The sequence below is a fragment of the Stenella coeruleoalba genome (genome assembly GCF_951394435.1).
Source record: "Stenella coeruleoalba genome assembly, chromosome: X".
NCBI lineage: Eukaryota > Metazoa > Chordata > Mammalia > Artiodactyla > Delphinidae > Stenella > Stenella coeruleoalba.
This window is the reverse complement of record NC_137152.1, coordinates 60,948,320-61,020,408: the sequence shown is the minus strand read 5'-3', so window position 1 is coordinate 61,020,408 and position 72,089 is coordinate 60,948,320. Positions and strand designations below refer to the sequence as shown.

General features: G+C 37.0%; 1 protein-coding gene across 1 annotated transcript; it reads right to left on the bottom strand.

Moving 5' to 3' along the window:
- Positions 1–25,722: 25,722 nt before the first annotated feature.
- LOC307180801 (putative P2Y purinoceptor 10) lies at positions 25,723–53,655 on the bottom strand. The gene is made up of 2 exons (XM_079911302.1): positions 53,581–53,655; positions 25,723–27,152 (listed from the first exon to the last, which is right to left on the bottom strand). The coding sequence occupies exon 2, from the start codon at positions 27,101–27,103 to the stop codon at positions 26,117–26,119; it is 987 nt and encodes a 328-aa protein (XP_079767428.1). The 5' UTR covers positions 27,104–27,152; positions 53,581–53,655; the 3' UTR covers positions 25,723–26,116.
- Between the last annotated feature and the right edge of the window lie 18,434 nt (positions 53,656–72,089).

Below are 72,089 nucleotides of genomic sequence, written 5' to 3'. Positions count from 1 at the left end.
TACTTTACCAAATTCATTTATTAGCTTTAGTAGTTTTCTGGTGGTGTCTTTAGGATTCTCTATGTATAGTATCATGTCATCTGCAAACAGTGAGAGCTTTACTTCTTCTTTTCCAATTTGTATTCTTTTATTTATTTTTCTTGTCTGATTTCCATGGCTAGGGCTTCCAAAACTATGTTGAATAATAGTGGTGAGAGTGGACAATTTTGTCTTGTTCCTGACCTTAGAGGAAATGCTTTCATTTTTCACCGTTGAGAATGATGTTTGCTGTGGGTTTGTCATATATGGCCTGTATTATGTTGAGATTGGTTCCCTCTATTCCCACTTTCTGGAGATTTTTTATTATAAATTGGTGTTGAATTTTGTCAAAAGCTTTTTCTGCATCTATTGAGATGATCATATTGTTTTTATTGTTCAATTTGTTAATATGGTGTATCACATTGATTGATATGTGAATATTGAAAAATCCTTGCATCCCTGGGATACATCCCACTTGATCATGGTTCATGATCCTTTTAAAGTGTTGTTCGATTATGTTTGCTAGTATTTTGTTGAGGATTTTTGCATCTATATTCATCAGTGATATTGGTCTGTAATTTTCTTTTTTTGCAGTATCTTTGTCTGGTTTTGGTATCAGGGTGATTGTGGTCTCATAGAATGAGTTTGGGAGTCTTCCTTTCTCTGCAATTTTTTGGAAGATTTTACGAAGGATGGGTGTTAGCTCTTCTCTAAATGTTTGATAGAATTCACCTGTGAAGCCATCTGGTCCTGGACTTTTTTTGCTGGAAGATTTTTAATCACAGTTTCAATTTCATTACGTGTGATTGGTCTGTTCATATTTTCTATTTCTTCCTGGTTCAGTCTTGGAAGGTTATATCTTTCTAAGAATTTGTCCATTTCTTCCAGGTTGTCCATTTTATTAGCACAGAGTTGCTTGTAGTAGTCTCTTAGGATGCTTTGTGTTTCTGTGGTGTCTGTTGTAACTTCTCCTTTTTCATTCCTAATTTTATTGATTTGAGTTATCCCCCTCATTTTCTTGATGAGTCTGGCTAGTGGTTTATCAATTTTGTGTAACTTTTCAAAGAACCCGCTTTTAGTTTTATTCATCTTTGCTATTGTTTTCTTTGTTTTTATTTAATTTATTTCTGCTCTGATGTTTATGATTTCTTTACTTTTGCTAACTTTGGGTTTTGTTTGTTCTTCTTTCTCTAGTTCCTTCACGTGTAAGGTTAGATTGTTTTTTTGAGATTTTTCTTGTTTCTAGGGTTCTAGGGCTTTCTTGAGGAAGGCTTGTATAGCTATAAACTTCCGTCTTAGAACTGCCTTTTCTGCATCCCATAGGTGTTGGATCGTTGTGTTTTACTTGTCATTTGTCTCTAGGTATTTTTTGATTTCCTCTTTGACTTTTTCAGTGATCTCTTTGTAATTTAGTAACGTATTGTTTAGCCTCCTTGTGTTGGTGTTTTTCACATTTTTTTCTCTGTAATTCATTTCTAATCTCATAGCATTCTGGTCAGAAAAGATGCTTGATATGATTTCAGTTTTCTAAAATTTACTGATGCTTGGTTTGTGACCCAAGATGTGATCTATCCTGGAGAATGTTCCGTGCATAGTTGAGAAGAAAATGTAATCTGCTGTTCTTGGATGGAATACCCTATAAATATGAACTAAATCTGTCTTGTCTATTGTGTCACTTAAAGCTTCTGTTTCCTTATTTATTTTCATTTTCATTGGTCTGTCCATTGATGTGATGTGGAATACCCTATAAATATGAACTAAATCTGTCTTGTCTATTGTGTCACTTAAAGCTTCTGTTTCCTTATTTATTTTCATTTTCATTGGTCTGTCCATTGATGTGACCATTTTCATTGGTCTGTCCACTATTATTGTGTCACTGTGTCCTCTATTATGGCTGTTAGCAATTGCCTTATGTATTGAGGTGCTCCTATGTTGGGTGCATATATATTTATAGTCGTTATATCTGCTTCTTGGATTGATCCGTTGATCATTATGTAGTGTCCTTCCTTGTCTCTTGTAACATTCTTTATTTTAAAGTCTATTTTACCTGTTATGAGTATTGCTACCCCAGCTTTCTTTTGGTTTACATTTGCATGGAATATTTTTTTTCCATCCTCTCACTTTCAGTCTGCATGTGTCCCTAGGTCTGAAGTTGGTCTCTTGTAGACAGCATATATATGGGGCTGTTTCTGTATCCATTCAGCAAGTCTGTGTCTTTTGGTTGGAGCATTTAATCCATTCACGTTTAAGGTAATTATTGATATGTATGTTCCTATGACCATTTTCTTAAGTGTTTTGGGTTTGTTTTTACAGGTCCTTTTCTTTTCTTGTGTTTCCAACTTAGAGAAGTTTCTTTACATTTGTTGTAGAGCTGGTTTGGTGGTGTTGAATTCTCTTAGCTTTTGCTTGCCTGTAAAGCTTTTGATTTCTCCATTGAATCTGAATGAGATCCTTGCTGGGTAGAGTAATCTTTGTTTTAGGTTCTTCCCTTTCATCACTTTAAGTATATCATGCCACTCCCTTCTGGCTTGTAGAGTTTCTGCTGAGAAATAAGCTGTTAACCTTATGGGAGTTCCCTTGTATGTTATTTGTCATTATTCTCTTACTGCTTTCATTAATTTGTCTTTGTCTTTAATTTTTCCAATTTGATTATTATGTGTCATGGTGTGTTTCTCCTTGGATTTATCCTGTATGGGACTCTCTGTGCTTCCTGTACATGGGTGGCTCTTTCCTTTCCCATGTTAGGGAAGTTTTTGCATATGATCTCTTCAATTATTTTCCCTGTCCTTTCTCTCTCTCTTCTCCTTCAGGGACCCCTATAATGTGAATGTTGTTGTGTATAATATTGTCCCAGGGGTCTCTTAGGCTGGCTCTATTTCTTTTCATTCTTTTGTCTTCATTCTGTTCCTCAGTAGTGAATTCCACCATCTGTCTTCCAGATCACTTATCCATTTGTCTGCCTCAGTTATTCTGCTATTGATTCCTTGTAGTGTAGTTTTCATTTCAGTTATTGTATTGTTCATCTCTTTTTGTTTGTTTTTTAATTCTTCTAGGTCTTTGTTAATCATTTCTTGCATCATCTTGATCTTTGCCTCCATTGTTTTCTCGAGGTCCTAGATCATCTTCACTGTCATTATTCTAAATTCTTTTTCTAGAAGGTTCCCTATCTCCCCTTCATTTAGTTGTTTTTCAGGAGTTTTATCTTGTTCCTTCATCTGGTACATAGCCCTCTGCCTTTTCATCTTGTCTACCTTTCTGTGAATGTGGTTTTTGTTCCACAGGCTGCAGGATTGTAGTTCTTCTTGCTTCTGCTGTCTGCCCTCTGGTCTAGTTTTGGAAGTTTTAGTCACAGCAATCAGAGAAGAAAAGGAAATAGAGCAATCCAAATTGGAGAAGAAATAAAGCTGTCACTGTTTGCAGATGATATGATCCTATACATAGAAAACCCTAAAGATGGTCTCAGAAAATGACTAGAGCTCATCAATGAATTTAGTAACGTCACAAGGTACAAAATTAATACACAGAAATCTTTTGAATACCTACACACTAACAATGAAAAATCAGAAATAGAAAGTAAGGAAACAATCAAATTTACTATTGAAAAAAATAAGAGTAAAATATCTAAGAATTAACCTATTTAAGGCAGAAAAAATCCTGTATGCAGAAAACTATAGGACACTGATTAATAAAATCAAATAGGACACAAACTGTTGGAGAGATATACCATGTTCTTGGATTGGAAGAATCAACACTGTGAAAATGACAATACTACCCAAAGCAATCTACAGATTCAATGAAATCCCTATCAAATTACCAATGGCAGTTTTCAAAGAACTGGAACAAAAAATTTTTCAGTTTGTATGGAAACACAAAAGACCTGGAATATCCAAAGGAATCTTGAGAAAGAAAAATGGAGCTGGAGCCTGACACCTCCCTGACTTCAGTCTATACTACAAAGCTCCATTAATCAAGACAGTATTGTACTAGCACAAAAACAGTAATATAGATCAATGGAGCAGGATAGAAAACCCAGAGATAAACTCATGCACCTATGGTCACCCTATCTTTGACAAAAGAGGTACGTATATGCAATGGAGAAAAGACAGTCTCTTTAATAAGTGGTGCTGGGAAAACTGCACAGCTACATATACAAGAATGAAATTAGAACACTTCCTAACACCATACACAAAAATAGACTCAAAATGGATTAAAGACCTAAATATAAGGCCAGACACTATAAAATTGTTAGAGGAAAACTTATGCAGAGCACTCTTTGATATAAATCACAGCAAGATCCTTTTTGACCCACCTCTTGGTATAATGAAAATAAAAACCAAAATAAATAAATGGGACCCAATTAAACTTAAAAGCTTTTGCACAGCAAAGGAAACCCTAAACAAGATGAAAAGACAATCCTCTGAATGGGAGAAAATATTTGCACATGAAATATTTGCAACTGACAAAGGGTAAATCTCCAAAATATACAGGCAGCTTATGCAACTCAATATCAAAAAACAAACAATCAAAAATTGGGCAGAAGATCTAAATTGACACTTCTCCAAAGTAGACATACAGATCACCAACATACACATGAAAATATGCTCAACGTCAATAATTAGAGAAATGCACATCAAAACAACAATGAGACATCACCTCACACCGGTCAGAATGGCCATCATCAAAAAATCTACAAACAATAAATGCTGGAGAGGGTGTGGCCAAAAGGGAACCCTCTTGCCCTGTTGGTGGGAATGTAAATTCATACAGCTACTATGGAGAACAGTATGGAGGTTCCTTAAAAAAACAAAAATAAATGTATCATATGACCCAGCAATCGCACTACTGGGCATATACCCTGAGAAAAACGTAATTCAAAAAAATACATGTATTCCAAAGTTCATTGCAGCACTACTTACAATAGGCAGGTCATGGAAACAACCTAAATTTCCATCGACAAATGAATGGGTAAAGAAGATGTGGTACATATATACAATGGAATATTACTCGCCAATAAAAAGTTTGAATTAGGTTATTTGTAGTGATGTGGATTGACCTAGAGTCTGTCATACAGAGTAGTAATTCAGAAAGAGAAAAAAAATACTGTATATTAGTGCATTTATATGGAATATAAAAAAATGGTACTAATGAACCTATCTGCAGGGCAGGAATAGAGACACAGATGTAGAGAATGGACTTGTGGAAACACAGGGGGAAAGGGAGGGTGGGATGAATTGAGAGAGTAGCATTGACTTATACACACTACCATGTATAAAATAGAGGATATGGGGAGGGGGAAGGGTGAGATGTGACAGGGCGAGAGAGAGACATGGACATATACACACTAACAAACGTAAGGTGGATAGCTAGTGGGAAGCAGCCGCATGGCACAGGGATATCGGCTCAGTGCTTTGTGACAGCCTGGAGGGGTGGAATAGGGAGGGTGGGAGGGAGGGAGATGCAAGAGGGAAGACATATGGGAACATATGTATATGTATAACTGATTCACTTTGTTATGAAGCAGAAACTAACACACCATTGTAAAGCAATTATACCCCAATAAAGATGTTAAAAAAAAAAATAAAAATAAAAATGGGCAAAAATAAATAAATAAATAAATAAAATAGATAGCTAGTGGGAAGCTGCTGTATAGCACAGGGAGATCAGCTCTGTGCTCTGTGATGACCTAGAGGGGTGGGATGGGGAGTGGGAGGGAGGCTCAAGCGGGAGGGGATATATGTATACATATAGCCGATTAACTTTGTTATACAGCAGAAACTAACACAACACTGCAAAGCAATTATACTCCAATAAAAAATAAATAAAATAATAAATTTATTATAAAATATTGTTTACCTTACCTGTGCTGTGCATTACACTGTTGTATTTTCTTTCTTTCTTCCTTCCTTCCTTCCTTCCTTTCTTTCTTTCTTTCTTTCTTTCTTTCTTTCTTTCTTTCATTCTTTCTTTCTTTCATTCTTTCTTTTTCTTTCTTTCTTTCTTTCTCTCTTTCTTCCCTTAATTCCTTCCTTTATTTATTTAAAGTATAGTTAATTCACAATATTACATTACTTTCAGGTATATAGCATAGTGATTGAGTATATTTTTAGATTATACTCCGTTAGAGAATATTAAAGATAATGACTATAATTCCCTGTGCTATACTGTGTATCCTTGTATCTTATCTATTTTATATATAGTAGTTTGTATCTGTTAATCCCATACCCTTAATTTGTCCCTACCCCCTTCCCTATACCCTTTGGTAATGACAAGTTTGTTTTCTAAATCTGTGAATCTGTTTCTATTTTAGATATGCATTCCTCTGTATTATATTTTAGATTCCACACACAAGTGATATCATACAGTATTTGTCTTTCTCTATATAACTTATTTCACTAAGCATAATATTCACTGATATTCACTTTGCTGCAAAAGGCAGTATTTCATTCTTTTTTATGGCTGAGTAATATTCCATTGTGTGTATATATATATATATATATATATATATATATATATATATATATACCATATTTTCTTAATACAATCATCTTTTGGGGACTTGGAATGCTTCCATGTCTTGGCTATTGTAAATAGGGCTTCTATGAACACTGGGGGGTGGGGGGCGTGTATCTTTTGAATTAGTCTTTTTTTCTAGATATATGCCCAGGAGTGGAATTGCTGAGTTATATAGTACCTCTATTTTTGGTATTTAAGGAACCTCTAAAATTATTTTCCATAGTGGCTGCCCCAATTTACGTTCCAACCAGCAGTGTAAAATGGTTCCCTTTTCTTCACATCTTGTCCAATATTTGTTACTTGTAAACGTTTTGATGATAGCCATTCTGACGGGTGTGAGGTGATATACCATTGTTTACATTGGCATTTCTCTGATAATTAAAGATGTTGGACATCTTTTCATTTGTCTGTTAGCCATCTGTATGTCTTCTTTGGAGTAATGTCTGTTCAGGTCTTCTGCCCATTTTTTGATTGGATTTTTTTTTTGATATGGATTTGCATGAGCTGCTCATGTATTTTAGATATTAACCCTTTATTGGTCACATAATTTGCAAATATTTTCTTCATTCCATAAGTTGTCTTTTCGTTTTGTCATTGGCTTCCTTTGCTGTACAAAAGTTCTTAAGTTTAATTAGGTCCCATTTGTTTACTTTTCATTTTATTTCTTTTGCCTTAAGAGACTGATCCAAAAAAATATATTGCTGCAGGTTATGTCAAGGAGTGTACTGCCTATATTCTCTTCTAGGAGTTTTATATTTCTGTTCTTACATTTAGGTCTTTAAATTTTTAGTTTATTTTTCTAGAAGGTGCAAGGGAATATTTTAATCTAATTGTTTTACATGTGACTATCCCATTTTCCCAGCACCACTTGTTGACAAGACTCTCTATTCTCCATTGTATATATGTGCCTCCTTGTCGTAGATTAATTGACAATAGGGGTGAGGGATGTCTTATTTATTTTATACCTAGTAGTTTGTACTTATTCATCCCATTCTGCTACCTTGCCCCCTCCCCACACTTCTTCCAACAGCTGTTTTGTTCTCTGTAGCTATGAGTGTATTTATATTTTGTTATTTTTTTCATTTGTTTTATTTTTTAGATTCCACATGTAAGTGAAAACATGCAGTATTTGACTTTCTCTGACTTAATTCACTAAGCATAATACCCATCCATGTTGCTGTAAATGACAAAATTTAGTTTTTTTATGGCTGAGGAATATTCCATTTTATATATGTATATCACATCTTCTTTATCCATTCATCTGTTAATGGACACTTTGGTTGTTTCCATGTCTTGGCTATTGTAAATAGTGTTGCTATGAACATTGGGGTGTATATACCCTTTCAGATTAATGTTTTCATTTATTTTGGATAATATTCAGGGGTGGAATTGCTGGATCATATGGTAAATCTATTTTTAATCTTCTGAGGAACCTCCATACTGTTTTCCATACAGGTTGTACCAATTTACATTCACACCAACAGTGAACTAGGGTTCTATTTTCTCCACATCCTTGCCAACATTTATTATTTGCTGTCTTTTGAAGATAGCCATTCCAACAGATTTAAGGTGATATCTCATTGTGGTTTTGATTTGCATTTCCCTAATGCTTTGTGATATTGAGCATCTTTTCATGTGATTATTGAACATCTGTATGTTCAATTTGGAAAAGTGGCTAATTGCATCTTCTGCACATTTTTTAATTGGTTTGCTTTTTGGGTATTGATATCTATATATTTTGGATATTAACCCTTTATCAGAAGTAACATTTGCAAATATCATCTCTCATTCTGTAGGTTTTCTTTTTGTTTTTTTGATGGTTTCCTTCACTGTGTAAAAGCTTTCGCATTTAGTTACATCCAATTTGTTTATTTTTTAATTTTGTTTCACCTGCTCAAGATGACAGATCCAAAAAATATTGCTAAGAATCATGTCAAAGACTGTACTGTCTATGTTTTCTTCTAGGAGTTTTATGATTTCTGGTCTTACACTTAGGTCTTTAATTCATTTTGAATTTATTTTTGTATATGGCGTTAGAAAATGTTCTATGGTTTCATTTTTATATTCTTATTTCATTTGGATAATTCTTTTTTTTTTCTTGTGGTACGTGGGCCTCTCACTGTTGTGGCCTCTCCTGTTGTGAAGCACAGGCTCCAGATACGCAGGCTCAGCAGCCATAGCTCACGGACCTAGCTGCTCCGTGGCATGTGGGATCTTCCCGGACCGGGGCACGAACCTGTGTCCCCTGCATTGGCAGGCAGACTCTCAACCACTGCACCACCAGGGAAGCCTGGATAATTCTTTTAATAGAAAATCATCCATTTCAATGAATTTTAAAATTGATTTGCATTAGATATCATACCATTGCCTTACATTATCTTATGTTGGTTATTCAGTGTCCTTTTTATTTTCTACTATCTACATTTTTGGTAATTCTAACCTTGGTCTCATAAGGTCACATTCATAATTACTGATTTATTCATCTCAGGTTTCCTATAAGATCTAGTATATAATCTAGTATATAATACATTCCACGGATGTTTCATAACCTATACTCCCTTTCTATGTGATGTAATGTCTACCAACTATCCATTATGCCTTACTGTCTTTTTTAGTGCATCTCAAAATGTTATTTGTTCTGAAGCAATTGTATTTTTCATTTACCTAATTGCTGAGTCATGCTTTATAGTACTATTTTCTGATTAAAACCAATATGTATACTAAAGAAATTCTAGCAAATCAGACAAATTAAAGTAGAAAATTGTAACTATTCATAAGCAAGTTTACCAAAGATAACCAAATTTAATATTTCAGTGTTGTTTTTCAAGTTTTTCTTTTATGCATTTGTATACAATTATGGCTGAGACCATTCATAATATCATATATTTATTTACACTCATCTCCAAGGTTTGCTCCCACACAAGAGATTGAAATAAGCATTTAGAAAGAAGGTAGAGACAAAAATGAGTTTTTAGGATGTTGGAAAATGTGAACAAAATCCAAATGCATGTATCACAACATTCTGAGTGTATGATACATATTTTTTATTAAAAGGGAAAAACACCTTAAAATGTAAATGCTTCCCATGAAATATATTTTACTGAATTAGGTTATAGACTAATGCTACAGTAATTAAACTCATGATCTCTGGACTCAGACTTCCAGGATTATAAAATTCACAGCCCTATCACTAATTATAAGCTGTATATCCTTGACCAAATTACATAACCTCTCTATCTTGTGTTTTTTGTTTTGTTTTTTGTAATTTAGCAAATGAGGATAATTATCATACCTATCATGGAATTGTGAGGATTGTGACAAACCATATAAAGCCCCTCACATTCTTATATTTTATCATTATTTCTCAAGACCTGTTAGATATAAGGTATTTTATTTTCATAATTCTTATGATCCACCTCCTCACCCACCACACAAAAGTGCATTCAAGTTCCTCCATATTATAGGCCTCTATTTTTTAAATTGACATATAACTGAAAAACAACATTATATTAGTTTCAGGTGTACAACATAGTAATTCAATATTTGTATATATTGCAAAATTTTCACTATAATAAGTCTAGTTAACATTCATAATCATATATACTTACAAAATTTTTTTCTTGTGATGAGAACTTTTAATATCTACTTTCTTAGCAACTTTAAAATATTCAATATGGTATTGTGCACCATAATTACTGTGCTGTACATTACATCTCCATGACTTATATATTTTATAACTGGAATTTTGTACCTTTTGCCTCCTGTCACCCATTTCATCAACCCTTCATTCTTACCCCACCCTCACCTCTGACAAACACCATTCTGTTCTCTATAATTATAGCTTTCTTTTTTTGGAGGGGTGTCCTAATATGAAATCATATAGTATTTGTCTTTCTCTATCTCACTTATACTAAGCATAATGTCCTCGAGTTTCATCCATGTTGGTGCAAATGGCAAGATTTCATTGTTTTTATTATGTCTTAATAATATAAATTTCTCACATTTTATTCATTAATCTGTCAATGAACATTTAGGTTGTTTCCATACCTTCACTATTGTAAATCATGATGCAGTGACCATGAAGGTGCATATATACTTTCCAGTTATTGTTTTTATGTTCTTCAGATAAGTATGCAGAAGTAGAATTGCAGAAGCCACAGTACTTCTATTTTTAAATTTTTGAGGAACTTCCATACTGTTTACCGTAGTAGCTCAACCAATTTACATTCTCACCAATAGTGTACTATGATTCCCTTTTCCACATATCCTTGCCAATACTTGTTATTTCTTGTATTTTTGATAATAACCATTATAATAAGTGTGAGGTGATATCTCACTGTGGTTTTGATTTGCATTTCACTGATGATGAGTGATGTTCAGCATCTGTTCATGTAACTGTTGACCATTTGTATGTTTTCTTCAAAAAAATGTTGACCCAGATCCTCTGCCCATTTTAAGATTGGATAATTTGGGGTTTATTTGCTACTGAGTTGTATGAGTTTTTAAATATATATTTGGATATTAACTGCTTATCAAATACATGATTTTCAAATGTTTTTTTTCCCATTCTGTAGGTCATCTTTTCATTTTGTCACTGGTTTCCTTTGCTGTGCAAATCTTTTAAGTTTGATTAGGTCCCATTTGTTTATTTGTGATTTTATTTATTTTCCCTTGGGAGACTGATCTATGAAAATATTGCTATGATTTATGTCAAAGAGTGTTCTGTCTATATTGTCTTCTAGGAGTGTTATGGTGTCATGTATTACATTTAGGTCTTTAAAGCATTGAGCTTATTTTTGTATACAGTGCGAGAGAATGTTCTAATTTCATTGCTTTACTTTTGTCTCTTCAGCTTTCCCTGCACAAATATTAAAGAAAGTGTGTTTTCTCCATTGTGTATTCTTGCCCCTTTGTTGTAGATTAATTGACCATAGATGCATGGGTTTATTTCTGGGCTCTCTACTATGTTCCACTGATCTATGTGGCTGTTTTTGTGCCAGTACCATGCTGTTTTACTATAGCATTGTAGTATAGACTGAAGTCTCAAAGGCCATACCTCCAGCTTTGTTCTTTTTTCTCAGGAGTGATTTGGCAATTATGGGTCTTTTGTGGTTCTATATAAATTTTAGGATTGTTTGTTCTGTTTCTGTGAAAAATATCATGGGTATTTGGAAGGGTTTGCATTAAATCTCTTATTGCTCTGGGTAGTATGGTCATTTTAACACTATTAATTCTTCCAATTCATGAGCATGGGATATCTTTCCATTTGTATGAATGAACTTCAATTTCCTTATCAATATTTTTTAGTTTTCAGAGCATAGGTCTTTCACCTCCTTCGCATGATGTATGTTTCTAGAAATTTTTGCATTTCTTCTAGGTGGTCCAATTTGTTGGCATAAAATTGTTCATAGTATTCTCTTAGGATTTTTTGTATTCTGTGTTATTGGTGGTAATTTCTCCTCTTTCACTTCTTGTTTATTTGAGTCCTCCTTTATTCTTCTTAGTGCACCTATCTAAAGGTTTGCCAATTTTATCTTTTCAAAAAACCAACTCTTGGTTTTATTGATTCTTTTCCATTGTGTTTTTTATTTCTATTTCATTGATTTCCTCTCTGATCTTTATCATTCCCTTTATTATGTAGACTTTGGGCTTTGTTTTTTCTTCCTTTTCAATTCTTTTAGGTGGTAAATTGGGTTGTTTATTTGAGATTTTTCTTATTTCTTGAGGAAGGTTTGTATTCCTATGAACTTTCCCTTTCAGAACTGCTTTTGCTGCATCCCACAGATTTTGTAAAGTGTTTCCTTTTTGTTTTCCTCAAGGTATTGTCTTATTTCTTCTTTGATTTTGCCATTGACTTGTAGGTTTTTTAGTAGCATTTTGCTTAATCTCCATGTTTGTTCTTTTCCTGTTTTTTCTTTCTGTAGTTGATTTCTAGTTTCATACAACTGTGGTAAGAAAAGTTGCTTAATATAATTTCTATCCTCTTATCTTAAATTTGTTGAGGTTTGCTTTCTGATCTGCTATGTGGTCTATCTTACAGAACATTCCTTACACACTTAAAAAAGGTGTATTCTGTTTTTTTTGGATGTAGTGTCCTTTAGATATCAATTAAGTCCAATTTGTCTATTGTGTCATTAGGACCTCTGTTGCCAATTGATTTTCTGTCTGCATGATCTGTCCATTGATGTCAGCAAGAATTAAAGTCTCTTACTATTATTGTATTCCTGTCAATTTCTCCCTTTATGTCTGTTAGTATTTGCTTTCTATACTTAGGTGCTCCTATATTGGGTGTGTTTATGGTAATGAGTGTTATTATCCTCTCCTTGTATTGATGTCTTTATCATTATATAATGCCTCTCTTTGTTTTTCTTTATAGCATTTGTTTTAAAGTTTATTTCATCTGATATGAGTATTGCTACCCCCATTTTCTTATCATTTCCATTTGCATGAAGTACCTTTTCCTATCCCCTCCCCTTCAGTCTGTGTATGTCTTTCAGGCTGAAGTGAATCTCTTATAGGCAGCATATTATATCTCTTTTTTTAATCCAATGCTCAATCTTTTAATCTGAGCATTTAAAGTAATTATTGAGTGGTATGTATGAATTGCCATTTTAACCCTTTTTTTCCAGTTGTTTCTGTAATTCTTCTTTGTTCATTTTTACTCTTTTTTGTTTTAACTTTTGTATTTTGATGATTTTCTTTTGTATTATGCTTTAATTTCTTTTTTGTTTTTGTGTATCTACTGTATGTTTTTTATTTGTGGTTACCATGGAGTTCAAGTATGTTTACCCATAACTATATCTACTTGCTTTAAACTGTCATTCAAGTTTAAATACTTTCTAAAATATCTATGGTTTTATATACCACTCCCCTACATTTTGTGATTTTGATGTCCTATTTTATATCTTCATGCTTATCCTTTTTCTGTTTGTTGTAGTTATAATTGCTTTTACAATTTTTTGATTGTTTTTTTTAATCTATGTAGTAGCTTAGTTAAGTGATCTTCAATTCTTACTATATATTCGCCTTTTCTATTGTGATTTTCTCTTTTCTATAAATTCTTGTTTCTTTCCTACTTAGAGAAGATCCTTCAATATTTCTTTTAGGTTAGGCTTAGTATTGCTGAATTTTTGCTTGTTTGAGAAATTGTTTACCTCTCCTTCTATCCTAAATGGTAATTTTGCTAGGTAGAGTATCTTACGTTGTAGATTTTCCCCTTTCAGCACTTTGAATATATCATGCCACTCCCTTCTGGCATGAAAAGTTTCTGCAGAGAAATCAGCTGATAACCTTATGGGGTTCCCTTGTAACTGATTATTTTCTTTTCTCTTGCTGTCCTTAGAAACCTCTCTTTATTTTTAATTTTACCATTTTAATTATGATATGTCTTGGTGTGGGTCTGTTTGGGTTCATCCTGTTTGGGACTCTCCATGTTTCCTGTACCTGGATATCTGTTTCGATTTTTAGACTTGGGGTGTTTTCATCCATAATTTCTTGAAATACGTTTTCAATTCCCTTCTCTCTCTCTCTCTCTGTGCTTTATGGAACATTTATTATGTGTAGGTTAGCACATTTCATATTATCCCATCAATTTTGTATGTTGCTTTCTTTTTCTTTTTTCATTTTTCTTTGTGTCTGCTAATCTGATTGTGTGGTTTCCATTATTCTAACTTCCAGATCACTTATTCATTCTCCCATGTCATTTAGTCTTCTATTCATTACTTCCAAATTGTTTTTTATCTCAGTGATTGAATTGTCTTTTTTTGATTGATTCATCTTTATAGTTTCTAGTTCTTTGTTACAGTAATCTTTCTTAATTCAGTTAGAATTTTAATACCACCTGTTTGAACTCAGTGTATGGTCAATCAGTGATGTCTGTTTAATTATTCTTTCAGGGGATTTTTCTTACTATTTTAATTGGGAGTGGTTCTTCTACCTTTTCGTTTTAGTTAACTTTCTCTGTCTCTATGAATTTAAGAGAAACAGTTATCAATTGTGGTCTCAAAGGGGTGTTTTTATGTGAGAACATTCCTATGTAGGCTCTGTGTGTCCAGTGTCTTTGGTGTGAGAGCTGATTTTGATATGGATGTCAGCCACATCTTTCCTCAGAGTGTTCTGGCCACTATCATTTTGATAGTGGCTGTGGTTGGTGTTGGAAGATCTAAAGCCTATGCAGTGAATGAGGTCGGACTTCTCTGCTCCATGGCTGTTGCCACCCTTTCAGGGGTGGGGTCTGCTCTTCTGCCCTTGGATCAGAAGCTCTGATTTTCAGGCTCAATCAGACATCATTCCCCTTTATTGAGTGTCCTGCCCCAAAGGAGGAGAGTGCTGAAGCAAGTGAGGCCAGTGCACTCAGAGAAGACTGATTTACCACCTTTATATGTATTCATGGCTCTGCTCAGATGCAGCCAAAGTTTACATATCTTCCCCTGTTGTAGTTGTTCCAAATCTAGTGCAAGGCTGTGGTGTGGAGTGGGCAGGACTGGGGTATTTGCTAAGTGGGAAGTTGGGATTGTAGCTGCAGATATTGAAGTGACCTCATAGATCTGGGTTGCCTCTGTGGCAGTCTTTTCCTAGGACCCATCTGCCCAGATGTAGTGCCAAGATGTGGTGTGGAGTGGGTGAGGCCAGAACACTTGCTTAGCTAGGAAACAGACTGCAGTGTGATGGTCATGGTGGCTCCCACGTTGCTACCCATGTAACTGCCAACAATGACCACTGCTCCTCTACCTAGACCACATCCAAGTCTCCCAGGACTTTTGTGTCCCTAGATCAAGTCTTCTCCTAACTGTTTGCTTCAGATCCAGCACCAAGCTGTAGTGTGGAGTGGGTGGGGCCAGAGCACTCAATAGGCTGGGAGATAAACAATGCTGGTCGCAGGGATTCTAGAGGCACCACCCAAGTAAGTACTGACAATGGCCGCTGCAGCCCCACCTTGACCACACACCAGACCCCCAGACCATTTCTGCATTGCTAGTCTTTTCCCAGGGTCCAGCTGCCCTAGATCCAGGACCAAGCTGTGGTGTGGAATGAGTGAGGCCAGGGTGTTAACCTGGCTTGTATTGAGTGTGGCAAGGTGGCATCTGGCAGTGCAGAGCTCTCTCCACACTGTTTGTTGGCAAGTCAGCACCCGTGCACTCTTCATGAATAGAATCTAGTTTTCTCCAGCCCCCCCCCCTTTTTTTTTTTTGCGGTATGCGGGCCTCTCACTGCTGTGGCCTCTCCTGTTGCAGAGCACAGGCTCCAGATGCACAGGCTCACCGGCCATGGCTCATAGGCCCAGCCGCTCCATGGCATGTGGGATCCTGCGGCACTGGGGCACGAACCCGTGTCCCCTGCATCGGCAGGTAGACTCTCAACCACTGCACCACCAGGGAAGCCCCTCCAGCCCTTTCATCTGTCCCAGCATTCAAGGAGGTTTACCTCCTCTGTGTAGGACCCTGGGACTGAGACACCCAGTGTGTGGCTCAACCTATTCACTCCCCAGGACGAGTGTCTGCCTGTGCAGACTTTCTCTTCCTTTCATATCCCTTCCAGGGGCAGAGGTCCTGATGCTATGCCTTTTTTCCTTTCTGCCTGGTTATGTGGAAATCCTTCTTGCAGATTTGATTGTATAGTTTTTCTGCCAGTTTCCAGTTAGTTTTCTATGAGAATTTTTCCACATGTCAATGTGTTTTTGATGTGTTTGTGGGAAGAGGTGAGTTTCATGTCTTTCTACTCTGCCATCCAGATCCAATCTCACATTCAAGTCTATAATTCATTTTGAGTTAGGTTTCACAAATGCCATTGGAATTTTGATAGGGCTTGTACTGAATCTGTAGATTGCTTTGGGTAGTACAGACATTTACACAATATTGATTCTTCTAATCCATTAGCATGGAATATCTTTCCAATTATATGTGTCTTCTTCAAGTTTTTGTTAATGTTGTTTCATCAATATCTTATAGGTTTCAGAATAGAGGTCTTTCACTTCCTTGGTTAATTTTATTCCTAGACATCTTATTATTTTTGATGAGATTGTAAATGTTATTGTTCTCTTAATTTCTCTTCCTTATAATTCATTATTAGTTCATGGAAATGCAACCAATTTTTGTGTATTGATTTTATATGTTGCAACTGTACTGAATTTATTAATTCTAATGGTTTAGGGTGGAGACTTTAGGGTTTTTCTTGTCTAGTTCTTGATCTTAGAAGAAAAGATTTTAGCTCTTCATCATTGAGTATGATGTTAGCTGTAGGATTGTCATATATGGCCTTTAGTATGTTGAAGCACATTCCCTCTATACCCATTTTGTTGAGAGTTTTTATTATAAATTGAGTCTTATTTTGTCAAATACTTGTTTCTGCATCTATTGAGTTGATCATAAGATTTTTATCCTTCATTTGTTAATGTGGTGTATCTCATTGATTTGCAAAATTTGAACCAACCTTGCATCCCTGGCATAAATCCCACTTGATCATGTTGTGTGATCCTTTGAATGTGCTGTTAAACATGGTTTGTTAGTATTTTGTTAAGGATTTTTGCATTTATGCTTATTATATACATTGGCCTGTAATTTTCTTGTGGCTTCCTTATATGTTCTTGGTATCAAGATAAAGCTCACCATGTAAAATGGGTTTGAAAATGTTCCCTTCACTTCTATTTTTTGGAAGAGTTTGAGAAGTATAAACATTAACTCTTCTTTGAATGTTTGGTAGAATTCGTCAGTGAAGCAATATCTTCCTTGACTTTTATGTGTTGGGATGTTTTTGATTACTGCTTCAATCTCCTGACTAGTAATTATCTATCATATTTTCTATTTCTTCATGATTTAGTTGTGGGTGATTTTTTAATTCTAGGAATGTATTTCTTCTAGGTTGTCTGGTTTGTTGGTATAAGTATCCATAGTAGTATGTTCTGATGTTTTGTATTTCTGGGGTATCAGTTGTAGCATTTCCTGCTTCATTTCTGATTCTATTTATTTGAGTTCTCTTTCTTTTTTTCTTGGTGTGTCAGTTTTGCTTATCTTTCAAAGAACCAGCTTTTGGTTTAATTATCTTTTTATTTTCTTTTTTAGTTTCTACTTTATTTATGTTATGATCCTTTTTTATTATTTCCTTTCTTGTACAAACTTTGGACTTCATTTTTTTTTTTTCTAATTCTTTGAGGTGTAAATTTATATTGTTTATTTGAGATTTTTCTTGTTTCTTGAGGTAAAAATGTATTGCTATTAGCTTCCCTGTTTGAACTACTTATTCATACCTCATAAATTTTGATATATTTTATTTACAATTTTATTTGTCACAAGGTATTTTTTGACTCCTCTTTTGAAGTCTTCATTGACTCATAGGTTGTTCAGTATTACATAGTGTAATCTCCACGTATTTTTAAGTTTCTGGTTTTCTTCTTGTAGTTGATTTCTAGTCTCATACCTTTGAGGTGGAAAAAGATGTTTGATATGATTTCAGTATTCTTAAATATGTTAATACTTGTTTTGTGGCCTAACTTATGATCTAGCCTGGAGAATGTTCCGTGTGCACTAAGAATGTTTATTTTGTTGCTTTTGGATGAAATGTTCTGTATATAACTGTTATGTCTGACAGGTCTAAAGTGTCCTTTAAAGACAATGTTTCCTTACTGATTTTTTGGCTACATGATCCACCCATTGAAGTAAGTGGAGTATTAAAGTCTCCTATTATTATTGTTTTATTTTCCATTTCTCCCTTTAATTCTGTTAATATTTGCTTTATTTATTTAGGTGATCCTAAGTTAGGTGAATTAATATTTACAAATGTTATGTACTCTGGTTAGAGTTACCCCTTTATCATTATGTAATATCCTTCTTTCCCTCTTACAGAAATCTTTGTTTTAATGTTTATTTTTGACCAATATAAGTAGAGCTACCCCAGCATCCTTTGGTTTCCATTTGCATGGAGTATTTTTCCACGCCTTCACTTTCAGTCTGCATATGTTCTTACATATGAAGTGAATCTCTTATAGTCAGCATAGATTTATTTTTCTTAACATCTTTATTAAAGTATAATTTCTTTACAATGGTGTGTTAGTTTCTGCTTTAGAACAAAGTGAATCAGTTATACATATACATATATACCTATATCTCTTCCCTCTTGGGTCTCCCTGCCTCCCACCCTCCCTATCCCACCACTCTAGGTGGTCACAAAGCACCGAGCTGATCTCCCTGTGTTATGTGGCTGCTTCGCACCAGCTATGTATTTTACATTTGGTAGTGTATATATGTCCATGCCACTCTCTCACTTTTTCCCAGTTTACCCTTCCCCCTCCCTGTATCCTCAAGTCCATTCTCTAGTAGGTCTGCATCTTTATTCCCGTCTTGCCCCTAGGTAATTCAAGACCATTTTTTGTTGTTGTTTTTTAGATTCCATATATATGTGCTAGCACACAGTATTTGTTTTTCTCTTTCTGACTTACTTCACTCTGTATGACAGACGCTAGGGCCATCCACCTCACTACAAATAACTCAATTTCATTTCTTTTTATGGCTGAGTAATATTCCATTGTCTATATGTGTCACATCTTCATTCTCCATTCATCTGCTGATAAGACACTTAGGTTGCTTCCATGTCCTGGCTATTGTAAATAGAGTTGTAATGAACAGTGAGGTACATAACTCTTTTTGAATTATAGTTTTCTCAGGGTATATGCCCAGTAGTGGGATTGCTGTGTCATAAGGCAGTTCTATTTTTGTTCTTTAAGGACTCTCCATACTGTTCAATATAGTGGCTGTATCAACTTACATTCCCACCAACAGTGCAAGAGGGTTCCCTTTTCTCCACACCCTCTCCAGCATTTATTGTTTCTAGATTTTTTGATGATGGCCATTATGACTGGTGTGAGATGATATATCATTGTAGTTTTGATTTGCATTTCTCTAATGATTAATGATGTTGAGCATTCCTTCATGTGTTTGTTGGCAATCTGTATATCTTCTTTGGAGAAATGTCTATTTAAGCCTCCTGCCCATTTTTGCATCAGGTTGTTTTTTTTTGTTTGTTTCATATTGAGCTGCATGAGCTGCTTGTAAATTTTGGAGATTAACCATGTGTCAGTTGCTTCATTTGCAAATATTTTCTCCCATTCTGAGGGCTTTTTTTCTGTAATGTTTATGGTTTCATTTGCTGTGCAAAAGTTTTAAGTTTCATTAGGTCCCATCTGTTTATTTTTGTTTTTATTTCCATTCCTCTAGGAGGTGAGTCAAAAAGGATCTTTCTGTGATTTATGTCATAGAGTGTTCTGCCTATGTTTTCCTCTAAGAATTTGACAGTGTCTGGCCTTACATTTAGGTCTTTAATCCATTTTAAGTTTATTTTTGTGTATGGTGCTAGTGAGTATTCTAATTTCATTATTTTACATGTAGCTGTCCAGGTTTCCCAGCACCACTTATTGAAGAGGCTGTCCTTTCTACACTGTATATTCTTGTTTCCTTTGTCAAAGATAAGGTAACCATATATGCGTGGGTTTATCTCTGGGCTTTCTATCCTGTTCCATTGATCTATATTTCTGTTATAGTGCCAGTACCATACTGTCTTGATTACTGTAGCTTTGTAGTATAGTCTGAAGTCAGGGAGCCTGATTCCTCCATCTCCATTTTTCCTTCTCAAGATTGCTTTGGCTCTTTGGGATCTTTTGTGTTTCCATATGAATTGTGGAATTTTTTGTTCTAGTTCTGTGAAAAATGCCATTGGATTGCATTGAATCTGTAGATTTCTTCGGGTAATATAATCATTTTCACAATGTTGATGCTTCCAATCCAAGAACATGATATATCTCTCTATCTATTTGTATCATTTTTAATTTTCTTTATCAGTGTCTTATAATTTTCTGCATACAGGTCTTCTGTCTCCTTAGGTAGGTTTATTCCTAGGTATTTTATTCTTTTTGTTGCAGTGGTAAATGAGAGCGTTTTTGTAATTTATCTTTCAGATTTTTCATCATTAGTGTATAGTAATGCAAGAGATTTCTGTGCCTTAATTTTGTATCCTGCTACTTTACCAAATTAATTGATTAGCTCTAGCAGTTTTTTGGTAGCATCTTTAGGATTCTCTATGTATAGTGTCATGTCATCTGCAAACAGTGACAACCTTACTTCTTCTTTTCCAATTTGGATTCCTTTCGTTTCTTTTTCTTCTCTTATTGCTGTGTCTAAAACTTCCAAAAGTATGTTGAATAATAGTGGTGAGAGTGGGCAACCTAGTCTTATTCCTGATCTTAGTGGAAATGATTTCAATTTTTCACCATTGAGGATGATGTTGGTTGTGAGATTGTCATATATGTCCTTTGTTATGTTGAGGTAAGTTCCCTCTATGCCTATGTTCTGGAGGGATTTTATCATAAATGGGTGTTATACCCTGAGAAAACCATAATTCAAAACGAGTCATGTATCAAAATGTTCATTGCAGCTCTATTTACAATAGCCAGGGCATGGAAGTAAGCTAAGTGTCCATCAACAGATGAATGTACCCATGTGGCACATGGGTGGAATGTGGAAGGTGTGACACATATATAGTGGAATATTACTCAGCCATAAAAAGAAAAGAAATTGAGTTATTTGTAATGAGGTGGATGGACCTAGAGTCTGTCGTACAGAGTGAAGTAAGTCAGAAAGAGAAAAACAAATACCACATGCTAACACACATATATGGAATCTAAACAAAAAGAAAAAATAAAGGTCATGAAGAACCTAGGGGCAAGACGGGAATATAGACGCAGACCTACTGGAGAATGGACTTGAGGATATGTGAAGGGGGAAGGGTAAGTTGGGACAAAGTGAGAGAGTGGCATGGATATATATACCCTACCAAATGTAAAATAAATAGCTAGTGGGAAGCAGCCACATAGCACAGGGAGATCAGCTCGGTGCTTTGTGACCAGCTAGAAGGGTGGGATAAGGAGGGTGGCAGGGAGAGAGATGCAAGAGGGAAGAGATATGGGGATATATTTATATGTATAACTGATTCACTTCATTATAAAGCAGAAACTAACACACCACTGTAAAGCAATTATACTCCAATAAAAACGTTAAAAAATAAAAATATATGTTAAAAAATGAAAAGATGCCATCTGCCAAAAAAGATAAAGAAAAGAAAAAAAGAGAAGAAAAGAAAATAGAAGAAAGTAAAATGAAAGCCAAAAAGAAAAAATATATAAAGAAAAGCAAAGTGAAAGAAAAAGATTTTTTTTTTAAAGGAAGAAGAAAAAGAAAAAAATCACATGGCTCCTGCTTTAGCAAGGCAGAGGAAGAGCATGGAAGATGATATCTACCAGTCTCCATCTCCAGAGAATATCCCAGCAGGACCCTCAGACTGATGCTTTAAAATCTGCAACTGGGTTCCTTTCACAGAAAGTCTAAGCACTTTTCAAAGGGCTGTTTCTGTGCTGGGCCCTGGAGCAGGTGAGATATATGTGAGGCCTTTAAGAGTCATTTTTAAGTTCACCATATTCCCACTGATGTTGTGGGCTTGAGTGCTGTTGGTCTTGAAAGCCTGATGTTTGGCAGGGGCTCATCTCTCAGATGTGAGTATTAAACGTTGGGGTGCCCAAAGTCAGATACAGACCCTTTGCTCCTCAAGATGAATATTTGTGTTTTGAATTCCCTCCTGATTGTGAGTCACCATAGTTGGGGTGGGGTTTATGAGGAGGTTGTGTCTTAGCTTTTCCTACCTTCTTCAATGTGGTTTTTGTCTCACTTTTCAATGTGAAGTGGTTCCTCCACTGGGTTTTTTGGCTTTTTTCAAAGGAAACTCTTCAGCATAGATTTGGTGTGTCTCTAGGATGAGGTGAGTTCAGGGACTTGAACCAGAACTAGGCCTCTACATAGCCTCATTACAGCCTCACTACTTATTGCTCCCTCATATAGTTCTAGCCAAACTATAGTATTCAGTATTAGTCACCTTCCAGTTTTTTTCTCTTTCCTTCCTTGGCTCAGGAGGATTTCCAATAAGAATGCTTACTCTTCTTTGGTATTTAAAAACAATTTTCAAACTTTTCTATCATGTAAGACCAAGTTCAAATGCAATTTCTCAGGTCAAGGAAATCTGCCCCCCCTCAACTCCAGAAGATCAGGAAATCTGCTAGTCTATGATAACAGCTCCTGAAAGTTTGCTACTCTCCATTTTTCTCCTTAGTAACCAGTTTGAAATTCAGCTTCTGTAAACAAATTTTTCCCTCCCTACTTTACAAATTCTGCACAGTTTACTTGGACAAAGTAATATCTATATTAAAAAAGGAAACTTGGGCTTCCCTGATGGTGCAGTGGTTGACAGTCCGCCTGCCGATGCAGGGGACACAGGTTTGTGCCCCGGTCCAGGAGGATCCCACATGCCACAGAGCGGCTGGGCCCGTGAGCCATGGCTGCTGAGCCTGTACGTCCGGAGCCTGTGCTCCGCAACGGGAGAGGCCACAACAACGAGAGGCACGGGTACCGCAAAAAAAAAAAAAAGAAAGAAAGAAGGAAACCTATTTCCTGTTCCAAAAACAAAATTGTGGTTAATTATTGAAATGTCAGGAATTGAAAATAACTTAATTATTCATTGGTGGTAAATTTGGAACTTTGTGAGATTAATTAACTCTTTCAAAGCCTTAGAGAATAGTAGCATACTTTTACTTGTAATTACATATTGTGTTCCTAATGTACTTAAAGGCACAGTATTACGTCTAAAGAGTTAATATGACACCCAAACTACTTACTAGTTAAAAGAGGAATGTGGTTTAAAATTTCTATTTAAGCAGTACCTTACTTTTATGGTGCGTTACATTCCTGGAAAATACACAAAAGCATGTGAGGAGAAACTGATTTTCTTATAGAAGCAATTTTATAATAAGTGAGTTCAATTTTCAAATAAGAGAATGATGCTTAATATTTTTTTATAAAAATGACCTCATGTTCCATAAAGATTATCTACCAATTTAATCTATGATAAATGCTATATCTATAGTCTGTACTAGTAATTAAAGTTTTCTAAAAGTAAACAGCATAACCAATCATGCATAAACTGTATTTAAGATCATATAGATTATTGTACAACTTTACTATATTCCTCAAAATCCCTTTCTTTTTTTAAACCAAAACTATCACAAAACTAAAGAGTATTTCATTAAGGTTATGAGATTCTGAATGGTTAATAATTGGATTGTGACACACGTCTTACAGAGATTTTGGGGAAATGTACAGCTTTTTTAGTTGACTTCTTGAAAAGCTGATTCAAGGATATATGTCTGCTATCCTCTTTGTCACACAGAATGTCCTTGCTCAAATTGGTCATTGTAATACCTTAAAGTAGCCTCACCTATTTCTTGAACTGTTATTTCATTAGATCAAGCACTGTTACCTTTCCCCCTAACATTATATAAGGCAATCCAAGAACGAATCATTGCTTGTTTTGAAGTTATCTTTTTCTCTCTCATTACAATAGAGAGTCACATGTCAGAAAAGGCCCAAAGATTCCTCTTTAATGGTGGACAGATGAAATTTAATTTGTTCGCAAACCCAAACATCTGGTGCTTGAAGCACAGCCTCTTGTCAACAACGTGAAAGGAGGGAATATGAAGTGTGACTATTTGGAACTGAGGTTCCTTTTGTTCACAAAGATAACAGGATGTGTAGTTCCAAGTGGGTTTCTTTCACAATAATCTCCTTAGAGTAGGATTGCCTATGAATATCTGGAAACCCTCTTTAGGCTATGCCTTTAGATTCTGGTTAATAAAGCACACACAAAAAAAGTTTAATTACTTTATAATTACAGAACTCTCTTCTTCCCTAGAAAACTTTTGTTTTTTTTTTCCTTTTAATTCCTCCTTTTTCAGTTGTCCCTACTTCCTCTTCCATAGACATTGTATTCAAATGGATATCTGAGGACTACCACTTCCCTTCTCCTCCCTGCACACCAAATGTCTATGCTACTTAAACTGCAGGAATAAAAAAACTGAGAGTGATGATGGGCTTCCCTGGTGGCGCAGTGGTTGAGAGTCCGCCTGCCGATGCAGGGGACATGGGTTCATGCCCCAGTCCGGGAAGATCCCACATGCCGCAGAGCGACTAGGCCCGTGAGCCATGGCCGCTGAGCCTGTACGTCCAGAGCCTGTGCTCCGCAACAGGAGAGGCCACAACAGTGAGAGGCCCATGTACCACAAAAAAATAATAATAATAATAATAATAAATAAAAAATGAGAGTGATGGATTGAGCTTCATAAATGCCAACCCAAGAATCTGAGGATTGCTTGCATTTAAAACCTCCATAGTAATTCTGAAACAGTAGCCATAACCTTTAAAAAAAAATGAAGATGAGATTTCCAGAAAGAGGACATAAACTTTTCTGTCATTCATTTATGATGTGATAATATTATGCTTCCAATACAATTCTGTAAGCTCTGCTCATAGAGAAGTTTCTTAATAAACACAAATCTGTTCAGAGCGATGCATAGTAATGTTTAAGAAGAAAGGTTGGGTGAACTCAAAAAAATCTAAATTTTACAGAATGCTTATTTTCCAGCCTTATAGATTTTTTTTCTTTCTTCCATTTATGGGTTTATATTACCAACATTAAGACTTAAGTATATTTTGTGTTAATAATGAACTACTTGTGTGTCCTATACCCCTGATCATCAGGACTCTGTAGTTTGGGACAGTATTAGAAAAACCTATTTATTATTTGATACCTTGCAACCTGAAGCCTGACACACCATCCCCACAAGCCACAGGCTTTTCAAATAATCTTCAAAAAATTGTATAGAAATGATCTTGGTCTTGGATGGCTTAAATTTAGTCTGTGTTTTCACCATTCAAACCAAGTTTAGCATTAACCTAGTGAATAATAACACAAATAGAGGTAATAATTTAAGCATATGTCGTGTATTCAGGACAAATTTTGCTCACCACTGATTATCTCCAGGGAAGTTGTTTCATCTGTCTGAGGTTCCATTTATTCATTTGTATAACCTTCCACAACTTTATTAGAAGAGCTAGATGAGATGCTATATGTGAAAGTACCCAGGAAAGTGGTAACCCAGAATACAATAGACATCCAACATATTTTCAATGAATGAACAAATTCCCATGCCCTTTATTCAATAAGAGGTCTGTGCCCTAAAATTGATGCACATGTTGCTTCAACATTCACACCCCCTTGCCTGTGCATTTATACCTTAGAAAGACTGGAGATTTTTTTGCTCTCATTCACAAATAATGGTCTTCGTATGAAAGAGATTTGTTTTTACATTCTGGAAAAGATTCATGCATTTATTGTATCATTAACAACATCACATTTAATAAAGAAAGGTTTAAGATAAAATATCCAATTTCCATTTGTTTAAAACATCTGTAAAGCCTTGATCTAGATCTCTTAAGTAAGAAAGTGCCTTGAATTTCAAAGAGGAAACATACAACTCCCATCTTCTCTTCCTCTCCCACATTTTTCACACTCTCCCTGCACCATCACAACCCTGTGAGCACAACTATTTCTGTTGTTCCCAAAGTTCAATTAACAAAATTGTCTGGCTGGTCATTTCCACCTTTGGAAAAAGCCAGGAAACATAGTTAAACAAAGCCATAATCAAAGAGCTATTTTATTTTTAACCAATCATTGATGAACCACTCTCCCTGCTCATTAGGTGGGAACGAGTCACGGAGCTGCCATGGCGGGATAGTTGGTCACGAAACTCTGAGGCCATGAAGTAGTAGAGAATTGGATCCAAAAGGCAGCAAAGACTTGCAAGGCATAGACAAAAAGGGTGGAAATACAGTGAGCTTTGGACAATGGGACAACTGCTAATGATGGTTTCCTTTACCATGGTGTAAAAAATAAAGTTAATATGATAGGGAGTGAAACAGATGAAGAAGACTGCAGCACACATGTAAACCATCCGCAGTGCTTTCTGCCTCTCACTGATTCCCTGGAAAGCCACTGGTGGTTGTCGCAAGGATATAGTGGTTTTCCAGGTACACCATGCAATGATGACTACTGGGATCACAAATCCTGCCAGCTCAGCAGCTGTAATCATCCCAACCAAAGCCATTGCATTCATTTTCCTGTAACCAAGATCAGCAAAGCAGGACTCAGTGTTGTTGGCTAAGTCTGTGCTTCTCATGATGGGAAATGGCAAACAGGCAGTCCCCACGATGACCCAGACGGCAGCACTGATGCCCACATCATACCTACGCTTCCAGTCTCTGGCCCTGAAAGGCTTGAGGAGAAAGAAGCACCTCTGAAGGCTGATGCATGTCAGGAAACAAATGCTGGCATACATGTTGAGATACTTTAGGTAGAAGCACAGCAGGCAAAGGGCCCTCTGGAAAGGCCAGTGGTGGCTGATGTAATAGTAAATCCGGAGGGGTAAGGACAGCACATGAGCAAGGTCAGCCACAGAGAGGTTGATCATGAAAATGATGGCTTTATTTTTCTTGCTGATGAAGCGGCACAGAACCCACAAGGCTGCACTGTTGGCCAGTAGACCAGGGATGAATATGAGGATGTAGGTGGTGGCATAGAGGGAGTATTGAAATGTCAAATTAGTGACATTGCAGTGATTCTCAGCATTGCTGGTACTGTTGCTGCCCATCTTGAATATTTCAGTATATTCATCAAGGTAAGCCGTGAAGTTATGATCCCTGCCCAAAACAAAACAAAAAAGAAAAAGAAAGAAAAAGGGTATAATGGTTAACCAGTACTATAGCTGACACCCAGAATTTTTTTTAATTGAAATATAGTTGATTTACAAAGTTTCAGGTGTACAGCAAAGTGATTAAGTTATATCAGATTCTTTTCCATTACAGGGTATTACAAGATATTGAATATAGTTCCCTGTGCTACACAGTAGGTCCTTTTTTTTAATCTATTTTATATACAGTAGTGTGTACCCCTTAATCTCAAATTCCTAATTTATCCCTCTCTCCCGTTCCCCTCTTGTAACTGTAAGTTTGTTTTCTATGTCTGTGAGTTTATTTCTGTTTTGTAAATAAGTTCATTTGTACCATTGTTTTAGATTCTACATGGAAGTGATATCATATCATATTTGGTTTTCTCTGTCTGACTTACGTCACTCAGTATGGTAATCTCTAGGTCCATGTATGTTGCTACAAATGGCATTATTTCATTCTTTTTATGGCTGAGTAAGATTTATATATATATATATATATATATATATATATATACATATATATATACACATACACACAACTATATATATATATTATATATATATAATATATATATATTATATATATATTATATATATATATATATTATATATATATATACAACCACATCTTCACCCATTCATCTGTAAATAGACACTTAGGTTGCTCCCATGTCTTGTCTTTTGTAAATAGTGCTGCTATGAACATTAGGGTGCATGTACCTTTTTGAATTAGAGTTTTTGGCTTTTCTGGATATATGCACAGAAGTGGGATTGCTGGATCATATGATAACCATTTTTGGTTTTCTTAAGGAGCCTCCATACTGTTCTCCATAGTGGGTGTACCAATTTACATGCCCACCTACAGTGTAGGAGGGTTCCCTTTTCTCTATGCCCTCTCCAATATTTATTATTTGTAGACTTTTTGATGATAACCATTGTGACCAGTGTGAGGTGAGACCTCAAGGAAACACAAAAGACTCAGAATAGACAAACAATCTTGAGAAAGAAATGTGCTGGAGGAGGAGCTTCAAGATGGCGGAAGAGTAAGACGCGGAGATCACCTTCCTCTCCACAAATACATCAGAAATACATCTACATGTGGAACAGCTCCTACAGAACACGTACTGAACACTGGCAGAAGACCTCAGACCTCCCAAAAGGCAAGAAACTCACCCACGTACCTGGGTAGCACAAAAGATAAAAACAGAGACAAAAGAATAGGGACGGGACCTGCATCAGTGGGAGGGAGCTGTGCAGGAGGAAAGGTTTCCACACACTAGGAGGCCCCTTCACAGGAGGAGACTGTGGGTGACAGTGGGGGGGAGCTTTGGAGCCACGGAGGACACACAGCAACAGGGGTCAGAAGGGCAAAGCAGACAGATTCCCGCACAGAGGATAGGTGCCGACCAGCACTCACCAGCCTGAGAGGCTTGTCTGCTCACTCGCCGGAGCGGGCGAGGGCTGGGAGCTGAGGCTCGGGCTTCAGTCAGATCCCAGGAGAGGACTGGGGTTGGTGGCGTGAACACAGCCTGAAGGGGTTAGTGCAACACGACTAGCCGGGAGGGAGTCTGGGAAAAAGTCTGGACTGCTGAAGAGACAAGAGACTTTTTCTTGCCTATTTGTTTCCTGGTGCGCGAGGAGAGAGGATTAAGAGTGCTGCTTAAAAGAGCTCCAGAGACAGGCATGAGCCGCGGCTATCAGCGCGGATCCCAGAGACGGGCATGGGATGCTAAGGCTGCTGCTGCAGCCACCAAGAAGACTGTGTGCAAACACAGGTCACTATCCACACCTCCCCTCATGGGACCCTGTGCAGCCTGCCACTGCCAGGGTCCCGTGATCCAGGGACAACTTCCCCGGGAGAACACACGGTGTGCCTCAGGCTGGTGCAATGTCACGCTGGCCTCTGCCACTGCAGGCCCTCCATGCATCCATACCCTTCTCTAGCCCCGGCCTGAGTGAGCCAGAGCCCCCGAATCAGCTGCTCCTTTAACCCTGTCCTTTCTCAGTGAAGAACAGACGCCCTCAGGCGACCTACACACAGAGGCGGGGCCAAATCCAAAGATGAACCCCGGGAGTTATGTGAACAAAGAAGAGAAAGTTCCCCCAGCAGCCTCAGGAGCAGAGGATTAAACCTCCACAATAAACTTGATGTACCCTGCATCTGTAGAATACCTGAATAGACAACGAATGATCCCAAATTGAGGAAGTGGACTTTGTGAGCAAAGATATATATAATTTTTTTCTTCTCTTTATGTAGATGTGTATGTGTATGCTTCTGTGTGTGATATTGTCTCTATAGATTTACTTTTACCATTTTTCCTAGGGTCCTGTCTGTCCGTTATGGTTTTTTATTATTATTACTTTAAAAAATTTTTTTCTTAATTTTTTTTATTTTAATAAATTTATTTTATTGTATTTTACATTATTTTATTTTATTTTATCTTGTTTCTGTCTTTCTCTCTAAATTTTATCCCTTTTATTCAAAGCCATGTGGATGAAAGGCTCTTGGTGTTCCAGACAAGCATGAGGGCTGTGCCTCTGAGGAGGGAGAGACAAGATCAGGACACTGGTCCACAAGGGACCTCCCAGTTCCACGTAATATTAAACAATAAAATCTCCCAGAGACTTTTATCTAAACACAAAGACCCAGCTTCACTCAACAACCAGAAAACTACAGTGCTGGACACCCTATACCAAACAACTAGCAAGACAAGAACACAACCACATCCATTAGCGGAGAGGCTGCGTAAAATCATAATAATGCCACCGACACCCCAAAACACACCACCAGACGTGGACCTGCCCACCAGAAAGACAAGATCCAGCCCCATTCACCAGAACACAGGCACAAGTCCCCTCCACCAGGAAGCCTAAACAACCCACTGAACAAACCTTAGCCACTGGGGACAGACACCAAAAACAACGGGAACTACGAGCCTGCAGGCTGAGAAAAGGAGACCCCAAACACAGTAAGTTAAGCAAAATGAGAAGACAGAAAAACACACAGCAAATGAAGGAGCAAGGTAAAAACCCACCAGATCTAAAAAATGAAAAGGAAATAGGCAGTCTACCTGAAAAAGCATTCAATATAATGTTAATAAAGATGATCCATAATCTTGAAAATAGAATAGAGAAAATACAAGAAACATTTAACAAGGACCTAGAAGAAGTAAAGAGCAAAAAAACGGTGATGAATAACAATATAAATGAAATTAAAAATTCTCTAGAAAGGATCAATTGCAGAATAACTGAGGCAGAAGAACGGATAAGTGATCTGGAAGATAAAATAGTGGAAATAACTACTGAAGAGCAGAAAAAAGAAAAAATAATGAAAAGAATTGAGGACAGTCTCAGAGACCTCTGGGACAACATTAAAAGCACCAACATTAGAATAATAGGGGTTCCAGAAGAAGAAGAGAAAAAGAAAGGGACTGAGAAAATATTTGAAGAGATTATCATTGAAAATTTCCCTAATATGGGAAAGGAAATAGTAAATCAAGTCCAGGAAGCACAGAGAGTCCCAACAGTATAAATACAAGGGGAAACAGGCCAAGACATACATTAATCAAATAATCAAATATTGAATACAAAGAAAACATATTAAAAGCAGCAAGGGAAAAGCAACAAATAACACACAAAGGAATCCCATAAGGTTAACAGCTGATCTTTCAGCAGGAACTCTGCAAGCCAGAAGGGAGTGGCAGGACATATTTAAAGTGATGAAGGAGAAAAACCTACAACCAAGGTTACTCTACCCAGCAACGATCTCATTCAGATTTGATGGAGAAATTAAAAACTTTACAGACAAGCAAAAAGGAAGAGATTTCAGCACCTCCAAACTAGCTTTACAACAAATGCTAAAGGAACTTCTCTAGGCAGGAAACAGAAGAGGAGGAAAAGACCTACAATAATGAACCCAAAACAATTTAGAAAATGGGATTAGGAACATACATATTGATAATTACCTTAAATGTAAATGGACTAAATGCTCCCAGGAAAAGACACAGATTGGCTGAATGGATACAAAAACAAGACCCATATATATGCTGTCTACAAGAGACCCACTTCACACCTAAGAAAACATACAGACTGAAATTGAGGGGATGGAAAATGTTATTCCATGCAAATGGAAATCAAAAGAAAGCTGGAGCAGCAGTTCTCATATCAGACAAAATAGACTTCAAAATAAAGACTATCACAACAGACAATGAAGCACACTACATAATGATCAAGGGATTGACCCAGGAAGAAGATATAACAATTATAATATTTATGCACCCAACATAGGAGCACCTCAACACATAAGGCAAATACTAACAGCCATAAAAGAGGAAATCGACAGTAACACATTCATAGTAGGGGATTTCAACACCCCACTTTCACCAATGGACAGATCATTCAAAATGAAAATAAGTAAGGAAACACAAGCGTTAAATGACACATTAAACAAGATGGACTCGATTGATATTTATAGGACATTCCATCCAAACACAACAGAATACACATTCTCCTCAAGTGCTCATTGAACATTCTCCAGGATAGATCATATCTTGGGTCACAAGCCAAGCCTTGGTAAATTTAAGAAATTGAAATCAAATCAAGTATCTTTTCCGACCACAGTGCTATGAGACTAGATATAAATTACAGGAAAACATCTGTAAAAAATACAAACACATGGAGGCTAAACAATACACTACTTAATAACCAACAGATCATTAAAGAAATAAAACAGAAAATCAAAAAATGCCTAGAAACAAATTAGAATGAAAACACGAGGACCCAAAACCTTTGGGATGCTACAAAGGCAATTCTAAGAGGGAAGTTTATAGCAATACAGTCCTACCTTAAGAAACAAGAAACATCTCAAATAAACAACCTAACCTTACACCGAAAGCAACTAGAGAAAAAAGAAAAAGAAGCCCCAATGTTAGCAGAAGGAAACAAATCATAAAGATCAGATCAAAAATAAATGAAAAAGAAATGAAGGAAATGATAGCAAAGATCAATAAAACTAAAAGCTGGTTCTCTGAGAAGATAAACAAAATTGATAAGCCATTAGCCAGACTCATCAAAGAAAAAAGGGAGAAGAATCAAATCAATAGAATTAGAAATGAACAAGGAGAAGTGACAACTTACACTACAGAGGTACAAAGGATCATGAGAGATTACTACAAGCAACTCTATGCCAATAAAATGGACACTGTGGAAGAAATGGACAAATTCTTAGAAATGCCCAATGTTCCGAGACTGAATCAAGAAGAAATAGAAAATATGAAGAGTTCCATCACAAACAGTGAAAGTAAAACTGTGATTAAAAATCTTCCAACAAACAGAAGCCCAGAACCAGATGGATTCACAGGCGAATTCTAACAAACATTTAGAGAAGAGCTAACACCTATCCTTCCCAAATGTTCCAAAATATAGCAGAGGGAGGAACACTCCCAAACTCATTCTAAGAGGCCACCATCACCCTGATACCAAAACAAAACAAAGAAGTCACAAAGAAAGAAAACTACAGGCCAATATCACTGATGAACCTAGATGCAAAAATCCTCCACAAAATGCCAGCAAACAGAATCCAACAGCACATTAAAAGGATCATACACCATGATTTAGTGGGGTTTATTGCAAAAATGGAAGGATTCTTCAATATACGTGAATCAATCAATGTGATACACCATATTAAAAAATTGAGGGAGGGGCTTCCCTGGTGGTGCAGTGGTTGAGAGTCCGCCTGCCGATGCAGGGGATGCTGGTTCGTGCCCCGGTCTGGTAGGATCCCACATGCCACGGAGCAGCTGCAATCGTGAGCCATGGCTGCTGAGACTGCGTGTCCGGAGCCTGTGCTCCGCAACGGGAGACGCCACAACAGTGAGAGGCCCGCGTACCGCAAAAAAAAAAAAAAAAAAAAAAAAATTGAGGGAGAAAAACCATATGATCATATTAATAGATACAGAAAAAGCTTTAGAAAAAATTCAACACCCATTTATGATAAATACCCTCCAGGAAGTAGGCATAGGGGAACTTTCCTCAACATAATAAAGGCCATATATGACAATCCCACAGCCAACATTGTCCTCAATGGTGAAAAACCGAAAACTTTTCCACTAAGATCAGGAATAAGACAAGGTTGGCCACTCTCACCACTCTTATTCAACATAGTTTTGGAGGGTTTAGCCAGAGCAATAAGAGAAGAAAAAGAAATAAAAGGAATCCAAATCAGAAAAGACGAGGTAAACTGGCAGTGTTTGCGAATGACATGATACTATACATACAGATTCCAAAAGATGCTACCAGAAAAGTGCTACAGCTAATCAAGAATTTGGTAAAGTAGCAGGATACAATATTTATTCACAGATATCTCTTGCATTCCTATACACGAGTGATGGAAAATCTGAAGGTGAAGTTAAGGAAACACTCCCATTTACCATTGCAACAAATAGAATAAAATATCTAGGAATACACCTACCTAAGGAGACAAAAGACCTGTGTGCAGAAAATTATAAGACACTGATGAAAGAAATTAAAGATGATACAAATAGATGGAGAGATAAACCATGTTCTTGGATTGGAAGAATCAACATTGTGAAAATGACTCGAATGTCCAAAGCAATATACAGATTCAATGCAATCCCTAACAAAATTCCACTGGCACTTCTCACAGAACTAGAACAAAAAATTTCACAATTTGTACGGAAACACAAAAAACCGCAAATAGCCAAAGCAATCTTGATAAAGAAAAATGGAGCTGGAGGAATGAGGTTCCCTGACTTCAGACTATACTACAAAGCCATAGTAATCAAGACAGTATGGTACTGGAACAAAAACAGAAACACAGATCAATGCAACAGGATAGAAAGCTCAGAGATAAACCCACGCACATATGGTCATCTTATCTTTGATAAAGGAGGCAAGAATATACAGTGTAGAAAAGACAGCCTCTTCAATAAGTGTTGCTGGGAAAACTGGACAGGTACATGTAAAAGTATGAAATTAGAACACTCTCTAACACCATACACAAAAGTAAACTCAAAATGGATTAAAGACCCAAATGTAAGGCCAGAAACTATCAAACTCTTAGAGGAAAACATAGGCAGAACACTCTATGAAATAAATCACAGCAAGATCCTTTTTGACCCACCTCCTAGAGAAATGGAAATAAAGACAAAAATAAACAAATGGGACCTAATGAAACTTAAAAGCTTTTGCACAGCAAAGGAAACCATAAACAAGACCAAAAGACAACCCTCAGAGTGGGAGAAAGTATTTGCAAATGTAGCAACTGACAAAGGATTAATCTCCAAACTTTACAAGCAGCTCATGAAGCTCAATATCAAAAAAACAAACAACCCGATGCAAAAATGGGCAGAAGACCTAAATAGACATTTCTCCAAAGAAGATATACAGATTGCCAACAAACACATGAAAGAATGCTCAACAACATTAATCATTAGAGAAATGCAAATCAAAACTACAATGAGATATCATCTCACACCAGTCAGAATGGCCATCATCAAAAAATCTAGAAACAATAAATGCTGGAGAGGGTGTGGAGAAAAGGGAACCGTCTTGCACTGTTGGTGGGAATGTAAATTGATACAGCCACTGTGGAGAACAGCATGGAGGTTCCTTAAGAGCTAACAGTAGAACTACCATACAACCCAGCAATCCCACTACTGGGCATGTAGCCTGAGAAACCCATACTTCAAAAAGAGTCATGTACCGGGCTTCCCTGGTGGCGCAGTGGTTGGCAGTCTGCGTGCCGATGCAGGTGACACTGGTTCATGCCTCAGTCCAGGAGAATCCCACATGCCGCAGAGTGGCCGGTCCCGTGAGCCGTGCCCGCTGTGCCTGCACATCCAGAGCCTGTGCTCCGCAATGGGAGAGGCCACAGCAGTGAGAGGCCCGCGTACCACAAAAAAAAAAAAAAAAAAAAAAAAAGAGTCATGTACCAAAATGTTCTTTGGAGCTCTATTTACAATAGCCAGGACATGGAAGCAGGCTAATTGTCCATCAACAGATGAATGGATAAAGAAGATGTGGCACATATATACAATGGAATATTACTCAGCCATAGAAAGAAACGAAGTTGAGTTATTTGTAGTGAGGTGGATGGACCTAGAGTCTGTCATACAGAGTGAAGTAAGTCCGAAAGAGAAAAACAAATACCATATGCTGACACTTATATATGGAATCTAAGAAAAAAAATTTCATGAAGAACCTAGGGGCAAGATGGGAATAAAGAGTGAGATTACTAGACAATGGACTTGAGGATATGGGGAGAGGGAAGGGTAAGCTGTGACAAAGTGAGAGAGTGGCATGGACATATATATATACTACCAAATGTAAAATAGATAGCTAGTGGAAAGCAGCTGCATAGCACAGGGAGATCAGCTCGGTGCTCTGTGACCAACTAAATGTGTGGGATAAGGAGGGTGGGAGGGAGGGAGATGCAAGAGGGAAGACTTATGGGAACATATGGATATGTATAACTGATTCACTTTGTTATAAAGCAGAAACTAACACATCATTGTAAAGCAATTATACTCCAATAAAGGTGTAAAAAAATAAATAAATAAAAGGGGCAGTATGGAGCAAGAGCCTTAAAGTCATACAGACCTGGTTTGCCATCCCGGTTCTCCCACTTTGATTCATTCAAAAAATATTACTTGAGTGTCTACTATGTACTAGTTATTGTACTGAAACAGAGCAATATGATTGCTGCCCTCATGGAACCTATATTTTTTGGACAGTGATATAGACAGACACTGAATAAATCAATGAAAAAGAAAAAATCAGAGAATTCTATGAAGAAAATTATAATATGATAAGTTGATAAGAGTAACTGCATATCTACTGTAGATTGTATGATCAGGGAAGGCTTCTCTGAGGAGGTGACATTTGAACCTGAATGATGAGAAGGAGCTAGCCACGTGAAGACCTAGTGGAGAAGCATTCTAAGCAGAGAGAACAACAAAGGCAAAGGCCCTAAGACAAGAATGAGCTTAACATATTAAATAATGGAAAGAAGACCAATGTATCTGGAGTTCAGGTATGAAGGAGAGAGTAGTTAAGAGATGAGGTAGGGGAATAGATATGGGCTTGATCTTGGGGGCACTACCATGGTTAGGTGCTGGATTTCATAAAGACCTACTCATTATCTATGAGACTCATTATCTATGAAACAGAAACACATATCAATGGAACAGGATAGAAAGCTCAGAGATAAACCCATGCACATATGGTCACCTTATCTTTGATAAAGGAGGCAAGAATATACAGTGTAGAAAAGACAGCCTCTTCAATAAGTGTTGCTGGGAAAACTGGACAGGTACATGTAAAAGTATGAAATTAGAACACTCTCTAACACCATACACAAAAGTAAACTCAAAATGGATTAAAGACCCAAATGTAAGGCCAGACACTATCAAACTCTTAGAGGAAAACATAGGCAGAACACTCTATGACATAAGTCACAGCAAGATCCTTTTTGACCCACCTCCTAGAGAAGTGGAAATAAAAACAAAAATAAACAAATGGGACCTAATGAAACTTAAAAGCTTTTGCACAGCAAAGGAAACCATAGACAAGATGAAAAGACAACCCTCAGAATGGGAGAAAATATTTGCAAATGAAGCAACTGACAATGGATTAATCTCCAAAATTTACAAGCAGCTCATGTAGCTCAATAACAAAAAAACAAACAACCCAATCCAAAAATGGGCAGAAGACCTAAATAGACATTTCTCTAAAGAAAATATACAGATTGCCAACAAACACATGAAAGAATGCTCAACAACATTAATCATTAGAGAAATGCAAATCAAAACTACAATGAGATATCATCTCACACTGGTCAGAATAGCCATCATCAAAAAATCTAGAAACAATAAATGCTGGAGAGGGTGTGGAGAAAAGGGAACCGTCTTGCACTGTTGGTGGGAATGTAAATTGATACAGCCACTATGGAGAACAGAATGGAGGCTCCTTAAAAGCTAACAATAGAACTACCATACAACCAGCAATCCCACTACTGGGCATGTACACTGAGAAAACCATAACTGAAAAAGAGTCATATACTGTGCTTCCCTGGTGGCGCAGTGGTTGGCAGTCTGCGTGCCAATGCAGGTGACACTGGTTCGTGCCCTGGTCCAGGAGGATCCCACATGCCACGGAGTGGCTGGGCCCGTGAGCCGTGCCCGCTGCACCTGCACATCCAGAGCCTGTGCTCCACAATGGGAGAAGCCACAGCAGTGAGAGGCCCACGTACCGCAAAAAAAAAGACTCATGTACCAGAATGTTCTTTGGAGCTCTATTTACAATAGCCAGGGCATGGAAGCAACCTAAGTGTCCATCAACAGATGAATGGATAAAGAAGATGTGGCACATGTATACAATGGAATATTAGCCATAAAAAGAAATGAAGTTGAGTTATTTGTAGTGAGGTGGATGGACCTAGAGTCTGTCATACAGAGTGAAGTAAGTCCAAAAGAGAAAAACAAATACCATATGCTGACACTTATATATGGAATCTAAGAAAAAAAATTTCATGAAGAACCTAGGGGCAAGATGGGAGTAAAGAGTGAGACCTACTAGAGAATGGACTTGAGGATATGGGGATGGGGAAGGGTAAGCTGTGACAAAGTGAGAGAGTGGCATGGACATATATATACTACCGAGCGTAAAATAGATAGCTAGTGGGAAGCAGCTGCATAGCACAGGGAGATCATCTCGGTGCTCTGTGACCACCTAGATGGGTGGGATAGGGAGGGTGGGAGGGAGGGAGATGCAAGAGATATGGGAACATATGGATATGTATAACTGATTCACTGTTATAAAGCAGAAACTAACACACATTTGTAAAGCTATTATACGCCAGTAAAGATGTTTAAAAAAATAGAAAAGGTAAGGTGCTGGAGGAATCATACTCATTGATTTTAGACTATGCTGCAAAGTTACAGTAATCAAACAGTATGATACTGGCACGAAAAAAACATATAGATCAATGGAACATTTTAGAAAGCCCAGAAATGAACCCACGCACTTATGGTCAATTAATCTGATGATGAAGGAGACAAGAATATACAATGGAGGAAAGACAATCCCTTTAATAAGTGGTGCTGGGAAAACTGGACAGCTACAGGTAAAAGAATGAAATTAGAACATTCTCTAACACCATACACAAAAATAAACTCAAAATTGATTAAAGATATAAATGTAAGAGCAGATACTATAAAACTCCTAGAGGAAAACATAGGCAGAACACTCTTTGACATAAATCACACAATAGTTTTTTTTAAAAAAATCCATCTACTAGAGTAATGGAAACAGAAGCAAACAAGGTGGACCTTATTAGATTTAAAAGCTTTTGCACAGCAAAGGAAACCATCAACAAGACACAAAGACAACCTATTGAATGAGAGAAATTATTTGCAAACAATGCAATTGACAAGGGCTTAATTTCCAAAATACACAAACAGCTTGTACAGCTTAATTAAAAAAAAAACAATCAAGAAATGGGCAGAATATCTAAACAGACATTTCTCCAAGAAGACATACAGATGGCCAACAAGCATATGAAAAGATGCTCAACATCATTAATTATTAGAGAAAAGCAAATCAAAACTATGATGAAGTGTCACCAGATATGTTTTTATACCTACAGAGTCATAGGGTATTAAAATTAGAAGGGATTTGTTTACAGATGAAGAAGATGCTCAAGGAAGATATACTATTGATCCAAGGTCACCCAGTGAATCAGTTAGAGAACCATGGAATTGTCATCCAACTGCCTTGCCCTACCAGATTGTCAAAGATGTGTCTTGCAGGTAAGGAAGTCTTGAAATATTCCATCTGTTTTTCTAACCACAGAAAAAGAATGTGATATTTGAGTTTGTTTCTTCTGTATCAAGACTTCTTTTGCCTCGAGCTCTGGTTGGGATGACCACTGTTCACTACTTCCCAATTGCAATGGTAGAAATCCAGTCTTGTTGTTCAGGTCTTCTTGCCTCTCTTCTGTCTGCCACCTTGCTCACTGGGTCCTGACTTCCTAACTTGGCATCACAGCACCTGGAAAACAGATCTGCCTCCTTTAGCCTGCATTACCAGTATCCTGGTTGATTTTCAGGGCTTGGGAATATTACCTCCTTATTATTCTATCACAATAGCTGGTGGTTTTCATGCATTTTCTCTCTTTCTCTTAGCTTAGGTTTCATTCCAAATTTACGTGAAAATTTTCAGTAATATATGGATTTAGAAGCTGAACCAGGATATTTTCCCTTATGTAATTGGGAAGGGAAGAGACCTATTCTCTGTCTAAGGGGAATTCTGTACTGGTGTGACATCATGTCTTGGCAGATTATCCAACAGCCACAGTGAACATTGATTAAGGTACCAGCAAAATAGGCCACCAAAATCATTTTTCTGAAACAATTTAAGATTTAATATTTTTTTCATTATTCATCATAATGAGAAAGTTTTTTGGACTTCCTTAATTTATTTTATGTTTTAGTATAGTTTTTATTGTGTATTATATGTAAGACATGGGGAATATACAATAATTTTTAGGGCTTCTCAAGTTCTGGCCATGGATTTATGCAGGCTGTTTGCAAATAAGAATGGCAGGACAGCAACAACCTTGTTATTTTATTTGTAGAAATTTGGACTGAAGAGGACCTTTAAAAAACATTTAATTCAGCCACCATATGATACAGGTAGAAGAAGCAAGGCCCAGAGAGGGATTTATTAAGGCCACACATCTACTAAATGAAAGATCTGGGACTTCAAAAAGGAGGAAAAAGGTGGTTAATCTTTACACACACTCTTCTGTCCATCATTTGTTTTCCTCTCAAAGACAAATTTTACAAACATAGCTTCTGTCCATACTGCAGGAATGTTTTTTGCCTTTAGAGCTAGAATTGGAAAAAAAAGTACTGAGGTTTTCTCAGGTGGAGTTTTGTTGTTGGTATTGTTTTGTTTTAAGTATGTTTACAAAAACAAAGGAGTGGCCTCTTTTAGATTCTCTTCATAAGTAGCAGAATGACTTCCTATATCATTCTAAGTCTACTCCAGGGAATAGAAATGTGATAAAAGAACAGAACCACAAAGGATTAATTCACAGATAAAAGAGAGTCAACTTTATAAGCTACCATTACTCTAAAGAGTACTTTCATTTTCCCTCCTCTTATACTCCCTATTTGACCTATCTGTGATATATCCTAAAGAGTCATGCAGTCATCTTGCTTGTGTATGTATGACTTAGAACAAAGGTAGAGGGGTACTCACAGGTGAAAAGAAAGGAAATAATTATAATGGTCTATCAATGATGTACCCCAGAATCTGCAATGGAATTTTTCACATGCATTACATAATTCAATTCTCACAACCATCGTAAGTTACTATTATTACTCTTATAGTGCAGATGAGAAACTGAGGTTCAGAGAGATTCAGTAAATTGTCTTAGGTAACAAAGTTAAAAAATGGTAAAAATGGGATTTACTACCATGCCTGACTTGCTCCAAAGTCTGTGCTATTTCCATTATACCACTTGCCTCTCCCTGCTCAGGAGGGACTTTTTAATAGAATGAGGATCATTGTGATATCTGGAGGGCACATTATGGCAGAACCTTTCTAACCCCATAGTAGGACCTTATGATCTTGTAACATTAGAATTACTCTAGCTATGCCATCAGGATATAACTAAACATCTGTCCCCACACATGTCACCCACCCCTCCTTACCACCCACTTTTATCTCACATATTATCTCACATTTTATTGCACATATTATCTCATTAATCCTCATAGCAGCCCAGTGATTATTTCCATATTACTTCAGTATTGATCCTGTTTCTACTATTATCTATTATCTATGCATAAGCTTGTGAGAGAACAAGGGAGGCTATATCAAGTGCATTACAGTTCTAAGAACTAAAAACAACTCACACCCACCAAATTCACACTTCCACTTCTGCACTTTACAAACATGGATATTTGTTTCTGCTTCACTGGTACAGAAAATTTCACTTACTAATGGGCAGGTTGTTTTCATACCTCTGTGCTAAATAAAAGAGTCCTATTAGGCCAGAACAGCATTATGTTCACAATTTATTTTGTTTCTGTGGTTTCTTATGCTTCTGCAATTCAGTTTATTTCAAGTTTAGAGACTTACATGACCTGCTTTCCAAAATCTTTTTTCTTCTCCAGACTGAAGGGGAGGTAGGAAGGGTTTTTCCCCAAATATGTCTGGTGACAATTAAATGTAAAATCCCCATGGTAATGGGAGACTGGGGGAATTTTTTGGGGTAGGGTGAAAATATAAACTCTCTCAGGGAACATTTAGCTTCCTGTTAACAATCTGTGACACTACTGAAATTTTAGAATGGAGAACAACCAAAGAAGCCACTAACAGGAGGAGGCTGAATGGAAGGGCCAAAGTCAGAACATGTTCCTTCTCTCAGTCTCTGCCCCTGCTCCTGTCTCTGTGTCTCTCTCTTTGGCTCTGACTCTATTATTGACTATTTCTGGTTGGTTCATGCCCCCTGTGATACTAGTCTCTCTTCCCTTCAATCTAGACATATTTTTGGTTCCTCTCTCAGGAAAGGGTACAAGATTGGTGATTCACTCTTGAGTCTAAGCTCCCCTTCTCTGTCTGTGCCATGACTCTCTTCCCAGACACTACAGATAGAAACTGGGAATTCATTCAACTCCTATCACTATATTTCACCCATATCTAATCAGAAACCAGGTGATTCTGTCTCCTTTAAATCTCTCAAATCTATCTCCAATCCATCTCCACTTACACTGTTGCCATTTTAACCCAGGCCACTGTCATCATTCCTCTTGATTATTGTAGAAGATGCCTTACTGGACTCCCGGCACCCCAGTCTTGTCTCCTGCAGTTCAACCCCATACTGTGTCTAACATTAACATTAATTATGGCTACTGCTTATTGAGAGCTTCCATCTATTTACAAGCTAAGCACATATTATCTCATTAATCCTTATAGCAACTCAATGATTATTTCCATATTACAAATGAGAAAACTGAGACCCAGAGAGGTTAAATAAGTTGTGCCAAAGTCACAAAACTTGCATAGTGTAGAGGTGGTATATAAGAATTGGAACCCATGCTTGTCTCCATACTCCCTTACCTCTGTCATGGCACTTACTACACACACACTGAAATTCTGCTAACATGTCTTTCTGTTTAACTAGACTTTGCACTCCTTGATGGCAGGGACTATGTCATCTCTTAACCCTTTCTAACCTCTTCCCCACTGTGGCCTAAGTGGTTTTTCTTTGAAATATCTTGTCATTCTCCTGTCTAAAATCCTTTGTTGGTTCTCTATTGTATTAAGGCCAAACTTCTCACCATGGCTTGAAGGCCATTTCCGTGTCATTTAACATCACTTCATGCCATTCTTTTCCTCATTCACTACTGTTTCAATTATACTGAGAAGCTTTCAGTTTCTAGAACAAGCCAAGCTTTTCTCCTGACAAAAACATCTGCACATGTTGTTTCCTCTGTCTGGAATTATCTTCCTTCTTTTTCACATATCTGTCTCCTTTAACCTCAATTTGCAGGTCAGAGACATCTTCACTGCCACTATTATTTAGGCCATCCTACATAGCATTACATACTCTCACACTCCGTCCAATTTCTCTTCGTAACATCAACACGTGTAATGTAGATGTTTGCTCAGTTTTTATTGACTATTTCGTTCACTGTGCTGTTAGCTCTATTAGTGCCATAAAAAGATCTATTCTGTTTATGACCATATAGCCAAGACTTAGCCTTGGTTATACGGTAAGCACCCAAAGAAAAGTGATATAATTGGATTCAATTGCATACAAAATAGTTTAAAGTCCTTATTTGGAATCATTAAGTAAAAATGCAAGCCCTGATATGTCAACTAATATATTGGGTAAGAGCTTATGGAAACACCCGAATGAACTTTTTGGCCAGCCCAATATTTCTACTGTTTTTTATTTCCCTCAAAAGTTGTCTCCTGATTTGGGCTATTATCATCAATATTTGCTGCACTTACCCATTACAACTCAGAAAAAACATGCCTTCAGAAGCCTGAGAAAAGAGCAAAATATTCAATTTAGAATCAGAGGTGGTCAGACATATCCTGTAGGTAGATACCAGCACAGCCCAACATCTCAGAGTACCATCAACACTATTATCTAGGCCTCAGGGAGAGGGTAGTCCTTGTGATCTGCTTCCCAAAGCTTCTCAACCCTTTATTTTTGTTGATTGTCATTCTGCAAATGAAATATATACCTGCCTCATCTCATCAGCGAATGGCTTCCTACCCACCTACGTGTGGGACTTGGAACAAGAGTGAGAGGTAACATCTGTAGTCCCCAGAGCTTAATTTTCCACATGGAAATTAAGCATAAAAGGAAAACAACTTGTGTATTTACTTTTTTCTTTGGCCTTTTAAGGGTTCTGGCTGCCTTGGAGGCCAACACTCAACCAACATATGTTTAATAAGCATCATACTATGAATTCTGTCCTAGGTTCTATGGAGAATATAGAATCATCTGCTATAATCTCTGTCCCTGAGAAACTTCTGGTCTGGCGGAAAAAATATTTTTTTTTAATTTCCAACGTCACAACCAATGCATGACAAGAACTGAGGTGAATGGCATAGGTGATAAGAAATCCTCATGTTGGCACAGCATCATCTCTGTGAGGTAAGCAGGACAGATATCAGTAATACCCCTACCATATTGTTTAGCTTACAAAGAGATGCATTCAAGAACAACTCAGTACCCTGTCCAAAGTCACAGGGTTAAAATATGGTGAAACTAGGACCAGAAGTCAGGTTTGTACGCCTCTTACTTAACGCTCTTTCAACCATGTTGGGCTGCTTCTATTAAATTAGGAGAGATAGATCACCTCGAGCCAGAGAAGATGGCACTTGTGTCAAGCTATCTGCATTATTTTATTAGTCACTACAGGGACAGGGTTAGAGAACAAACTGCTGATGGTGGCTGGGGAGGAGATAAAAGTTAACCTTACTTTGCCTGAATTATACACTATTGTATTTAAATCTAAATTGCCCTTCAAAGCTGTGGTCAAGTCCCATCTCTTCAAGAAAGGCTGAACTTGGTATTATCAATACCATTCATCTGGGATTTAGCAATTCATAATTTTATCCAGCAAAGGGACATTCTGCTTTATGTGTATTTGATATGTAAATTGATGAAGATAGTGTAGTGGGGTGGGAAATTTCAAGGAAGAATAATACGTGATTGTCATCCTCAAGAAGTTTATAGTCATTTAAGGAGTAAAAGACATAAGAATAACTAACCATAATGGATTTTTAAATGTGCCATGAAAGGGATAACAAAGAAATTTCTGTGAGAGTAGAAATGAATCCTGCACAGAAAAGGAGTCTTAGAGCTCATCCTGAAGGATAAGTTCACTTTTAATAAGCAGCTGGAATGGGAAGGCTGTAGGAAAAAGGAATGAAAAAAGAGTTTCAAAGGTGAATGAAGAGCATTCAAAGTTCTCAAAGTATAAAAATGAATGACCCATAGAAAGGAAGAATAGGTGTTCTATAACAGCTGGAAAACAGGGTGAGATGGTGGGGAAGGTGGAATAGGAGGTTAGATTGGGAGAAGGTAGTGGAAGGGAAAAGCAACTTAAAAGTTAGATGCAGCTAGATCATGGAGGGTTTTATGGGGAATTATTGAAGGATTCTGTGAAGAGATGTGATATTACTATACTTGTGTTTTAGAAAGACCACTCTGGCAACAGTGTGGAAGATGGATTGGGAGACCAGAGACAGGAAGTCCAAATTAGTTGTGAGTTTGTAGGGTGACCAACAGTCCAGGTTTGCCTAGGACTGAGGGTTTGCCAGTATGTAATATTTTCGGTGACAGTCCAGGACAAACAGAATAATTGATCATCCTACTATTCCAACAGTCAAGGAAGTAAAAAAAAAAAAAAAAAAAAAAAGCTCTGACCTGGTATGGCATGAATATTAGAATTTCAAGTAAAAGTTAGATATGGAATTGACCAGTTTGGGAGACTGCTTGAGGAGTCAAAGATAACTTCATTTATAAAACATGTCAAATGTTATACAAGGATATCACAGTTTTGTACTGTACCAAAGCCCTTTCAGATTAGCAGCTCACAGCATTCACTATTCCTGACACTCTGAGTCAAAAGTAAACTCTTCCTTATTCCAGAACTTTTCAAATTTGTACTCTCTGCCAAGCTTCATAAATTCCTGACTCTTCAGATGGTTTGCTTTCTCTAACATTAAAATCACTGAACTTCACTGCAAGTTGCACTATGCTAGCTTGCACCAGACACTCCCAGAGACCTTAAATTTCTAAATCTTGCCATTTCTCCTGGGCCAATCTGGCACCCGCCCTCATTTTACTTCCTCCCTTACGCAGACTACATTAAATGGTCAAATTAACTATTCTCACACAAGAACCATCAACTTCTTTGCTCATGATTTTTCTGCCGTACCAGCCTGGCAAGGTCTTAATCCCAGATCAAGTCCACAATCCATCTTCTTTTTTACTATCCAAACTGCTGAATGATTCTATTAAAAATACCAGTATATATTTGAAATGCTAAAACTAGAAGTGTATGATCTCCAGTCTAAGATTTTTTGCTCCAGCCTCTTTTTGCACATGCCTGATTAGTTTCTTCTCCTATTGACTATGCAGCACCTTCACAGCTCTTCTAAAGTTTCTTCTCTCCTGTTCTCCCATCCCCCAACTTTCTCAGCAGAGAAACTTACCCCTTAAATCACAAGAAAATTGAGGTTATTGGTTGAGAAACAACTCAGTTTCATCCACTGTCCCCTCCCAACCCACACAATCTTATCTACAACTGCATCCTTCCCAACACAGCTGTCTTTCCTATTGCACAAGATGAATTCCCATGCTCTTAATCCCTTTTATCTTTCTCAGGATCTTCTTTCATTAGCTGTTCCCTTTCACTCCTAGATCATCATGTTGCCCTTCACTCTCAGCTAGATATTTGTCATCAAGTCTCTCCAACACCCAAAATAATAATTCTCTTGTCAATGCATCTTATTCTAGCTCTTTGTCATTTTCCTTCTCTTCTTAAATAAACGTCTCACAATAGTTTTTGACACTGACTGTTTTCTTTTCCTCATTTTATATACATTCTTTAATGCATTCCAAGGTGACATGCATACCTTTACAACATCACTGAAACTACTTTAATAAAGGCGACAAGTGACCATCACATTTCCAAATCAGGCAGGGCTTCTCTGCCAGCTTGGACACAGTCTGATCGTTTCCATGTTTTTTAAATGCTCTCTTCTGTTGGCTTCTAAGCCACAACTCTTTCTTGAGTCTCCTCTTAACTATCTATCCATTCATACCGAGTCTCCTTTATGGTTTCTTTTATCTCTGCACATCCTTTAAATGTTTGTTTTCCTAAGGTCTGCATATTCTTTTCTTATTCAGTGCCCTCGTGCTAAGTAACATCACCCAGTTTCATGGCTTCTGTTACCACCCATATCCAGATGACACTTATGTCTCAATGTCCAGGGTTGGCCTCCTCTCAGATATTAAATCTATATGTCTAACTTTCAGTGGAGATTTCCCATTTCAATGTCTCCCAGGCGTCTCAAAATAAAAATATTCAAAACTAAACTCATCATACTCCCTGATCTTTTACTTATCCACACCATCTATCCAATTACAAGAGCCAGAAGCCTTAAAATAATCCTAGATCCCTTCACTCTCATTCAATCAACCAAGTTTTCTCCCTCTCCCACTCTCTCTCCCTCCTCTCTCTCTGGATTATTAAAACACTCTTTAACTGATCTACCTGTTTTGAGGATTTCCCTCTTAAAATCTATTCTATACTCTGCTGCCAAAATGATATATCAAAAAGGCAAATCTGGGCTACCATGTCATCATAGGGATTGCTTTAATGATACACTCACTGCTATAGAATGTTTCCGTTTATATCTCTTTATTTCTAACTAAACTATGAGCATTTTTGAAGCCAAACAGCATGCCTTACTCATCTTTAGATCTCTAGAACCTAGCAGAATAATTAGCACATAATCACTTAGTAAATATTTTAACTGGGCAAATATTCTGCCTTATGACAACTCTTTTATTGTTTATCTGTTTATGAATCTCTCTACACTGGGCTGTGAGCTTTGTAAAGTCAGGGGTTATGCCCTAAATTTTGTTCCCTCCCTCTCTCTCTCTCTCTCTCTCTCTCTCTCTCTCTCACCCTAGAACAAGGCTAAATATATAGCACTATTAAAAAAATTGATGTTAACTGGCTCATGTGGGGATTAATCCTAAAGACTTAACCTCACTGGTGTTGCATAACCAACTCAGCTAAGCAGGACCACACAGAAAATACAACCCAGGCAAAATTATAACCTGTGAAAATACCATATCTTTAGTATATACTTGAGCTCCTAGCTCTATGACTGTGAACCACCCAGATAGAATGAGGGCTAAATTCCCAGTGCCTCCAATACCATCCTTAAAGAAGTAAATGCCTCTTGGTTTATCCAATGTTCAATGCTCTATCCAGGGTATACACTGCCTACATCAAAGGCCAGTACCTTCATAGAGATGCCTCTTCTTGAAATAGGGGTCTGTAATGGGAGCTAAACCCTAAAGGGAATGACCAGCACAGACTTCTAATCTAATAAGCAGAGCAGGAAAATCAGCTACCATGATCGAGCTAACAAGATTCACTTTCAGTGTGCAGCTTTAAGAATGTTCCTGATAATGAAGATTGGTATAAAATTATGACTAGGGCTTCATTGATGGCGCAAGTGGTTGAGAGTCCGCCTGCCGATGCAGGGAACACAGGTGCGTGACCCGGTCAGGGAAGATCCCACATGCTGCGGAGCGCCTAGGCCCGTGAGCCATGGCCGCTGAGCCTGCGCATCCGGAGCCTTGCTCCACAACGGGAGAGGCCACAACAGTGAGAGGCTCGCGTACCGCAAAAAAAAAAAAAAAAAAAAAATTATGACTAAAACTTCATCAAACTCCTCTCTTCTGGATCCCATCTCAGAAGTAAATATTTTACTCCTCTCTCCAGATCCCATCTCAACTGTCATCTTTTCCTTGCATGGGGCAACCTATTCTGACTTCTTCCTTTTTTGTATTTGTACTGGACTTTTAGGCTACACTATAAGCATGTAGTCTCAATGAGGGAAGACTGTATCTTACACTTTTATATCCCTCATTTTGTTTAGCAGAGGGTTAGGCATGTAGTAGGATCTCAGTTCATACACATTGGTTTATAAAGGTAAGACTATGGAGAATAGGCACACATTAGCAGAGCCTTAGGCATTTTTATTTCTAATGTCTCTCCCAAAAGCTACTCTCCTGAACAACAGCAATAGTTTTTCACCCTTTGTTACTGAGGAAAATATGGTCAAGGCAAGGATAATAAGGTTGGAGTCTAACAAATCTAAAAACTCCAAAGCCTGTAATCCCAACCTTTTATTTTAAAGCCAGTAGGAATTCCATAAAGTTAAGTGAGAATTTTGTCATTAAACACTTGACTTTATGGAAATAACTAAATTTTGTCTCAGAGCACAAACGTATGTCATGTCACTAAATATGACTCATACTATGACTGAGTTCAAGAACATCATAGGTACCAATAATGTCTACCCAAAGCAGCTTCACTTCCCAACCAACTAGCTTAATGCTGTGCTTTCACAAAGTTACAGCCAAACTGAACTTATTTTATGGCAGCATCAGAATTTGTACCAGACTCCTAAGTTTCAGTGAAATACTAAGTTCAAGAAGTTTCCACACGCATCCTGTCAGTTTTTAGCTAAGCGCTGTTAATATATTATCTTTGATCTTTGAGAGAACTCTGAGTTAATTATTATTATACCCCTTTACATATCAGAAAATGAAGGCTCAGCAGGATAAAGTTTCTTTCTTAAAGTCACAGCTATTACAATTTCAGTCATAATGAGGCTCTTCATGAGCAGAGACAGCTAAAATTCTTCTCTGCAAACAATTTGTTGCACAGAAATACCTTAAAGTAACATTTCTGTGGATAAGACAATTCTTCAAAGATGAAGAAGCTAATAATCTTGGTTCTATTTCTAGCACTTTTATGACTATACATATATGGCAAATGATTGCCCACCAGGTGTCAGCGTATGGTAGTATCAAAACCAGGGATCTTTAACGAGTTTTGCCTATGAACCCAAACCATAATAGATCTATGGATAGAGTATTGGAACAATGTATTTATAAGAGTGGTGAGCTGAATATAACAAGACAGATAGGATGGGGAATCTCAAGCAGTAGAATTTATTAAAAAGAACACTGGATTTGGAGCTAAAACACTTGGATTCTAGTAACTATTCAAATTCTGTCTCTTTGTGTTGTCCTGCTAATCCCCTTCCCTTATGTGGGTTTCAATTCCCTCATTATCAAAATAAGACAATATGAACTGGATCATGTTAACTACCTTCTGATCTAACTTGCCATGATGTTATGGGCCTGGCTCCTCTAAACCCCCACCCCTAGCTAATACTGTCAGCACTGCCACTGCCATCACTGATACAGCTGCCACCATCTCAACCTACCTGCTGATTTACACTTTACATACCATTATTACATCTATAATTGCTGTTAATCATTATTAAATGTATATATATATATGCATATCGTACACCATATATAGAACAAATTAGGTCAGAGGATATCATCCCCATTTTACAGATCAGGAAACTGAGACTTCAAGAAGTGATCACAGTTACCTGAATACTATGCAAGTGGCAGAGTGAAGAGTGTAGAACATAGGCTTCTGGCATCAAAGTAACTGCTCTTTTCCTAGTACAACTCTATAAAGTTTTGCCCTCTTAATCCTCTCCCTCTTTTCACCCCTCATCATTAAGTCACTAATACCACTAAATGAACATGTCTGTCAAATTTTTGTCTCCTATTTTCTTTGATAATAGGGCCAGTATGTGGGCTTGTCATCTTGGGAGGAGAAGTGAAAACTAAATAGAGAAATATTGCTGATGGAGGCCCTTCCCACTCTCCAGGGGAATATATCTACAGGCCATTTGGGAATGTAACTTGTCTTTTTCCCCCTTTTTCTTCTTATTTAAACCACAGAAGTCTCACATGAATTATCCAAGCCAGTCCTATACCCATGACCATGGTGTCCTTCATTCAATCACTCATAACCACAGCCAAAGAAGAGCAACTGGAATCTGGAACTCTGCCATTTCCTGAATTAGTTCAAATCAACTGTAAATAACCTGGCTTGATGTCAGAAACACAAAAGTTTGTATCTATTCTGCAAGTCTAGACATTTTTCCCAAAAATTAGAAGTGAAAATTATTTTACCCTTAAAATAAATTAAAGCAATTAGACTATTCACAAACTAATATCTTAGAGTTGGAATTGAACTTCCCTGCATGCATCTTTACTGGATTTTTAATAAGGTAAGAAGGAGACCTAATTATTCATTATTTTTGTACTTGGGGCAGGATTTTGGAGATGGAAAGAATCGTGTTCTTTGGGCAGACCTGGATTCATATCTTGACTCACTTATCAGCTGTCTAGCCTGAAAAGACTCCATATCTCTTGGTTTCAGCTTCCTCATTTATAAAATTAGGATCATAGTGCCTGCAACATATATCATTGTAAAGATTAAATAGAAAATGTACATCTTTAAGTAGAAAATGTATCTATTTTCATGTCTGGTACACTGTATATGTTAAATAAATCGCAGTTCATTTCCACTTTACTTGTACAGAGAGTAATCTCCATGAGCCTTTGGTTGGATGCTGTACTTCCCTGAGTTTAGAAAATCTCCCCAAAAGGATAGATGTGAGAAATATTTAGTAAGACTAATGCAATAATTCTTAAATTAGAAAAGTGGAAAACATGTGTTACTTGAAAAGAAAATTCCTTATTACAGTAAATATATTTGGAAATCATAATTATTGTCCATATAATACAAACTGCTGAAAGCGCAGATCTGAAAAATCTTTTTGGCTGTTGGGCTTACAGTATTTGGAAAATGTCAATGTTATGGGATAGGTTTTTCTAGGAGTCCAAGGTCTGGTTCCTAGTTAAGCAAGTCCACAATAACTTTTTAGTGAGATTTTTATGTTTTTCAAATGGAACTTTGCACTTAAAAGATTGAGAAATACTGATTGAGTGACACTGTCATTGTGGAAATCAGATTACAGAACTTGCTCCTTTGTATGTTTGCATCTTATCGTTTGAAAAAAAAGGAAATTATTTACAAAACACTTGCCTGTGCTCTAAAAGTTGAAGCTCTCATGATGACATTACTCTGAAATAAGTATAATGGCCCTTAGCAAAGATTACTGAGTTCCCTTTGAGATCTAGACTGTATTTCCAGAAGGTTCACTGTAGTTAGATTTCCCTACTATGGTCCCATTATTTACCACTTCATGATATGCAGTTCTTCTCAGGCACCAGGAGCCTAGAGTCAAACATTTGTATTACTAGGAAGGAAATTGAAGACCATCTATTTCAAGCCCCTCCCCCCTTATTATAGGTGAGACTACTGAGACCCAGAAAAATAAAGCAACTTGTCCAAGGTCAAAACTGAATCATTGACAGAACTTGAGCTAGAACCAAAACTTTCTGTCTCTCTGTGTGTTGGTTCATATACTTCATCACTCTGCCTGTGATGCATGTGAATCAATACTAGATGAACACTTAAATATAAAATATCCCGACCTGAAATATGAGACGTCTTGAGCAGAAGTTTTTAAATAAAGCATATACTTCCTGCCAGTCATTGTTCTGATTGTTGGAACACGTAGAAAAGATGGTTTCACAAAGACAGCTCTGTTCTCTTTATTAGGTCCATAGACCGCCCTGCCTCTTAGGACATCAACTCACTTACCTCAAACACAACTAGGTGTGAAAAGCCACCAAAAACCATCCAGAAGTATGCTTACTCATTTGAAGCCTTGTGTTCCACCACTGCCAGGATTTGAGCAGTCTGCACAACTTGCACTCAACAACTTTTCCAGTTGAGCCCAAAAAGGAACTGCTTTGATCAAAGAAGGCCCTCTGTTCAAAAGGAACCATTCCAAAGATAATTACCCCAAATGCATGACTTGATTCTCAGTATAGTTCATGCTATTTTCAGCCTCAATATATCAACCTATCACATATTTTCAACAGTGAATAATTTGACAGTGTCACAGCTAAGGGATAAACTCCTCAATTAATAGAAATGGCAAGGACTCCCACGTCCATTTGAAAAACCAAAATAAAAGTGTTCCCACTTGCAGGATCCTTGGGACTGAAACTACTACTCCACCCAAAAAGCACAATAAAGCTTGTTATCATTCTATCCAAGATGATCCTGGTACCAACTGTTGTGGTACAGTCCACCTTGAAGGATTACCGAACTGGAAGTCTCCTTTTGACTCAGTCATCTTGTCTCAGAACCAGAGAGATTGCTAGCACTCAACGTAATAAGAACAATAATTACTGAAAAGATAGGTGCCTCTTTTTTGGGCTCTGCTATCCATTAGGTCTGAACTTGGGCAGAAAAGCAGCTTTCAAAGGATCTAGAAATGCCTCTGAACAGACTTTGAAATCTTTTCAACAGATTTTGTCATCTAGGATATTTTCTCCTTTCCTAACCTAAAATCCAACACAGTTATAAATATATTTACAGTATTCTCTGGGAGATACCAGCTTCTGTAGGAAAAAGGGACCGTAATTTAGAAGATACATGTTCTAGTTCCAGCTCTGCGGCTAACTAGCTGGGTTATCTTAAATGTCTTCATTTCACTGTCTCTCAGTTTTCCCATCTGTATGGTGAGGGATTTGGATCTCTAAGAGCTCCTTCAACTCCAAAGTCTATGATCTGACTTTCTTTCTTTCTCTCCTGAGAATTTACTATCTGTTGCTGTATCTGTGAAAGTTAAACTTACCAAAGCAAGGAGCTTATACATAAAAATGTTCCTTCACTAAGCAACTAGATAATTTATACAGAGCAGAAATCCAAATCTTCTTTTTCTGACTGAATAGGTCAAGCTTTCCCAATGAATCTCACCAACGATACTCTTTTCTTACCACTTTGTGCCATCTTCCCTTGTTGATAAAGAAACAAAGAACCCTCAGCAAAGACTGAGCTGCATCACAGACCCCATGCTCCTGGAATAATGGTGGAGACTGATGGCACTAACCCTAACTTTGCACTCTAGTCAGACTCAAGGGAAGTCACGATTGCTCCTGCTGTAATAAGTCTGAAATAAGAAACCAGGGACCATTTTCAATTTGGACACTGGTTTCACATCTGTCTCTGTCCCAGATCTTCTTGTCCCCACCAATCTTCCCACATGGAATTATACCAATTCCCACATATTAAGCTATAACTTACCCTGGAGCCTTGCTGGGCTTGTTTCTTTGCAGGGAGCTTGGGGCAGAAAAGCCTAAGTCTGGGTGGCATGGAGCTTACTGATAACTGACAAATTTGTTGTTGAAAAAGGAAGTTGAGTGCATTTGGTGTCTCACCACAGAAACCATATTTACACAGACAAAAGGTAAGTCCCTTGAACAGAAGACATTACTCAAGTTTCATTTAGTTTTTACTTCATTCGTGCAAAGAAATTCAAAGAGCAGAGAGCTACAGGGTGTTCAAAACCAAATAATGACTGTATACCAGCCTTCCTCATGGTTTCACGGTTTCTTACCCTATCTCTTTCAACTACAACTCACATGCCTATCCATCTCACTAGATTCCAGTAGGCTCTATGGCAGGATGGGATTCTGAGGCAAAATCTGAAGAGAGTTTACCTAAGAACAAGAACTGCAACTCCTTCAATCCTGAGAGAGAAAGAGTGAGAAAACCTCAAGAATACCTGTCAGAGAATATTCTCCAACTCCTATTACATTTTCTTAAATTGAGTTTGTTCAACTTGTGATTTATTATTTTATTGAACTTTGGGAGTTTTAATTATGATGTAGATTTAGGAAGGTACTATTTATAATTTTGACTTATGTTTAAATTGTGAGGGTCTAAGAAAGTTTAATTATAAAACTATAGAAAAATAACCTTTCCCTTCAATAAACTTATGAAGTAGTGCCAAAAATAAAAAGTACATGTCAGAACTAACAGCAGTAAGACTACCTTTGCTTAAGCTATTCCCTGCATTTGGAGTACATTTCCACAACCTCTTATCTCAAGGCTTATAATTTAATGTGTAGTTTGTTTATTTTTATACATTTCTTATCCTCTTAGTGTATTGCAAGCTGTTTCAGGGCAAAGATCATGTCTGACTTATCCCTGCATTTCCAACTAGTCCAGCATGAGGTACTTTCATGAATGTTTGTTGAATGAATGTGAAGGAATGAATGAAAAAAGTAAATATTCAAATAATGAATGAATAAATAAATGAACCATATATATTTCAGTCTCCCTCCAGTATACTAAGGTTTAGTCTTTGTCTGTGGAGCCTTTATAAGGTTGCAAGTAAAGAAAGATCATACACTTGGGGACTATAGTATCAGCCAAGTCTGAGAGTAGTTCTGAGAAACAAGGCTTGCAAACCAGCACAAACCTCTGTGTGCATGTGAGGAAGCTACATTCAGAACCCAGGGCCTAGAGCTGCAAAGAGCCTTCTGGGTAATAACCATAACAAAGGAGAAAAGAAAGTACTGTGGGTTAGATCAAACAGTAGCATCTGGATTTATGGATAAGACTGATTAAAGTGGATGACATTTTTGTAGAAGGGCAACCTGGATCTGCAACATGCTCTTCTTGTAAAACTAGAATCATTCGAGAACTAGAAAGAGCCACACCCAACACTCAGAGATCACTAATATAAATTTCAAGGACATCAAGAGATGGAAAAGAGATACTTTCAGCACTAGGAACTGAGAACTTGAACTGATTGATGAAAAGGCCATGGCTTGTGAGAACTGGTAAAGGAAGAGGGTACCCATCCTGGCTGAGGTATATCAAATGAAACGTGCCTGACCTTGCAATCCCCTTCTTAATTCTGATTACATATATTTATCCAGCTCCAATCTGTTGTTAATTTAGTTTTCTGACTTGGCACCCTTACTGAAAGAATACACTGATAGGCCAACACACATTTCAGTCCATTTGGCAGTTCTGGTCTTCAATATAAATTATTAAATTGGCTTTCTGTTACAAATCCATCCCTTCTGAGTTTGGGCAGTATAAGCCAGTTTTCCTAGGCTATGATCCTTCTCTGACCAAAGAAAGTTCCAGACCTGTTGATCTTTAAAGCCAAACCCTGGGACAAAAGGATAAAATGACCCCTTTCTTGACAATTAGCTACTGTCACGGCTGCCCACTTTCATTTCCCAGACAGCATCTTAACATTGCTAAGAAAATAGCTTGCCAGCTTACCTCATTGCTCTCTTGCATGCAAGTGTCTTCTCCTTTCATTGGTTCTAAAAAGGGAAGCAAAAGTAGCTCAGAAGACAGTGACCCAGTTTAGGCAAAGAACATTTCAACTTAGGTAAAGTTTTTAGTGTTAGTTAAAGGAGTAAATCTGTGGACAAACCAAAAAAGCAGATAATTTCACAATCATCTCCAATTAACTTTTAGAAGAGAGACTTTAGTTATTGAGTATGACTGATAGTCTAGGAATCATTATCATCTCAAACCAAGTAATAAATATCCAGTCATAAAAGTCTAAAAAACAGTACAGCTGCCCCACTTTGCCTATACTTCTGAACTCTTCCCTTCTCTCTTATGTATCCTTTCAAAGTTTAACTGGTACATCATATCTTCCCTAGGCCTAGGAAAGTTTACGAGTCTGTGCTTCAAAGGCTTTTAGGTCTTCTCTAACAGTAACAGTAAATTAGGTGTGATAGGTGTTGTTGAGGACATTATTTATTACAATATACTGTGTTTTCTAGGAGGACCCAATAATACTACCTGATCTTAGTATTGGGAAGAGCTAGATTTTTCCTAAGCAATTGGTTTGATTTGATTCTTAACAGATACTGATAATTGTGTCATGTGTCTTTTTTAGTATAATCTGCTGAAAACCCTAGAACTAGTTTATAGTCGGCTGGCTGCAAGTTTGGAGATATTTTTATGGTGTGCTTTTCTTTCATGGCTCTAATTTTACATCCTTGTCCATTTTTCTTTATTATTTTCCACCTATTTTGTATTTATATTATCTTGCTATAGTATGCATCCTTTTAAACCATCTTCAATTCTTTCTGGAACAATAGTATAACAAAAAGTGGAAAAAAAAGAGGAAAGAGTGAGTTGTGATCTCAATTCCTTTTGCATTAGAATTAGTGAGTATTAATTGCTTTAGATAAACTGTCTTCAAGAGTTTCCCATATCTGATTCTGTAAACACAGATTATTCTTGCACTTTTAAAAACTAATCTTTCAATAAGTACTTAAGAAGCTATAACAACAATCAATTTGGGGATGCTGAGTGGGAAGAGTGGAATTCAGAAGCATAAAATATGTCTTCTATCTTCCAAGAGTATACAGTTTAAGTGACAGGTTAATCACTCCATAAAATAATTAGAAAACATAACATAGAAAGCACAAACAGTATGATTTGCTATTAAATTGTGTGGAAGTTAAAATGAGTTCAGTATGGGTAAAACCTGTTGGGGAAGGTTGGCTGGTCTTTGCTCAACAGACAAATTTGGTTTCGGTAGTATTCCCAATGGGTGAAACATGTCCCACTGGAGTCATGCAAGGTTATTTGTGGTGGTACAAGGAATTGCTGTTTAAACATTTTCAAGTTACACATTTGTTATTAGGCTTTAAATGTAATAAAATTAGCACTTCACATCTATGATTTCATTCATAATACTACTTAGGATGAGGCTAAAGTAGGTAGCTAAGTTTTTAAAAGTGTGATTAAACAACACACATACAAATAATAGTATAGAGGGTAAATAGACATAGCAAAAACAATGGAGAGACATATGCATATCTGAAATTTGGCAAATACCAGCTTAAAGAGAAAGGGGAAGTCAAGGGACTCCAGGAGAGAGAAGAAATATTGCCAAGCATGTAAATGAAGAGTAAACATACTATTTGTGTGATAGGGAGGACAAAATCTTGACTAAAGCATAGGGCATGCTAGGGAACAGCAGGAAAGAAACTCAGAGAGTGAAACCATATAAAGAAGAACTTAAGAGTATAGAAGCCATAGGATATAGGAAATCATTGACGGGTTTTAAACAGAGCTGAGAGAGGGAGATTAAAAACTCTTATTTATTGTGTACTTTCTATGTACTAGTCACCATTCTAGGCAATTTACACACATCCTCTCACTTAATCCTCAGAAAAATCCTAAGGAGTAGGGACTAATATTATGTCCTATCCTACCTACAAGCAAATTAAAACACAGAGAGGGTAATTAAATTCCCTAATATCATACAACAAATAAGCGAGAGAGGCAAGATTCAGACCCAAGTATGTCTGGCTCCAGAGCCCAACCTCTTTTCTTCCACTCCATGAAGGATTGCTGAGACAAAGGTGCACAGAATGCATTGGAGAAGAGATGAAACAGGAGGTGGAGAGACCTATTGAAGGAAATGCCAATAATTTAAATTTAAGGTAATAAGAGCATGGATTAGGGCAGTGACAGTAAGAATGAAGATAAAGAGTAATTTCAAAAGAATTAGTTTTCTTAAAAGAGCACTTAAAACTGTAATCAGTAAAATGAAAGGGGAAATGAAATCTTCACAAGTAGGAACAAATTAGTCTTTGAAGGGGTTTAATTTTTTCATATTTTTCACTAAAACGTTTTTGAGTCACACACTAAAGTATCTTTCTTCAATGAGAAAACCTTACTTTGTAACTGGAAGAGGAGTTAATTTTCCTGAACCCTAGAGGCTTGTTTTGGAGACAGATATTAGCACACAGCAACTTCTTGAGACCCCCTGTGAGGCACCCACAGTCCTGAAAAGGGAAATGGTTAGTCTCACAGGATGTGAATTTCTAAAGAAATGTATTTCAGAAAATTTCCATAAGAAGAGAGTTCCTTCAGCTAACTGGCTGGTTGTATATACATATTGTGAATTAACGTGAATGATAAACTTTCCCAAAATTCTTGGTCGTCTATTTGGTTTCTATATAGTCAAAGCCATGAACAATGGGCAAGAGGACAAGGGATGAGAAAAGGTATTTCTTCTCTAGGTTTCTTATTTTGGGTTCCTTGCTATGAGGTTTACTAACTTTATAAATATCACTAGGACTGACCATTGAGAACATGATGGAATAAGTGAAGGCTATATTTGTGCCCTACCTTCCTTTTCTGCCCTTTTTGTTCAGCTTTCTCTCCTAGGATAGGGTGCTTTTCCAGACCCTCTGGGTTCCTGTTGTCACAAAAGAATTTGATGTGATTATATATTTAATACTAAAACAGGAAGGGTTTTTAGGATTTGGGCACTGCAAACACATGAGAATGGATTCCAAGTGTCTGGAATTTCAGGCATTGAAAAGAAACAAAGCTTCCTCAATCAGCAATTAAATCAAAATCCTCAAATAAGCAATTCTCAAGCTTTTTGTCTCAGACCGCTTTACACTCTTAAAACTTATTTAGGATCCCAAAAAGCTTTTGCTTATATGGGTTGTATCTATTGTAAATAACTAATAAACGAAAACTTCAATTAAATAGAGTTCGTAGTCCAGAAGGTGGAGCTCTCATGCTCTGCAACTGCAACTGAGCCCAGCAGGAAGAAGAAAGACTCCTCTTCTTTCCTGGCAAGTACTCAGTGAATGAAAAGCCATGGACTTGCTGTTTACTATGACCCTCCAAACTTTCTTTTCTTCTCTATAAAACACTCTCCTTCCCTTTCTGTGTGGGGACTTGCACTTAGCTTATCATGCTTACAGACCCCAAATTGCAATTCTCTGTTGATCCTGATAAACCCATTTTGCTGGAGAAATATCTGGCAGTCTATTTGTTTCAAGTCAACGCTATCAATATTCCCCATATTAGACATTTAAAATTGATGGCATAGAAAACAAACTTATGGTTACCAAAGGGAAGAGAGTGTGGGGAAGGCACAAATCAGGAGTATTGGACTAACAGATATAAAGTTATACATAAAATAAAAAAACAACAAGGATTTTCTGTAAAACCCAGGAAACTATATTCAATGTATTTTAATAACCTATAATGGAATATAATCTGAAAATGATAACTGAATCACTTTGCTGTACACTTGAAACTAACACAATATTGTAAATCAACTATACTTCGATAAAAGTTATAATTTATTAATCCACTTGAAATAATAAATACATTGTATGTTAACATAAATAGCATATATTTTATGAGATATAACTAACTTACTAAAAAATAGTGACATTGTTTTACATTTTTGCAAACCTCTTTAACAGAACAAAGCTGGATTCTCATATATTTATTTTTTCATTCAATCTGTTATGATATATTGTTTCAGTTGTAGTTTAGGAGAAAAAAATATGGTCTCATGTGGATGAGATGAAAAAAGGTGAGCATTTTAATAATCCTTTCATTTGAGTGTACATATTCTTTGTTACAATACGAAAACTAAACTAGAAGTAGCCTTTTACAGGATAATTGCAATGTGGATTCTGAAAGCACATCAAGGAACTTTTCCTACTCTATTTTATTAAAATTCATTGATATATCTTGTATTTTGAATGGTCTTTTAGTCGTGCATTACTTGTAACTACTTGCATTGGTCTCTTGGAACATATTGGTTCATGGAGTTATGCTACTCTTGATACAGTTCACTATACAGAATCAAAAATGCACCACATCTGCTACAATCACCACCGGTTTCATCAGAAAAGTCTGTAAGTAATAGGAAGCTGACAAGTACATGATGATGGGTGCAAGTTGTCCAATTTCTAATTTACTTGAAAACTCAAGTTTTAATATTGGCAACAAATACTTGTCAGTTGTTTTTCCTTGAAGCCACAGGTTTACTTTGATCATTTCTAAGAAACGTCTGCCAAATACCCAAATCTGAACAACTATAATTTCTTTCAAGTAAAAATTGTGTCCCATGAAAAAGTGTCTAGTTCAGCATAAACCTTAAAAAATTTACAAGTGCTTTTCTTTGAGAAAACCATTATACTTCGATGTGCAGCAGAAATACTTTATATATACTTCCTATTTTTTACACAAAACATTAAAAGACTTGTACTCAAGGGTCAAGATTTAATAAAATTAATATTTTTTTGTTGCTACATCAAGGACATTCTTAAGTGAAACTGCTTTTTCTACACATAAATGTATGGCAATGAAGAATACTAGAATACTTTGACACAACTGCTTTGATTTATATTAAGCCATCAGCATTCTTACCCTCCATATGTTTTGTACCATCAGTGCAAATGTCAATACAGTGAAAAAGTAAAAATGTCTTAGTATTGTTATAAAAATAGTTTTGACCTTGAGGGCCCACTGAAAGAATCTCAGCACCTCCAGGGATCTGTAGACCACACCTTAAGAATCTTTGTCTCAAATCATATTTCATAGGGATTCATAAGGGATTGTTAAAAAATTCAGTCAAAATGTTATGACTAAATAACTATAGACATAGTTAAACATTCATACTGGGAATCAACTGATACCATCTATATCATATTATTCTAGCATTAACATGAAAGTTACATGGTCTCTGTAGAGCCTTTTTGGCTGTCTTCAAATGTACCTTCGGTATTCTCTTTGCTATCTCCTCTGTCTTTACTATCCTTTATTCATTTGAATTCAGAGTACTTTCCTTTATTCATTTGAATTCAGAGTAGCTATGTTAATTGAGCATTCACTAATTGCAAGACCCTGTGCTAGGCTATGTTTGGGTAGATTCAGTGATGAATAAGACAAGTCCTTGCTCTTCAGGAATTTAAAATCTAATTTAGAAAGTTAGGGATGTATATACTTAGTGCTAGAATACAATGCAGGCTGAGATCAGATTTACTCAGCTTCCCTCCTTCAGAGGCAACTACCATATTTAGGTTCTTATTTATGCTTTCACAGATACTCTATGCACATACAAGCACATACATATATATGTTTTCTCTCATTTTTAATACAAGAAAGCAGTAAACTATATATATTCATCTGCACCTTGATTTTCCACTTAGTAAATTATCTTAGACATAATTGCCTATCTGTAAAAATAAGGAGGTACCAATAATTTTTGACAATTTTGACTGTCTAATAATTAATTTAATTCTTCTCTACTGGTGGTTTAGGTGGTTTATAATTTTTTGCTTTTGAAATTTTTTCTGTAAATAATGTCATTTTATATGTGGCATTTTCAACATATGAATTTATAAAGCAACATAGTAGAGTGGTTTGGGTTTGAATCCTAGCCCTCCTACTTACTAGCTGTGTGACCTTAGGCAAGTTTCTTAACCTCTCTGAGCCTATTTCTTCATCTTAAAATGAACATAAGTTAATGTATATGAAAAACTTATAGTAGTATCTGACATATAGTAAACATTCAATACATGTAAATTATTATTTTTTTAACCTTCATTGGACCAGTGAAGCCATGGAAGTTATCTTTAACATTTGTGTGTATATGAAATTTTCTAGAAGAGAATTCAGAGCTTCCATCAAATTCTGAAAGAAGTATGGGATCTCCCCAAAAATGTAAGGCCCACTACTGGGAATAATAATATAATAATAGCTACTGGGTAAAATACTTTAGACTACCTCCTCTTACAACACTAGCCCCTTTTGCATCATAAATTCTATCTCAATTCCTTCAATGAATAAATGCCTAATATATAAAGTATTTTACATCCATTATCTGTAATCCTCACAACAATATTGCAAGATAGGAATTTCTATTTTACACATGAGGAAACTGACATTCAAAGAAGTTAGTTAATGAGCCCAAGATTAAATGACTGGCAAAGACAGTATTTGAACTCAGTATAGCCTGGCTCCAAAGTTATTTCAATTATATACTGCTAACCTTTTTTCTTCCTTGCTTGAATAATCCCACTTTCTTTATGCCAACAGCATTCTCTGTGCTCATTCTACAAATCAAATCCCCGAAATCTGGCTTCTACTCCCTCTCCTGTTCTAAAATTTGTCTAATAAAAGTTGTCAAATGCATCATAATCACCCATTCTGATGGATCATTCTTCAATATCTTATTGAACTCTCTGACATTTGACATGGTTAACCAGTATGAAGACACCATGGACAAGAAATTAGGTCTAGGTTCAGATAGATCTACGTTCAAATCCTTTGTTGCCACATATTAGCTGGGTTATCATAGATAATTTATATTACTCATCTGAGCTTCAGTGACTTCATCTATAAAACAGAGATAATTAATTTACTCCTTAGGCCGATTCTGAGAATTTAATATAATGGCTCAATTGCTCATTTAAAGTGCCTTAACACAATAAACTTGCAGTAAATGTTAGTTACCATTCTCCACATTTCATGAAATGCTCTCTGTGGTTTGATAACTGCATTATCGAAGCTGCCCTACCTCTCTCATTGCTCTTAAAAAAAAATCTATTGCTTGTTCCTTTTCCTCCTTCAAGCCTTAAATCTCAGTGTCGAAAAACATACCATCATTAAACCTCTCTTCTTTTCTCTTTACTGCTCCTTGGTAATATCATCAAAATTAAAATCTGTACTCTTATGATAAACACATAACTCCAAAATAGATTTATCAAAATTGTCTACAATATAGTTCCCTCTGAGAGTCAATGCATCCCAAATGGCAGTGAATATGATGCCCTCCGTGAGTCTACTCCTTGATTAATGTGATATCCTCCAAATTTTCTAGGCTAAAAATCTAAAGTGGTCCTACTGGTAAGGAAGACAATATGTATGCCTAAAGCTGTGCCTTCTGAAGAAAAATTTCTGCTTCACACTGCAATAGAAATAGACTTCACTGAACTAACTTAGCCAAGTCACTAAAAAAATTAAGCAATCAAACAAACAAACAACAAGGTCCAAGGAGGAGGCCATTTCAGCATCTGGAATTGCTGCAACATATTATTTAAAATTGTTCAGTTTAAAAAAAATTATGATACATGCAAAGAAACAAGAAAATGAGTCCTATAAATAGTAAAAAGAACAAGCAATGGAAATTTCCTTTGAGGAAAGCAAGATGTTGCACTCAGCAGATAAATATTTCAAAACAGCTATTATAAATATATTCAAACAACTAAAGGAAAACATTTTGAGAGAATTGAAGGAAAGTGTTACGACTTTCCTTCTATCATAAGATAGAGAATATCAGTAAACTGTTGAAATTATATTAAAAATGAAAATTCTGGAGATAAAAACTGCAATAACAAAAAGAAAAAAAATCACTACAGGAGCTCAAATATATATCTGAACTGGCAGAGAAAGGAATAAGTAAAACTGAAGATAGATTGATAGAGATTATGCAATCTGAAGAACAGAGAGAAAAAAGGAGGATAAATGAATGGAGCCTCAGAGAAATATGGGATATTATTAAGTGCATGACACATAATTAAATACAAGAAACAAAGATGAAAGATAAAGGGGCAAAGGCTTATTCAAAGAAACAATGAATGAAAATGTCCTAAACTTGATGAAAAATATCAATCTACACATTTAAGAAGATTGATTCATTCTAAGTACAATAGATTCAAAATGGCAGAATAAGGACCTCTTAAAGTGCTCTCCTGGATAAAAGCAATAAAAACATTGGAAAGAGTGTCAAAACCAACTTTTTCAGTACTCTGGAAATTGACTAAACACTTGCCACAATCCATGGAATATTTCTTAGAGAAAAATGGCTAACTCTTGTGAAGAATAGTGTGCTTTCTGATGTTTTAATTTGCTCTATTTCTGTAACTCTTTCCCGAGACCTGCAGCACCCTTGACAACAAATAACCTGGAACCACAGTGGAAACCAGCAGCCTGACCACTACTAGAAAGGCCAAGTTAAGGTTTGGGTCCTTCCAAAGCCACATTCCCAGAGAATTATTACTATTGGATCTGTCTGGACATTCCCTGGAAAATGCCACCAGCAGGGCTTGTTTAAACTGACCCAGAGATCTCCCAGTGTGAACATCATTTTCCCTGGAACAGTTTTTTAGAAATATTAGCAGTAATTATTTAAGAACACATGTGCCTCAAGGGGGAAACATCAACTGGGAGAGACAATAACCTAATCAAAATGTTTAGAAGGAAAAGTTATGGAATGGTAAGTCCAAAAGGGACTTTGAAAAGTTCTAGAAATCTAGCACTATATTTCTCAAAATCTAGAAGTATACACATGTGTAGGTCTATATGCATGCCCAGAGCTGTGCACAAGCTCAAGAAAGACCTGAGAAGACAATGAGCTCTCATCTCTGATCAAACTTAAAACTCTGGGGGATTGGGAGGAAGATGGCAGAAGAGTAAGATGCGGAGATCATCTTCCTCCCCACAGATACATCAGAAATACATCTACACGTCAAACTGCTCCTATAGAACACCCACTGAAAGCTGGCAGAAGGCCTCAGAACTCCCAAAAGGCAAGAAACTCCCCACGTACCTGGGAAAAAGAAAAAGAATAAACAGAGACAAAAGAATAGGGACGGGAACTGCACCAGTAGGAGGGAGCTGTGAAGGAAGAAAGGTTTCCACATACTAGGAAGCCCCTTTGTGGGCGGAGACTGCGGGTGGCAGAGAGGGGAAGCTTTGGAGCCACGGAGGAGAGTGCAGCAACAGGCGTGCAGAGGGCAAAATGGAGAGATTCCCGCACAGAGGATCGGGGCCGACCAGCACTCACCAAACCCAGAGGCTTGTCTGCTCACCCGCCAGGATGGGAGTGGGCTGGGAGCTGAGGCTCAGACTTAGGTCGGATCACAGGGATTGGAGGCGTGAACACAGCCTGAAGGGGGCTAGTGTGCCATGGCTAGCCGGGAGGGAGTCCGGGAAAAAGTCTGGAGCTTCCGAAGAGGCAAGACACTTATTCTTCCCTTTTTGTTTCCTGGTGTGCAATGAGAGGGGATTAACAGTGCCACTGAAAGGAGCTCCAGACATGGGCGCAAGTCTCAGGAATCAGCCTGGACACCAGGGAGGGGCATGAGATGCTAAGGCTGCTGCTGCAGCCACCAAGAAGCCTGTGTGCAAGCAGAGGTCACTACCCACACCTCCTCTCCCAGAAGCCTGTACAGCCCACCATTGCCAGGGTCTCATGATCGAGGGACAACTTCCCCGAGAGAACACATGGCATGCATCAGGCTGGTGCAATGTCACGCCAGCCTCTGCCGCTGCAGGCTCATGTCACATCCATACCCCTTCCTCCCCCAGGCATGAGTGAGCCAGAGCCACCAAATCAGCTGCTCCTTTAACCCCATCCTGTCTGAGTGAAGAACAGACGCCCTCAGTCCATCTACATGCAGACGCTGGGCCAAATCCAAAGCTGAACCCCAGGAGCTGTGTAAACACAGAAGAGAAAGGGAAATTTCTCCCAACAGCCTCAGAAGCAGCGGATTAAAGCTCCACAAACAACTTGATGTACCCTGCATCTGTGGAATACCTGAATAGACAATGAATAATCACCAATTGAGGAGATGGACTTTGGGAGTGGGATATATTATTTTTTTCCCTTTTCCTCTTTTAGTGATGGTGTATCTGTATGCTTCTGTGTGAGATGTTGTCTGTATAGCTTTGCTTTCACCATTTGACCTAGGGTTCTGTTTGTCCATTTTCGATATTTTTTACATTTAAAATTTTTTTCTTAATAATTATTTTTTATTGTAATAACTTTATTTTATTTTACTTTATTTTATTTTATCCTCTTTCTTTCTTTCTATATTTTCTCCCTTTTATTCTGAGTTGTGTGGATGAATGGCTCTTGGAGATCCAGCCAGGAGTCAGTGCTGTGCCTCTGAGATGGGAGAGCCAAATTCAGGACATTGGGCCACCAGAGACCTCCCAGCTCCACGTAATATCAAATGGCGAAAATCTCCCAGAGATCTCCAACTCAACACCAACACCCATCCTCACTCAACGAGCAGCAAGCTATAGTGCTAGACACCCTATGGCAAACAACTAGCAAGACAGGAACACAACACCACCCATTAGCAGAGAAACTGCATAAAAGCATAATAAGGACACAGACACCCCAAAACACACCACCAGACATGGACCAGCCCAACAGAAAGCAAAGATCCAGCCTCATCCACCAGAACACAGGCAGTAGTCTCCTCCACCAGGAAGCCTACACAACCCACTGAACCAACTTTAGCCACTGGGGACAGACACCAAAAACAACAGGAACTATGAACCTGCAGCCTGCAAAAAGGAGACCCCAGAAACAGTAAGATAAGTAAAATGAGAAGACATGAAAACACACAGAAGATGAAGGAGCAAGGTAAAAACCCACCGGACCTAACAAATGAAGAGGAAATAGGCAGTATACCAAAAAATAATTCATAATAATGATAGTAAAGATGATCCAAAATCTTGGAAATAGAATAGATAAAATGCAATAAACATTTAAAAGGAACATGAGAACTAAAGAGGAAACAAGCAATGATGAAGAACACAATAAATGAAATTAAAAATACTCTAGAAGGGATCAATAGCAGAATAACTGAGTCAGAAGAATGGATAAGTGAACTGGAAGATAAAATAGTGGAAATAACTAATGCAGATAAGAATAAAGAAAAAAGAATGAAAAGAACTGAGGACAGACTCAGAGACTTCTGGGACAACATTAAACTCACCAACATTCGAATTATAGGGGTCAAAGAAGAAGAGGAAAAGAAAGGACCTGAGAAAATATTTGAAGAGATTATAGTTGAAAACTTCCCTAATATGGGAAAGGAAATAGCTAATCAAGTCCAGGAAGCACAAAGAGTCCCATACAGGATATATCCACGGAGAATCATGCCAAGACACATATTAATGAAACTATCAAAAATTAAATACAAAGAAAGCATATTAAAAGCAGCAAGGGAAAAACAACAAATAACACACAAGGGAATCCCCATAAGGTTAATAGCTGATCTTTCAGCAGAAACTTTGTAAGCCAGAAGGGACTGGAAGGACATATTTAAAGTGATGAAGCAGAAAAACCTACAACTAAGATTATTCTACCCAGCAAGGATCTCATTCAAATTTGATGGAGAAATTAAAAACTTTACAGAGAAGCAAAACATCAGAGTTCAGCACCACCGAACCAGCTTTACAAAAAATGCTAAAGGAACTTCTCTATGCAAGAAACACAAGAGAAGGGAAAGATCTACAATAACAATCCCAAAGCAATTAAGAAAATAGGAATAGGAACATACATATTGATACTTACCTTAAATGTAAATGGATTAAATGCTCCACCAAAAGACACAGACTGGCTGAATGGATAAAGAAAAAAGACCCATATATATGCTGTCTACAAGAGACCCACTTCAGACCTAGGGACAAAAACATTGAAAGTGAAGGGATGGAAAAATATATTCCACGCAAACAGAAATCAAAGAAAAGCAGGAGTAGCAGTTCTCATAACAGACAAAATAGACTTCAAAATAAAGACTATTACAAAAGACAAAGAAGGACACTACATAATGACCAAGGGATCAATCCAAGAAGAAGATATAACAATTGTGAATATTTATGCACCCAACATAGGAAGAATTCAATACATAAGGCAAATACTAACAGCCATAAAAGGGGAAATCGACAGGAACACAATCATAGTAGGGGACTTTAACACCCACCTTCATCAATGGACTGATCATCAAAAGTGAAAATAAATAAGGAAACACAAGCTTTAAATGATACATTAAGCGAGATGGACTTAACTGATATTTACAGGACATTCCATCCAAAAACAACAGAATACACAATTTTCTCAAGTGGTCATGGAACATTCTCCAGGATAGACCATATCTTGGGTCAAAAATCAAGCCTTGGTAAATTTAAGAAAATTGAAATCATATCAAATATCTTTTCTGACCACAATGCTATGAGACTAGATATCAATTACAGGAAAAGATCTGTAAAAAATACAAAAACATGCAGGCTAAACAACATATTACTAATAACGAAGATATCACTGAAGAAATCAAAGAGGAAATTAAAAAAATACCTAGAAACAGATGACAATGGAGACACAACGACACAAAATATCTGGGATGCACCAAAACCAGCTTTAAGAGAGAAGTTTATAGCAATACCATCCTACCTTAAGAAACAGGAAACATCTCAAATAAACAACCTAAGGTTGCACCTAAAGCAATTAGAGAAAGAAGAACAAAAAACAAAACCAAAGTTAGCAGAAGGAAAGAAATCATAAAGATCAGATCAGAAATAAATGAAAAAGAAATGAAGGAAACGATACAAAGATGAATAAAACTAAAATCTGGTTTTTTGAGAAGATAAACAAAATTGATAAACCATTAGCCAGACTCATCAAGAAACAAAGGGAGAAGCCTCAAATCAATAGAATTAGAAATGAAAAAGGAGAAGTAACAACTGACACTGCAGAAATACAAAAGATCATGAGAGATTACTACAAGCAAAACTATGCCAGTAAAATGGACAACCTGGAAGAAATGGACAAATTATTAGACTTGCACAACCTGCCGAGACTGAACCAGGAAGAGGTAGAAAATGTGAACACAACAATCACAAGCACTGAAATTGAAACTGTGATTAAAAATACCCCAACAAACAAAAGCCAAGGACCAGACGGATTCACAGGCGAATTCTACCAAATATTTAGAGAAGAGCTAACACCTATCCTTCTCAAACTCTTCCAAAATATACCAGAGGGAGGAACACTCCCAAACTCATTCTGCGAGGCCAGCAACACCCTGATACCAAAACCAGACAAAGATATCACAAAGAAATAAAATTACAGGCCAATATCATTGATGAACGTACATGCAAAAATCCTCAACAAAATACTAGGAAACAGAATCCAACAGCACATTAAAAGGATCATACAACATGATCGAGTGGGCTTTATTCCAGTAATGCAAGAATTCTTCAATATACGCAAATCAATCAACCTGATACACGATATTAACCAATTGAAGGAGAAAAACAAGATGACCATCTTAATAGATGCAGAGGAAGGTTTTGACAAAATTCAACACTGATTTATGATAATAACCCTCCAGAAAGTAGGCATAGAGGGAACTTTCCTCAACATAATAAAGGCCAAATATGAGAAACCCACAGCCAACATCATGCTCAATGGTGACAAAATGAAACCATTTCCACTAAGATCAGGAACAAGACAAGGTTGCCCACGCTCACCACTATTATTCAACATAGTTTTGGAAGTTTTAGCCACAGTAATCAGGGAAGAAAAAGAAATAAACAGAATTCAAATTGGAAAAGAAGAAGTAAACCTGTCACTGTTTGCAGATGAAAAGGTAGTATACATAGAGAATCCTAAAGATGCTACCACAAGACTACTAGAGCTAATCAGTGAATTTGGTAAAGTAGCTGGATACGAAATTAATGCACAGAAATCTCTGGCACTCCTATACACTAATGATGAAAAAACTGAAAGTGAAATTAAGAAAACAGTCCCATTTACCATTGCAACAAAAAGAATAAAATATCTAGGAATAAACCTACCTAAGGATACAAAAGACCTGTATGCAGAAAATTATAAGACACTGATGAAAGAAATTAAAGATGATACAAATAAATGGAGAGATATACCATGTTCTTGGATTGGAAGAGTGAACATTGTGAAAAAGACTCGACAACCCAAAACAATCTACAGATTCAATGCAATCCCTATCAAACTACCATTAACATTTTTCACAGAACTAGAACAAAAAATTTCACAATTTGTATGGAAACACAAAAGACCCCGAATAGCCATAGCAAACTTGAGAACGAAAAATGAAGCTGGAGGAATCAGACTCCCTGACTTCAGGCTATACTACAAAGCTACAGTAAACAAGACTGTATTGTACTGGCACAAAAACAGAAATATAGTTCGATGAAATAGGATAGAAAGCCCAGAGATAAACCCACTTGCACATGGTCACCTTATCTTTGATAAAGGAGGCAACAATATATAGTTGAGAAAAGAGAGCCTCTTCAATAAGTGGTGCTGGGAAAACTGGACAGGTACATGTAAAAGTATGAGATTAAAACATTCCCTAACACCATACACAAAAATAAGCTAAAAATGGATTAAAGACTGAAATGTAAGGCCAGAAACTATCAAACTCTTAGAGGAAAACATAGGCCGAACACTCTATGACATAAATCACAGCAAGATCCTTTCTGACCCACCTCCTAGAGTAATGGAAATAAAAACAAAGATAAACAAATGGGACCTAATGAAACTTCAAATATTTTTCACAGCAAAGGAAACCATAAACAAGACCAAAAGACAACCCTCAGAATGGGAGAAAATATTTGTAAATGAAGGAAGTGATGAAACATTAATCTCCAAAATTTACAAGCAGCTCATGCAGCTCAATAACAAAAATCAAACAACCCAACCCAGAAATGGGCACAAGACCTAAATAGACATTTCTCCAAAGAATATGTACAGAGTGCTAACAAACACATGAAATAATGCTCAGCATCATTAATCATTAGAGAAATGCAAATCAAAAATACAATGAGATATCATCTCACACCGGTCATCATGGCCATCAAAAAAACTAGAAACAATAAATTCTGGAGAGGGTGTGGAGAAAAGGGAACACTCTTGCACTGTTGTTGGGAATGTAAATTGATACAGCCACTATGGGGAACAGTATGGAGGTTCCTTAAAAAACTACAAATAGAACTACCATATGACCCAGTAATCCCACTACTGGGCATATACCCTGAGAAAACCATAATTCAAAAAGTGTCATGTACCAAAATGTTCATTGCAGCTCTATTTACAATAGCCAGAACATGGAAGCACCCTAAGTGTCCATCATCGGATGAATGGATAAAGAAGATGTGGCTCATATATACAATGGAATATTACTCAGCCGTAAAAAGAAGCGAAATTGAGTTATTTGTAGTGAGGTGGATGGACCTAGAGTCTGTCATACAGAGTGAAGTAAGTCAGAAAGAGAATAACAAATACCGTATGCTAACACATATATATGGAATCTAAGAAAATTTAAAAAAAAAGTTCATGAAGAACCTAGGGGTAAGATGGGAATAAAGACACAGACTTACTAGAGAATGGACTCAAGGATATGGGGAGAGGGAAGTGTAAGCTTTGACACAGTGAGAGAGTGGCATGGACATATGTACCCTACCAAATGTAAAATAGATAGCTAGTGGGAAGCAGCCGCAATGCAGTGGGAGATCAGCTTGGTGCTTTGTGACCACCTAGAGGGCTGAGATAGGGAGGATGGGAGGGAAGGAGATGCAAGAGGGAAGAGATATGGGAACATATGTATATGTATAACTGATTCACTTTGTTATAAAGCAGAAACTAACACACCATTGTAAAGCAATTATACTACAATAAAGATGTTAAAAAAAAACGCTGATAGGAAAGAAGTGAAGTCTAAGGCAGATTTGAAACTGTCAGGCTACTGTTGCCACAACATGCATCCAGATGCTCTCAACAAAAATTGTGAGACCTTTTTGGTTCCAGGCAATTTTTGTTCTATCATTCAATGATCATGAGGCTAACATGATAGAGATTTCAGTAGCCAGACACAGCAAAGATTGTAGAGAATTTGACTTAAAAATGTACAGAATTAGGGACTTCCCTTGTTGCACAGTGCTTAAGAATCCACCTGCCACATTCCTATATACTAATGATGACAAATCTGAAAGTGAAATCAAGAAAACACTCCCATTTACCATTGCAACAAAAGGAACAAAATATCTAGGAATAAACCTACCTAAGGAGACAAAAGACCTGTATGCAGAAAATTATAAGACACTGATGAAAGAAATTAAAGATGATACAAAAAGATGGAGAGATATACCATGTTCTTGGATTG

Coding starts and splice junctions, on each gene's coding strand:
- LOC307180801 (XM_079911302.1), bottom strand. CDS start 27,103: ATGGGCAGCAACAGTACCAGCAATGCTGAGAATCACTGCAATGTCACT.